This window comes from Lissotriton helveticus, chromosome 1_1 (genome assembly GCF_964261635.1).
Source record: "Lissotriton helveticus chromosome 1_1, aLisHel1.1, whole genome shotgun sequence".
Lineage (NCBI taxonomy): Eukaryota > Metazoa > Chordata > Amphibia > Caudata > Salamandridae > Lissotriton > Lissotriton helveticus.
The window spans coordinates 589,589,143-589,661,231 of NC_136057.1; positions in this window are offsets into that span (position 1 = coordinate 589,589,143).

Consider the following 72,089-nt stretch of genomic DNA (forward strand, 5'->3'; position numbering starts at 1 on the left):
CATTCTAACACGTGGCAAAGATTTGCTGCCCAAAAGAAGAAATACGCATTGAAATTGGAGTTTCACCTAGTAAATATTAAGGTGGAGCTAGATATAAATGTTTTTTGAGATTTCTGTGCTAGAAGCTGCATGGGGTCTGAGTACTCGGGCCGTTATGAATCGCTCCTTAAATTAGTAAAAGGCATCTTTGGCCTCCTGAGTCCATTCTAAAGGTCCCTTCTTTCTGTACAAATTGACAAAAAGAGAATGCTCTGACTCAGGCTCCAAAAAAACATAATCATGATGGCAGAGAAGTGTTGCGCCCAGAATTAAGTCTCTGCAGCAACCACATTTCCCATGAGGAGGTAGTTATGTAGCTTTTTGTTCATCAAAGATGCCTTGAAAGTCCTGGAATTGTACTGGAAGCAGGGTCAAAAGGTCTGGCTTAGGGGGTTTGCAAGTCAAGAGAGATGGAACTTTCTGACCGTTATTAAAGCAATGAGTTTGACAGTAATGGGATCCCAAGGTGACAAGATGGAGGGACCAGTCAATGGTAAGATTGTGCAGCTGAAGCCAAGAGATTCTTAAAATAGCTCCAAAGGTGGGTGTGTCCATGAGATAAAAATGTCTAGGTCTGAGTATGCTCTTTCTCACATACTAAGGATAGTGGCGTAGTTTGTTACACAATCCTCCCAGAAGAGCGCTCAGAGACATCTACAGCTCTAACATACTCTGTTCACATTTTCTAACCCATGGGATATGTAAAGAACTGGCTAGATCTAAGAAGTTTCCTATGACCCCAGAATCTACAAGCATGGGTAGAGTCTGCCTCTGATGGGATGCAATGATAAGGGTGAGTGGTATTGTTAAATGTTGTGGTACCTTATGTGAGGTATTAGCCAGATAAATGGGGGTCAGCTCAAGAACCACACTTGACTGAGTGACCCCTATGTCAGCTAGGCACTCTAACTTTTTTAGTACTGTGCCAAAAGTCAAGGCGCTAGCCTTCCAAATTCCCTTCAGTGTGGCAGAGCATTCTCATGCAAAATGGCCCGCATTACCGCAATATAGACACAGGGACAGAGGTTTAATTTTTTTCTACCATCCTTTTCCTCAATGGTCAGAAGCCACGCAAACCCCCAAGCTGCCTGGGTTCTCTGTTATCCTGCTTCTTAGACTCTGACTGTTTCCGCTCAGACCGCACAACTAGCAGTCTGGGTTCCCTCCAGGGGCATTCTATCAAAGTATGGTCAAGCCTGACAACTAGGTCAATGAACTCTGAACAATATGAGGGTAAATCTATAATGTGCGCCAGGGAATCCTCGAGCCTCTATAAAAGAGGAAAGTTCTTTTTGTCCTCTTGCCACTGGGTTTCCATGACCAGCTTACAAAAAGCAGTAATGTGTGTAAAGAGGTCCATTCTGCCCTGATGAAATTTTAGCAACTCAATATCGATGGCCTGCACAAAATTGTGGATAGCAAAGAGTTGACGCGTCGCCTCTTTCAACCTTCCAAAATCTTATAAAACCGGGTCATTATTTTCAATGAGTGGAATAGCCCAATTAGCAGCTGTAGCCCCAAGATGGGATATGATAAATCCTATTTTAGCAGTGTCGGAGAGAAAAGCTCCTCATTTACAAAGAAATTGCAACTAGCACTGACTCCAAAATGCATCAAATATGTGACTATCCCCCAAAAATGATTCAGGCAGGGCCAAGGGCACTGAGACTGGAGTGGTGGTAACTGTGACATGAACATAATTTGTCATTTGTGAGATCTTCTGTGTTTAAGAGGTGGATGTGCTGTAGACCAGCGCCTCTGATTTACCGAAGACGCAATGCACTGGAAATAACAAGGGGAGGCAGTTACTATCAGTAAACTAACAGGCTTCAATATACCATGATCATACTTTGACATCAGTAACATAAACTTATCGGTTTTATCAGCTACAGAGCATGAGAGCAGAATAACCAAGATCATAGATTGGAGTTTCTGGCACTCCCAAGCATCAACTTGAAATACACATTGGAGTTACTGGCACTCCCAAGGATAAACTCAGAACACAGATAGGCATTACTAGCACTCCTAAGGATTAAAGTCGAAACACAGATCTTGGTACAAGGTTCATACATATATCATATGCTCTGAAGTGCTTTCTTTTGGCACTAATGTTCATCAGAGGAAGACAGAGCTAAATTCTTTAGTTCTTGTGCAATCACAGTTCAAACACCAAGGTTGCAAGAAGGGTCTGGAGCATGAACACAGAAGAAGCGCTGGATGAAATCACGGAGAGAGCATGGAGGGAAAGTCAGAAGGCTTTGAAGACGTTGATACTCGGTCCTGCTTACTACTATAGGAGGATAAGTGCACTCTAACCTGATAACAAATACTAAGCCTTGTTCTTCCACTTGTCTGAAGTGTGAAAAAGATCTCGAGGCTTTGACTCAGGGAGTCGTAGGGGGATCAGGAGTAGGTGTGCAGGCGGAAGAGATGAAGCAGGCATCAAGGAAGTGGAGCAAAGGAAACCACTGGCTCAACTCCGACTTGAAGGTTATTAGAACTCTTCTTGGTTTTGGCTGAATTCTTTAGGTGAGGTGGAAGAGTGAAGCCCATAGGGAGCGAGGCCAAGTCACGACTCGGGGTTGGGCGTTGTTTACATACCCTCTCGAAGACTCAATGGATGTAACTAGTTCATGTCTGGCACATGGAGCACATGGCAGTCTTAAAGGAAACACATGTTAGAACACTTGCTTTGACCTTACAGGAAGGGCAGGAGCAACTTGACAGTTGGAACCAATTAACCAGGAAACAAATGTATCATTTTTGCTCGAATGCATAATGGAAAACAACACCAAGGCTCTAGTAGCAGCGGGTGCAAGGGACTCTTTTGGTTCACAGAATTCTGTGGGATGCTTGCAGGGACTCAAGTGAAATGGAAACACAGGCTTTGGGGAACATCAGTCATGGTACTATAGTGTGCCATTAAACGCCACAAGGGTAATAAAATATGAACCCTGCACACTAGGGCCACTACACAGACGGCACATGAGGTGTTTGTGACACTGTAGGTACATGCCAACATTACATTATTGCATGTTCCATTTTTAAATACTGGGAATGCTAACTTGTGGGCTACAAGGCCTATTTAGGGTTGACATATTTGATAATCAGAGTAGGGCTTTATTCCTGTCAAAAAGGGCTCTTTTGACAAGTTTGCCTGCAGGTTATAATGCTGCAGGAATCAAGCAAAAAGGTGGGTCTGAAGCATATTTTCTTTGCTACTGTAGTGTGTGTCACAATTAGTGCTGCAGTCCACCAGTAACTTTTAGAGTGGAGCCCAACCCAAAACAGTTGGCAGCCTGGAGATAGATGAACTATAAATGTAAAGATGTGTAGACTGACAACCATAAAATAGGTGCAATTAGCAAATAATTCGGCAAATGATGCAGACATTTTTCAGTCTCTGTGATTTGGAGATAGCCCCCAAGTTGGATACCTTTTTTCTCCATGAATAAGAAGTGAAGGGGTTTGCTCTGGGGTTCAATAGTGAAACAGAGAGTTATTACAGGCTCCAGATGATCTCCACCTGAATAATGGCTGAATGCTAAGTGAAGCTTGTAAAAGGGTAAACCCGACAAGGGATGCCAGTGGGTTCCAAGCTTCCCACCTGAAGAGACTGCACTGCCATTTATCTCAACACAATGCCCGGCAGGTTGTTCCTACTCAAACACTATTCCTCCTCAAGGCCTACAGAAGTACAACTTTTCCTTTGGATAAATCCCTCAACATTGGTTTAAGTCCCTGGCGCAATGTTCTCTGTGCTCAAAGTGACTCCCAAAGATGACAGCAAATCCAATAGGAAAGTGTGCTTCACTGACAACTTATGTCTGTGTTTACTTTAGGGCATTTGTTCCTTCTGGGAGGGCAGAGCATTTAATAAGGACCTGTTGCCATGCCTCATGCCTGTCATAATAGCTGATGTGATATACAGGTCACAAGTTCAAAACTCTGCATGACCATCTGTGATTTCCTTTCTTCTGACGTGGATAAAGGGAGTACTATTGAATTGGGTAATATTAATGCCTGGTGTTTACATCGCTTATTAAAGACAGAAGTAATTTATAAAGTGGTGTATAAAACTATTGATGGTATCATTGTTATTGCTACTATTACTTTCCTCTCATAAATCTTTGATAAAACCTACCTTAAATCGGAACCTCTCCAAAACATGGCTTTCGGAAAAAGTCCAGCCTACCAATTCTATTGACTTTGTAGGAGTTGGGGGAGCCCATTTTTTTTATGGAAGTTGACTAGAGCAGTGCCCATGAGCTGGAACTCCATTTTTGATGTCTGGGTTGATTCTTTGCTCCTCTTAACGTTGCCCATGCTGAGAATGAGCAAATTCCTTGCTTCTAGGAGTCCTGTGGATGGCTGTTGAATTCTGATCCAGCCACAAACCCTGTTTGTGTAGGTAACAAAATGATGCATTGTTTGGTATCAAAATTATGAGTTGTGTGGTAAACACCATAACCCATGCAATTTGATCTGTGCAACATTTGTTGCTGAAAGTACAAAATTCAGTATGTAAATCCTTATTTTCACATAAAAAACTGGTAGTTGGAGATTTTTTCTACTCACAGTAAATACTGCATTGTATTGCCTTGTCAATATTTACGGAGTGTAGAAAATACCTTACCGTAATCCTACCCACTCCTAAACAGGCCCTTATTAGGCTTTGTGCCGCAAAATAATTGTCAAAAACCAATGTTTGCCTTCTCAAAGTAATCATTTGTGACTGTACAGTACCCAGTGTGGGTTTGCTATATGGTGTAATGTGGTCTCGTCCATAACCTCAGCTGAAATCCCTGAGGTGTTAATCATGCAATGGTTCAACCACTGTTAGATCCAGCATGTCTTGACAATTATCAAATCATCTTAGACCTTCCACTACTAGCTAAGATGCAGGAGAAACATATTAACCAACAGCTATTAAAATATCTCGAAAAGTAAATTTACTCCATTCCTCTCAGTCAGGCTTCCGCCCATGCCACAGTAAAGAATGTGCCCTACTAGCAGTGTTAGAAGAATTTAGAGCCACCATAAATAACAGTGGCATAGCTGTAATCATATTACTGGATCTAAGTGACTCTTTGAACACTGTTTCTCATTATATTCTTCTAGATAGGATTGATGACAATGGAATAATAGTACGGGCGTTTAATTGGTACTCTATATTTCTCAAAGATTCTTTTTTCATGTTTTTGAAAGCCTCTCCTGCTGAAGCTGTCTTCTAACTGTTATACCTGGCAGATTCAGCTGGTTTATCCCCAGACCTTTTGCTTTTCAGCCTCCTGTTTTTGACCCTTTTTTTGTTGGTTTTAGGATTCTGGGCACTTTACCACTGTTGATCAGTGCTAAAATGCATATGCTCTCTATATAAATTGTTATTATGGATTGGTGTTCCCATGATTGGCTTATTTGATTTACTTATTAAGTCCCTCCTAGTCCAGGGCCTGTAAATCAAATGCTGCTACTGGGCCTGCAGCACTGATTATGCCTCCCACACAAGCAGCCTTGCATAGGGTTCTCAGACCTGTCAGTGCAGTGTCTGTGCACAGTTTCTACTGCCTTGTCAACTCAACCTGGCAAGTGCACCCACTTGCCTGGCTCTTACCTTCCCTTTTCCTACGTATAAGACACCCCTAAGGTAGGCCTAAGGTACACCTGTGGACAGGGTGCATGTATGTGAAAGGTGCCTGTGCCTGTGTTGGGACTCTGGAGGTTGTTCCTGCTGCAGGGAGCTGGTAAAAGAAAAGCTTATTTAGCTGCTTTTCTTTGTGACACATTCAAACCCAACCTGTTTCTGATGCAATACCGCCGTGCGGGAAAAATTTCCACGCATGGCCATCCTGCCACTGAAGAAACTGATGCAGCGCCTGACAGTGCCTGGAGAAATCGCCACATACGAGTCTTGTGCACCGATCTCCAAAGTCCGAGATCACCGCACCGATTCAGATGCAGGCCCTGCTGTGTCACTGCAAGAACCGACGCATCATGGGATCACGGCTGTAGAAACTAACGCAGTGTCGTTGCTGCTACTGGCATGAGAACCAATGCATCACCGAAACCCCTAAGCATCATACCGGGGCGCCAAGTCTACATCAACGCCGGGGCCGCAGTAAAAAACTGACGCATCACTTCTTTGCACAGTATGAAACAGACGCATCCCCTCCTCTTCAGTTAGGAACTGATGCATCACCTCCCCTGCGTGGCAGTAATGAATAGATGCATCACACCATCGTATCACCTTCCTTGTGGGTATAGAACAAACGCATCAACTTTCCTTCGGCTGTTTTTCTTTATGATTTTGACACATCTAAGGTACTTTGTGTTGAAAGTGTTGCATCTATAGTTTGCCATGGACAGAACAGTTTTTCCCTCTTAAAAGTCATACCTGGATACCTGTATGTTGGATTGTTTGTCATTTTGGTCTTGTTTGGTTTAGATGAAGATTACTTATTTTTCTAAACTGGTGTGGTGTCCATTTGTAGTGTTTTCACTGTTTTACTGTGTGTGCACAAATGCTTTACACACTGCCTCTGAGATAAGCCTGTATGCTCGTGCCAATCTACCAAGGGTGTGAGCAGGGGTTGTCTAATGGTGTAACTCCCTTACCCTGACTAAAAGAACATGCCCCTACTTGGACAAAGGTGCAAACCATTGCCAACGAGAGACCCCCATTTCTAACTGTAAGTCTCATATTTTCCAAACATGTGAAGGGTATGGGTTTATGGGTACAAGACTGGCTATCTATTGTTTTATTGAACATTCTAGAGAACACACAATTTGGTACCATAACTGGCTAATTTAATTTGTTTTGGGTGTTTATGCCAGACCCATAATTTACTTTTTATCGTATATTTTTCTGTTAATTATTTTTTTCCCTTGTTATTGATGACTAGCCCGCCTTCGCACAGGTTTTCCCACCTAGACCATGCATATGTGACTGTATCTAGGGGCCTCACTACACAAATTAAAAGAATCAAACTGTGGCAACTAGACAACTCTTAAACATTCACCTATGGAATTACACAGCTTAGGTGCGCTCCAATCACTTTGTAACCAACCTAAGGATGGGCACTCTCCCTTCAAAGTATGCTGATTTGCACACAGGTCCTCCAAAGAAGAGGGACCAGCTTTCATCAAAGTAAAACTTTAAAGATACTCAGAGAACAAAACTCTTCACTCTAGATCGCCACCTCAGCTGATTGTCCCCTCTTACAATTAGAGACACATTTGGGAAGCTTCCTTCTCCATCCAGTTTGCACATTTCTGGATTGTGAGGAGCACAAACAACTTCCAAGACCACAAATGTGATGGATATCCCATCTGCCTTATTACAGGTGCATTAAATATTTGACTGGGGGTGAGTGTCTGAAAAGTTTCAGTGATCTGGCCATAATCTCCTTGTGTTTGCTTTGTTCGCCCTAAGTTAGCAGGGTATGCCCAGACGTGGGTCCCTTGCTCACTTCGCCACTGGGTTCAAGCTCGCATGGCTGATGAGGTGTGGTCCCCCGAAACTGGTCCCAGGATGCTTGTTTCTGGCCTAGGGGAGACCTGGCTTGGCAATTCGGACTGCACTGTTCCCATGAGGAGCAGGGTCAAGACTGATTTGCTGGGTTTGAACTGGGGTGGCGAAGTGAGCTAAAGAACGATGATGGATTCAACCCAGAACTGTGACTGGGGGTGAGTGTTATAAAAGTTTTAGTGATCTGTCCATCATCTCCTTGTGTTTGCCTTATATCTCATGACACTTGTAATATAGCGCCCAGGATATCTGTCACGTTTGTGATGGAGTATCCCATGCCCAGTACTCTAAATCAGACCCTAAGGGCCTCATTTACAAACTTTCGGTGCAGGGCAGAGCTGCAAGCCCTGAAATGGCAGGAATATGTCGTATCTATGAGATACATCGCTTTCCTGTCTTCTTTCCCGGTGTTGACGCACAATTGGCTGAAATGTGCCAACGCAGGCACCCTTCCACCATGGTGCAAGGATATCTGCTTTTTGGGAATGATTGTTTGTGTGCCAGAAAGGACACCTTCCTGCACAAAACCAATCAATGGGGGCAATATCCTTCTTTTATGTGTGCTGTTGAATGCAGCACACATAGAAAGAGGAAACAATCAAGAGAAATAAAGTCATTTTTCCTCGTTGCGCCTCCTCTACGGAGGCATAGGCTTTTGACACATTCCCAGGTTTACAGAACCTTGTAAATCTGAGTGTCTAATTTCATGGGTGTTACGTGGGAACATCCACCGTAATGCCCATGGCATGCCTCTCCATTGCAGTGTGAGGTAAGACAACGGCTCGCACTGCGTTGCCTCACACCATATCTACAAGCCATGAAAAGCCACGCAGGGTGGCTTTATGTGGCCTTGTAGATATGGCACTGCACTGTGCCCCCGCTGAATGTCAATAAAAGTGATGTTTCTGCAGGGCACAGTGGCTTGTAAATGAGTCCCTAAGCCTCCTTCAACGGTGGTAGCCATGGGCATACATGGGGATATCTTGCACTTGTCTACACTACACTCCATGCCGAAGCGCCACTAGAAGGCCAGGAGTAATTTCTTCCAATCATGTGTGACACCAAATTATTCCTTACGTAGAGTCGTAGACCAGACTTCCTTCTCCCCTCCCTTTAACCAACTAACCCTATGTATTATAAAATTAAGCATTTTCTGTCACTCAATTGCACAGCACAGTGCATAAAGTAAGACAAGAGCACATATCTGGCCATTGAACACAGCACAGAAATAGCTCCCACATAAGCCGGTCACTATATGATCCAACATCCTTGCAAGCTAATACACTCCTGAAATAGAATGCGACACGTCTGCATTACGTTTAGTGCCTCATCGGGAATATGCACCGCATATTAATGCAACTACTATGCAAGACAAATGAATTATTCAGGGTGAGCCTTTCTTTATTTTGGATGCATGTTTAACAAAATATGATTCCCGAATATTGAGACTTACGTGCAAGCCTTTATAAAAAAAAAACTAGTAAACCAAGTATTTAATCGGTTCGTTGCTCTCCCACGTTTCTTGCATTGCCTCCTCTCCTGGTCTGCTATACAGTCAATCAATGAATCTGCGTTTGTACTGTGGCATGAGGATGAAAATTATGCAATTAATACATTGTGATATTTGCAAGGTTTGCTTTGCTGTTTTTCACAATTCTTTCTTTTGACTATAATAAGAGGTTGCTTTTCATGATTAAACCTGCGGCGTGTTTTTCAAATGGTGCCATCTGTTTCGTGACGAGATGAATTTAGGGTATAATGCTTTATCGTTATACATACAATTTGAGCATTAAGGCCCAGATGTAGGTAAAAAATATTTACAGATTCTTAATTACCGAATTTTACCGATTCGGTAATTAAGAATCGGTAAATATGAAGGGTGGACATGTAGGTCCATCCAGATGTGCATTTTACCGATTCGGTAAAAATCGGTATTTACCGAATCGGTAAATACCGACCGGTAATGCTCCATTCATTCCTATGGGCTTTGAAGCCCATAGGAATGAATGGGGCATTACCGGTCGGTATTTACCGAATCGGTAAATACCGATTTTGACAAGGGTGCAGGGGGTGTCACTTTGACACCCTCTAGCACCCCCAAAAAAGGGTCGGGGGCCATATGGCAGGCATACCTGCCCTAAGGGCAGGTCTGCCTGTCATATGGCACAGGTGTGCATGCACACATGTGCATGCACACCTGAATCGGTATTTCACCATCAAATTGAATTTGATGGTAAAATACCGATTTCTTAGGCCTTGTGGGACTCAGAAGAGTCCCACCTACATATCAATTTTAACGAATCTGTAAAAATACCGGTCGGTAAATATACCGACCGGTATATTTACAGAATCGGTAAAATTACCGATCGGTAAATTTACCGAATGGTAAATTTACCGATTCTGCCCCCTACATCTCAAAATCCTTTTACCGGTCGGTAACGGCCGAATTCGGCCGTTACCGACCGGTAAAACCCTACCTACATCTGGCCCTAAGTACTTAGTAAGAATCTGATATCCCTTTGTTGTTGATATCAATGTGTTCTGTGCGCAGTTGTTTAATTCATGCTCATGCTTGCAAATGCTGGATTTCCTACTGGTAATTATTGTGCGAAAATGCAAGCTGTGTATGCCTTTATATTAGGAATAATACGAACAAGTGAATGGGTTTTACCAACAGATGTTGACTTTCCTTACATTTCCGTCTTTCCTTGTAAGTCAAATACACCTCATCCTCTGACAATCATTAGTTATTTTTGCCACCTTCTTACCCCAGTCAAGTGACAGGGAAACGGCATGCGTTTTACTGAATTAACAAACGTGTGTGAACATGAGGAATGCTAAAATGAAGAGGACCAATATATCTAGAAACCATAATCAAAATTGTGTTAGGGTAACCATATGAAATCATATTAAAGAATGCCTAACCATACCCCTAATCTAAAACGTACCCTAATGCTTGCCTTTACTTTTATCTTAATTCTGTCTCTCACTCTTACCTATTGCTCTTTCCTACTTTCACTTACTTTAACCATAAAACGATCACTAAACTTAATCCTTGTACTCACCCTAGTTTGACCATGACCCTTGCCCAAACATTTAACTTAATCCTAACCCCCTTTCACTTTGGCCTAAAGCAAGAGTCTCCATCCTTTTCTGTAATAAGAGCTACTTATGTTCAATGAAAATCATCTCGATCAACTATTATTAGGGTTTATAAAGTGAGCAGGTCAGAGATGATTACATTAGTAACCAAACCATGCAAGATTACCGGTAGTGGCCACATCAGTCAGATTTCCAAGTGATAGTGTGAAAAAAGGTCTTTATTAATTTAGAATGCCTTTATGGTTTCCTGTTACAATGTATTTGGATAATTGTGTGACCCGTTCATTTCGCCCAAGGCCTGCTCTGCAGGAGGTTCCCAAACCCCCCTGATGCCCTTTTCAATTCCTTTATTTTTTCTGCATTATTACCTACTATGTCATTATTCACATTTGTTTCTGATGTACAATCATTGTATCCCGTTTGATCCTATTGCCCATGATAAGTCTTTTCAATATTTAATTTCCTTGTAAAGTATATCCTGTTTATTTTTTCTTTGTTTTCCTCTTCCCCTTCCTTTATTTCCCTCGTTTTTCTTCCTTTATTCTGTATTGATGCCTTATTTTATGATTAATAAAATTCTTTTTGAAACTTAAAAATTAATTTAGAATGCCTCTATGTAGGTTATGCCTGGCAGGAACAGTTGCAGTACCCCAGCACCAAGGTAATAGTATTTGTAATGGGTCTTCTTAACTTTGCTTTATTTATCACTCAAATATCAGCTTTTAATATATTTTCAATATCCATTTTACTCTTAAATCATTTTATGAACTTACTCTTTTATCCAGAATACATCTTTCAAAGTGTAGGATACATATATTAATTCAACCAATCAAAATCTCTTAATTTAGTTGGCTGGACTGCACATAGGAGAGCTACTTACAGGGACATGGCGAGCTACCAGTGGCTTACATGCTACTCATTGGAGAAGCCAAGACTCACCCGAAAACTAAGCCTCACAATAACTCCTAATATAATCGGGGGCCTTTCCACAAAGTAAAGTTAGACCTGAGTATTTCTTCATGTGTAAGTTTACTCTTACACTTTTGAGTAACTTTACTACTTTGGTTGTTTACCATTTACGAGTGTAAAGTTACTCAAAAGTGTAGACTCTCAAGTCTCCACCCCCTCAGTTTAGTGGGTGGAGTCTGAAAAAAGTTGTTTGTCACTGCAAAGTTCCTGTTAGTAATGTTACAACTGTATTTTAAGTTTTGCACACTTTGCAGGACCGCCGCAGCCAGGACAGGGACCTATGTACACCTGAAAACAATCCTACACACCTGACACCCATTCCTTTCTAACAACATACATTATATCCACACAAAATAATCTGCTGATTTCCTCTTCATCTTGAAGACATTCAGGTTGAATCATGCAGATGACCCAGCTCAAGAGGAAGACAAAATAACTGAGGAGCAGACAGACCTTTTCTTTAAGTTTGTTGTAAAATGCTACAAACAACTACATGATCTGCCTACTTTGTCCCTCAATGGCACAAAGAAGGCTGCAGACAGATAATGTCAACACATTTGTGGGCGAGACCCGCACTGTGGGGAACATTAAAAAGAATTGGCAAGATAAGAGGAGGTGGGTGAAGCAGGATTCAACTGGCTAAAGTTCTGCCTGGAGGTCCAACTAGAGCCTGTCTCCATCTCATGTAATATATCTCGAGTAGCTGGGGAGCAGTCTAGCCCAAACTGCCAGGCAAGGTCTTCCCTGGACCAGAAAGAAGCTCCAGGGACTGATTTCGGGGTTTCACTCCTCATCAGCCAAGCTAGCTTGAATCCGGGGAACAGGGTCAAGACTGATTTGCGTGTGACTGGGTCCAAACTGGGGAGGCGTGGTGAGCAAGAAAACTATGTAATAAACCCAGATCTGTGACCGGGTGCCAATGTTTGATTTGTTTGTCAGCATTCCATCCATCATTGGTTCTTTTTTGCTTTTTCCAACACTTAGACTGGCACCACACAGCAGACTCGTACATTAAATTACTGCTCTGTGCCTTTGAATTTAACTTGTTTTTTTTGATTGACAGAAAACCTGTATGCCATTTGTCACACATCCCTATTGGCTCCATGCTATATTGCCTTATCAAATGGCACGTAGGCTTGCAAATGTAAGGGTAGCACTATAGAATGTCACAGACTGCGTCATGCCCGGGAGTGTTCCTTGGAGGCCCGTCTATGGCAGGAAATACAGAAAAATCAGACAAGCCACAAGCACCGGCAACTCTTGGATCGCAGTTTACAGCTACTAGGTGCAAAAGACCTCTGGGATATAAACCCCTCTCACCCGGTGTTAAAGACCGCCATTAAAAAAATGTTAGATTGTGGTCCTTTCGCTCGGACAGGGCAATACTGTCAAAGAGCAGACACGCTTGGGCTGTAATCGCTAATTTTAAAGTGGGTGTTCAGCTGCTCTACCTATCAAGCACATACACACTTTATTGGAAACACAAGTTTTTAGCCTTGAGGATGGGTGAATGGCCCTTTCTGAAGAACCTTCTAGAATGGCGCCGACCGGGTAGTAGCACTGAAGGCAAGTTGTGTGGCTATCCTTCTGAAACAATGGAACACATCGTCTGTGCATGCCCTGCACTGCTCACGGCCAGACGGTCACTGCTGCGAGGCCAATGCATTACATTGGGAGTTCGATCTTGCCGCCAAGCAATTATGGCCGCTCTTAACCCTGACAATACCAAGCTAAACATTGGGCTTACGAAATTCGTCCATAAAGCGTCAAAACTACTGGAACCCACAATCACATCCAAATCCTCCTCATCATAGCACGGCGGCTGAGTTAATAGACTCAATAATCAAATCAGAGTCTATAAGAAATCCAGAGCGATGTCCTTCATCAGAACATTATTAGCCCATAACGGCCCCCCTAATTTTAAGTAACTTTAAATCCACAGTTTTTAACATTTATCACAGTCATTTTTATTGTTCAATTTTGTCATGTTTTAAATTGTAAATGTTTTTTTAAACCAATCAATAAAGAGCATTATTATTATTATTATAGAATGTCTGTTGCACCTTACCTGAATTTGTAGGACAGAAATATTTCTATGCCTTAAAAAGAGTATTTACACACTGTATATAGAACCTTCTTGTATGATCGTATATGTCTTACTCCCCTATGTATGTCTCGCTCTCCTGGCTTGGCAGTTCGGGCTGGACTGTTCCCATGAGCCACAGGGGCAGACTGATTTGCATATGGCCATGTCTGAACTGGGGTGGTGAAATGAGCTAAAGAATGATGATGGATTAAACCCAGATCAGTTGACTGGGGGTGAGTGTTTGATTTGCTCAAGCGCTCCGTCCATCATCTCCTTTGGTATTGCTTTGTTTGCCCTAAGTTGGCAGGGTATGTCCAGACGTGGGTCCCTTGCTTACTTTGCCACTGGATTCAAACTAGCCTGGGTGAGGACGGCTGATTAGCCAGAAACCGGTCCCAGGATGCTTGTTTCCGGTCCAGGGAAGACATGGCTTGGCAGTTGGGGTTGGACTGTTCCCATGAGGCACAGTGTCAGACGAATTTGCATATGGCCTTGTCTGAACTGGGGTGGTGGAGTGAATTAAAGAAGGATGATGGATTAAACCCAGATCAGTTGAGTGTTTGATTTTCTTAAGCGCTCCATCCATCATCCCCTTTGGTATTGCTCCTGTCTTACAGCAGCCCCTGATGTTCACCTTAACAATGTCAACACCGGTGACATTAGGGGGCATTCTTGCTGCAGCCATTAGGCCCTCTATCATCAGTCGATCAGGTAAGTTTGTAAATTTGTGTTCTTTACTTTGGTATCTGTTTATTAGTCCTTTCAAGTCACTTAGCTCTATTTTGAAATTATGTCAAATTTTAAAAGTCTGTTGATTGGTGTTATTTGTTTTCTTTTCTTGTATGTATCTATAACATGTCAGTATTTGTGCCCCTGATGAATTTTATAAAGGGATGATATTCATTGAACATAATTTATATCTCTGAAGCTGCTGAGTCTGGGGATACTTTGGCAACACCAACTACAAGGACACAGGTTTAGCTGCAGACCTTACAGGAGATCTCTTAAACTAAAACATCTGTGTCTGGAGCTTGTGAGTTCGCACTGTTGAGATATAATAAATAGGTTTTGAGTAGGTGCTGTCTTCTAGGTGAAAGTTAAAGTCAGAATAGTATAAGGTGCTGGAGTTGATGATGAGGAGTATGCTGAAGTTTAAGATGTCACTGATGAAATTGATGCATCTAGTGGTCTGTATATTAGGGTTCTACCCAGGGGGAAGTTGGCTGTGTGGTGGGGTGTCCATGTAGAGGGTGCAGCTAGTGGTATTTTTGAAAATGATGGTTACTCCACCTGCGGGCTGGTGCTGATGGCATTGCCTGGCAATCTTGTTACCAACGGGGATGACTGTAGCAATGTCCAGTGCAGAGGTTGGGTTTAGTCATGTTTCCATGAGAAAGAGCAGGTCTGGAGGTTAGTCATGCAGAAGGTCCCATTTCACCATGGCATGTTTGGTGAGCAAGCAGGTGTTGAGGAGCATGTATGCAAGTTCGGTGTGTTGTGTGCATGATGTATGGCCTGTGTGAGTGGGTGGCTGGTTTGTGTGAGTGTTAGTGAGTGAGGTGCTGAGTGCTAGGGTGCAGGAGTCCTGGGTGTAGGGTGTGGTAAAGTAAATGAGAATTTGCAGGAGGCGCATTTTTATGCTCCTTCCATATTGTGTGGTGCGGTGTGGCACCAGTGCACTGAGCGGCGGCCAGTGTTGAGAACACAGAGGAGCAATGGAGGGTAAGGTAGGTAGGATGAAAACAAGGGTTCCTGCACTGGCATGGTCCAGGCATGGAGGGGCCCAGAAGGGCTTGGTATTGGTGCACCAGCAGTTCGCCCGCTGCTCGAGTCCTTGATGCAGTCACCATTAAGTAGGTCTTGGGAGGGGAGGAGCATAGGTTGCTGTGGGTGGCAAATCAGTGATGTAATTTCCTGTGTAGATAGATAATGGGAAATTCAGTGGAGTCACTTCCTGCGCAGATGGGTATGGGAAATGAAGCCCTCTTACATGGCTGTTCCTTTTTTGTTTTTCTTTGTCAACTTTCAAAATGCATTCTGATCTAGAAAGCATCTTGTAACTAATTGTTTGCTAATAACTTTGACGCTGTTTGATGAGTATTCACAAAACTCTCTCAGAAAAAGACCAACCTCCTCAGCTTCTTCCTCAAAAAATTCAGGATGATCTGTCAAGCAGGGACCAAAAAAAAGGCGGCTAGCAAAGCAAGTTTTTTCTTCATCCATTTTTGCTCAGGACAATTGAACAGCGATACTGCAAAAACAGTTGAACGGAATTACACCTAATTTGGGAGAAAGATAGATCCTGGTCCCAAAAGTGTGCTTTTTGTAATTTTGTGTAAATTTGTTCAGTAGTTAATGAGAATTTAAAGTAAAAAAATTATATTTATAGTTCATGTTGCATAGGATCTGTGAAGTCAATAGATCTCAAGATAAGATATTTTCAGCTGCCCTCGCAGCAACAAAGATGTGGCGGCAGAGTTAAAAGAATCATATAAAGGCATAGGGGCAGCAGGGTTGCTAGGAGTGATTCCCCCCACCCCCAGACGATTAAAACAAACACAAAGTAATTCTCCTGAGCCATTAAATCCATGTCCTAAGGTGAGCTTACCATATTTGTTCAAAAAAGACTCAAAGACATGTTTTTTTATATAATGCTCAATTGAAAATATTTTAAGACAATCACTATTTTTAAACATGGCATTATGTAAATGTATGAAATATGCATTTGATTATAGTCTTGGTGACTTGTTGACAAATATATTGAGCCTGTTTTATAAATGTTGATGTGCTGTCCCAATAAAAAAGCCAATAGGCCCACTAATTCCTTTGACCATCCCAATGTGTCTTCCTTACTTAAAGTGACATCCTTTATATTGCTACATGACAAAGTAAGCCATGCCCAGCGGAGGGTGGCATGTATGACCTGGACACAGGTCAAGCCTTGCACCCAAACCAATGCTTAGCACAGCCACAGGCAGCATGGTGATGGACATCTTCCTATACGTTAAGAAAACCATGGAAATTCACTGACAAAAACAAAGGTTAAAGTTATGTCATAGTTAAGAATTGCAGTAGTATCTTACTTTACAAAAAAAACCTTGGCAGTTCACTGCAAAAACTAAAGATTGAAGGGGAGTTATAGTTAGTGTTACATGTCAGGTAAAACATCTGAAATTACATCATTAATAACAACACTGTGCATGGTGGGTGCACAAGTTATACTTACTTTAGGGCACGAGTTATAGTTAGTTGTGATAGCTATAACTGGTGAATTTCATAATTTTTTTTCTGTGTCCCGTTTGAAATCCAGACTGCACGGTCTTAAGAATGTAGTGCTTTTCCAAGAAGCTCAAAAATAAGGAACAGCAAAAAAAAGAAGGGGGATGGGTTGAAATGTACCAAGCATATATTGTATAGTTAGGTTTTTAGCAAAAAGGTGATTTAAACCTGTTTCCACCCTATCAGGATGCACTCAGTAATAAAGCTCAATCAGAGGATCCGCGAGAGCGGACTTAGCCATATTCCAAAATGTAGGCAGGATAGGATCAAAGAGAGATTCAGACCTCATGGAGACTGCAATAGCTGTCAATTACTCCTAAGCCAGGATCTCTAAATTACCTGACTAGGCTGCTCAGTTAGGTTCCGACAGAGCGTCATTAAGGCCAGGGTTGCTCGGCTCAGAGGTAGGAAAATCAGTAGATGGGTCAGTATGTTTAACCAACAGTTCAGGTTAGGCTCTATCTCATGGCTCGTGGATTGCAGCAAATCACAAATCCTATTTACGTTTCTTTAAAATATTGTGAAAGCTTGTACCCAAGCTCTTGAGAGGTTTGCTTTTTCTGTGCATTTGTAGTGCTTTTTCTATGTAATAACCTTACTTTTCCAAGTCAACCAGTTTGTTAAAAGACTGAAAATTAAGTGGGTAAATCAATGAATGTTAATAATGTTATTTTAATAGCCCTAAAAATGGTGGTATAATGTGCAGATTACTCCAGTGATTTGCATCAGGTGAAACCTGGAGCCAAATGGAGGAACAAGTAATGCATTAGCGGCACTGGCGGAGTCGTATGGTGCCCAGATCGTTTCGTACGCTGATGATTCCCAGCTCCTCTTCTCCTATGAGAAACATTCTGATTTCAATGGAGAGAGCATCAGAAGTTGCCTTGGGGCAGTGTTTGATTGGTTCCAGCTTAACAGCCTTAAGTGCAACTCGGATAAATCCAAAGTGCTCTTTTTCGGCTGTCCCCCCGATCCTAGGTGGCAGTTGTGGTGGCCCGAGGCAATGTTTCCTCCCTCCGGCGCATCCTCTATGGCCAAGAATCTGGGAGTGAAGATAGACAACAGCCTCACCTTGAAGCCACAGATCCTCGGCCTAGTCGGTAAATGCTTCGGCCTCCTGAAAATGTTTAGGAAATGTCTTCCTTTGCTTTCTCACGCTCACAGAAAAATCACCGTGCAGGCACTAATAGGCTCTTGTCTTGACTACGCTAACATGCTCTATCTCGGACTTCCGGAATATCTTTTATCACGTCTGCAAATTGTTCAGAATTCTGCTGCGCGAGCTATCTTTGGCCTCCATCGGAGAGCCAGTGCAAGCGCTCTCTTGAAATCCCTTCATTGGCTTCCTATTCGGAAACGCATTGTTTTCAAGGTGCTCACGCTGGCTTTCAAAGCTCTTTACGGCATTGGCGCTGAATATATCAGGAAACGGTTGGTGCTCTACCAGCCATCTAGAATGTTTAGGTCAGCTACGCTGGCCTTGGCCGCGGTTCCTGCTATTAGGCGAGCCCGTGTTTTGGAAGTCGTTCTTTCAGACGCCTGGCGCCACAATTGTGGAATGCCTTGCCGGTCTCTCTGAGGAAGAACGTCAACCTGTTAGCCTTTAGGAAAGAGCTTAAGTCCTGGCTTTTTGTTCAGTTGAGTCGGTCATCTTCACCTGCCTGGTACCGCCTAAGGTTTGTAGCGCCGGGACACTCTTCGGAGTAGCTGAGGGCTATATAAAACACACAATAACATAACAATAACATATGAGCCATTTGCGCACATCGAAATAGGGAAAAATGGGCCAGATGTATCATCCACATTCACTACCAGAGATGTGCAAATTGCATACCAACTGGGTTACGAATGGAAATGCAATTTACGATTTAACCTCTGTATTAATAAATTGCAGTGCGAATCATTCATTCACAGGGAAAGGGTCGTAAAATTACTTACCTAATGAAAACTAATTAAGAGGATTGAAATGTGCGCTCTTTGTGATTTGCTGCAAATGCAAGAATGGGGTCCTGTAAAGAACAGCAGATCGCTAATCCTGCCTCTTCTTTCCAAATCAGGATTTATTTTAGGCAACTCGTGTCTACTAATGGCACAAGCGTTGCTCTTCAAAAAAATGTTCCCCAAGGATCCAAACACCATTCACAAAGGGGATGAGAATTAGGGCCTACTGTACGAAGCGTTTTTCAGCTTGCAAATTCACAGGACCTGACTGTATGCAACCTGAAATAAGTATTTTTAACTGTACAAAGCCCTGTTTGCGATTCGATAAGCTATTACTGAATCGCAAATTGGGTTTGTGAGCCGCTATTCAGAAGGGGTGTTCCAAGGGCTACCCTTCCTAATAGCAAGTTGCACTGGTATGTAGGAATGTATTGCAACTCGTAATGCGGTCGCAAAACATTCGCAGTTACCACCAACTTGAAGTTAGTGGTAACCCATTCACAAAGATGAAGGGGTCCCAAAGGGACCCAAACGACACCTTCATCTTTGTGAAGGTGAGCACCAACATTTTTTAAGAGCAAGCAATGGTCTCACGGACCACTGCCTACAATTACAGAATAAAAAACGAAACTTAATTTTTCTTTTTTAAATGTATCCCAATTTCCTTTAAGGAAAACGGGCTGTATTTTTTGTTAAACTGCTTTATTTAAAAAGCAGTCACAGACATGGTGGTCTGCTGACCCTTCCAGGTCACCATCCCTATGGGTCCTATCCATTCCCAAAGGGTTGCAATTTGTAACCTGCCTCATGAACATTTTTAAGGCAGGTCCCTTGCTTACTATTGGGAATCGCAAACAGTGTAAAACACAATGTGGTACATAGCTGTTTGCGATTTCCTAATACCGAATCGCTAAAATTCACCAATTGGAAATTGCAAACAGAAGTCTATGTACATCTGGCCCTTAGTCACCAACCCCAACTCTGGGCCAATAGCTGGTCAGTGATTTGCAGCGTTTTCGCACTTCCTTCTATTTGTACTTTTGAAAGCACTACAGAACCCCTTGTACAAGTTGGAAAGAATTTGCCACCGCGTAAAATGTTCAGAAAAGCCCATTTGCCGTCGCCAACCCTGCTAATTTTGGGAATCGTAGGGGTTACGGTCACAATAGGGCTTTGCACATCTGGCCTAAAGGGTGATATATCTATCCTATGGTAACAAGCTGGTAATCAGGTGCAAATTGTGCACCTACTAACTTGCAAAGCACGCACACGTGCAAATTAGAGGGTCTGAAATTTTCACACACTTTTGTGGCCTACTCGTGGTTCTGTCTTAAATTTATAGACTGCGCAGTAAGTTCTACGCTTTGGCCTTATGTTGTGTTACTGCAAATGTTTAAGCAATGTTTCAAACAAAAATTGTGAGAAGTTTGTTATTTACGTTTGAAAAGTCAACAGCCTAAAAATATCTGGGAAACATTGTCATTTACAGGTAACAATGGTAACAAACATTTTATGTCTTCAGAGCAAAGAAGTCTGTCGAACTGGTACATTAGCCTCATGTTCAGTGCAAATGTATTTTTATTATGCTTATGTTTGGTACTTATGCAATTTATTTACATGATGGCATTTTTATGACATTTGTACATCTGCATTTTTTATTGGAGGTCTGGACAGTTTTGAGTATTAACACATGGAGCTAAATAGATGGATGTTTGTTTACACAGATAAAATATTCCAATGGCAAATTCTTAAACAACAAAAGACTAATGGAATTGAACGCTACCCCAGTTAATTTGAAAGCTGCAAAGATTAATGGTGGCATTGAGCTAACAGAATTACAAGCCCAAGAGTGATTTGGAACTGAACTCTGGCTAGAAGCCACGCGATAAGGGTCCAGGCAGGTTTGTATCTCTGCATCTTTGGCCTGACTTTCACCTTATAGAGTGTATTGGAGTTGCTGCATGCAGTTCTGTCGTCTTTGTTGGTATGCTTGCGAAATTGCAATGTTCATACCAAAGCTCCTCGGACTTGACAGCATAATACAAAAAGAATTGTGACAAGTGTCTTTGGGTAACCATTGCGTAACTAACACACATTGGCAAAACCAATTGCTAAATGTGCCTGTATAGTTCCACCTATGCAGGCACACATCCATTAGTCCATATATATTCATCGATACACTGCCGCATTCTTTCAATCAGCTACTCACAATTACACCCACAATACCACACACACAAACTCGCCAGCCAATGAAGAAGCAATTTTTCCGTTTAAACTAGATGTATTTGTTATGTTATGTTATGTTAAAACAACTTATAATGCAAACAAATATCAAAAGGTGTCTCAGCGGTGACGACTCCAGAAGGTAGGGCTTTAGCCTAGATGTAAAAAGCCTTTTTATTGAAGAGCCAAGTTTTTAATTGTTTCCTAAATTACAATAAAGTAGGACTGGCTCTGATCTGAGAGGGAAGAGTGTTCCATAGCTTAGGAGTTACTCCCACAAAGTAGGTTCTTGGGACGACAAGCAGGTTAGCACCTGATGAACGCAAGGGTCTGCTGGGAGTGTATATCTGCAGTAAGTTCTTTAGAAATTCTGGCCATATATTGTGGATCGCCTTATAGGCAATATACAACGCTTTGAATTTTGTTCTGCTTCTTATAGGCAATCAATGAAGTTGTCTAACCACCTTGGAGACAGACTTAAATTTCAGTGTGTCAGAAAGCATCCTGGCAGCTGCGTTCTGTACCAGCTGTAACTTATTTAAAACTATCTCCTGTTCGTTAATCTATTAACTGTTGCAATAATCAACTTTGGGCATCACCAAAGTGGATATTATCTTACTCCTGGCATCAGCTGGGATGAAAGAGAACAGTTTCTTCACCATTCTAAGTTCATACAAGCATGAGGAGATCACTGAGTTGACATGACATTTAAAAGAAAGCTTGTCATCTAGGATGACACCCAGATTCTTGGCTTTAGTAACCGGGATAGAGGGCCGTCCCAGTTTATCTGGCCACCAGTCAGGAGACCAGGCAGGGGATACATTTCCAAATAAAATGATCTCAGTCTTGGAAGATTTTATTTTGAGGCAGTGTCTTGACATCCAGGCGCCGATGCCCAACATGCAATCATGAAAGCTGACCGAAACAGTGTCCCCATTCTTGTGAACAGAGAGCACTATTTGGGTGTCATCTGCATATGACGTGAGCGCTAAGCCAACAGATTTGATCACCCATTCTAAATCGGTAGCATAAATGTTAAACAATGTGGGGTTGATGGAAGAACCATGCGGAACTCCACAAGGAAGTGAAAAAACAGGGGAGTCAAAGTTGCCCAACCTGGCTGGTTGAGTGTGTTTCGATAAAAAAGAAGTCAACAGAGATTTGGCCTTACCGTGTCAAAGGGCGCTGATAAATCCAGTAGCTCAAGGACAGCCGCTCCTCCTCTGACTAAAACAAACCTAATCTCATCAGTAGCAGCATCAGTGCAGCCTTCGTATTATGACCTTTTCTGAAAGCGAATAGTGTTTCATCCAGCAGCTTATTTTCATAGATGTATTGGGCCAGTTGATCAGTCATAATTTTTTCAGCAAGTCTAGCAGATAACGGGAGACACGCAATAGGTCGGTAATTATTAGTGTCTGTTGGGTCCAGGTTAGGTTTTTTTAGTGGTGGAGGAATAGAGGTCTTTTTAAATTGAGAGGTATAGATGCCTGAGCTGAACATAGAGATAAAGATAATAGCCAGGTTAATACCTATGAGGTCCGGAATCAGTTTCAGAACAGCAGGAGGGCACGGACCAAAGGGTGAACCAGATTTGGCAACACTTATCAGATCAGCTATCTGTTCCGAACATACTGGCAAAAATTCCCTAAAGGAAAAACTATCTGATAACTTGATGTGCAAGTCTGACTGACTCATGGCAGCAACGGGGGCATTAAAGTTGGCTTTGCTGCTAATATATGAGGTGTGTGTGGGTGCTTATGGCAGTATCTGACTGCTAGTTTGTGAGAGGTGGGAAGTTGCTTCGGGTTGTGTATAACTGTCACTCTGTGAAGAAGTGCTCTTACTAGTAGGAGACTAATAATATACAAGGGCTGTGAAAGTACTTCCTGTAGTGAGTGACTGCTGGTGTGTGATGGATCGTTAAAATGGTAATCTTGCCCAAATTAACTTTTTTGTTTAATTCCATTCCATTATCTTTCAGTGCTAAGGATATTGCTATACTCCAGGGTAAAATTGGGTCCTTTATATAGGCCACAAAAACCCTGAGATTTGCTTGGACGAAGCTCAGGAGAGGGTTAAGATTGGGTGGTCTTGCTTTAATAACTGGATTTATGTCAGGAGGGCCCTGAAAACCCCATACTATGCAGTACAGGCCCCAATCTGGGGTTCCCTTGGCACTCCGGAATGCTTTCAGGACCAACTATGCCAGCCACTCAGATCAGTAGGTATCAGATTCTGGGGAGATCTTCAGAAGGATTCACAGCGGATTAGTTGTGAGTCCCTCTCCAGCTTGACTTGCGGAAATCTGACAAGGTTTCAGTTTTACCAGCTATCCGCATGGTGGGCAACACAGTCAAGGGGTATGGATAATGTAAGTCCTAAATTCGATCCTGTTTCCAGAACGGACATATGGAAACGTGAAGTTTCATTTTGGTATGGGGCCCTATTGGAAGCTGAGGATTGTCCGGAATTGGAAGTTTGAAAACTCTGGGGCAGTGTTTTCGGGGAGATGTGGAGGCAATGTGGAATCTTTGGTGTGATTTCTTTATTATGTAACAGGCAGTGGTGAAACCGGCTACACTCAACAGGAATCTCCTCTACACTATCTACAGAGCCTATTGGACCCCTAAGAAACTATCTAAAGTAACACGGGGATCTACAGCTGCCCCGGATGTAAGTTCTTTGAAGCAGACAATTTCCAAATGTTTTTGGACTGTCCAAGAATTAAGCTCTTCTGGACTGAGGTATGTGGGTTCCTTGAGGATGTGCTGCTCCAGCGGATTGAGGTTAGCCCAAGGTTAATCTTTTTTGGTCTAATGTCCGAATACGGTATGAATGCTTTAGCTTCGAAATTTGTGTTTTATGTAATATCTATTGCCAGAATGGAAATGTGTAGGGCTTGGAAATCAAAAATTCCTCCTGCCTTTGCAGATTGTCTGAAATACACTATCTTGATTAGTCAATCTGATATGGCCTGTGACGAAACGCGCACACGTAAGATCTGGGCGGCCTAGTGGCCTGGAGGGAAAAATAAAGCTGGTCCTATGATTATGCCAGGGTGCTGTTGGCCTGGTTCTCCCTAGTAACGCATGGCTTTTCCAGGTGCTGTGATCGGGAGTGGGACTAGGAAACAGCTTTATCTTGAGGGATCATTTTGCTCCTCTCCCTCGGGCATTATACAAGGGTGGCATCGACCGCGTCTGTTGGGAAGGTGTGGAGGAATCCCATTCAGTATGTACCTGAAGGCATGTATGAAGACAACATTTTTTTTTAAAGTGCTATCAGTAGTATGTGACTGCTAGTCTGTCAGAGGTCTTACAGTGCTTCTGATATTATGTGACTTCTAGTTTGTAAGGGAGAGTGCTGTTGAATGCGTGATAATGCTACTCTCTGCGGAAGATGAGAGTACAGTCTGTAGTGTGTCACTGCTAGTCTGTGTTTGGTGTTAGAGTGCTTCTAGTTATGCATGACTGGCAGTCTGTGCTGGGTACAAGAATGAGACTGGAATTGTTTGAATGCTGGAGGGTGAGATGTGCAAGAGTGCTGTTGGGGGCATGTGACTAACAGGAAGGGGTACTGGTGCTACCATAGTGTCAGATTTCTAGACTTTTAGAGGTGTGAAAGTGATGTCAATAGTATTTAATTGCCAGTATGCAATAGCTGTGAGAATGCTTTGGATTGTGTTCAACTAGTACTATGAGATATTTGTAAGTACTGTCAGTCATGCAAGATTGCCTGTCTGTGAGGGGTTAAAGAGTGTTTCTGGTAGTGTGTGACTGTCACGATGAGATGGGTGCAAGAGTACTGCTGAAGTCCGTAGTTCAACTCGTCACTTACACATTAGCATGAACCCCACACACATCAGATCGATGGATCTTTGCTGTCAGTTGAGACGTTAAATCTCAACATAAATCATTATCAAAGTCTCATTACTTTAGTTCAGTCAGTAAAGAGAGTTAAGTTGAGTTAAAGGGATTTATTAAAAATCCCTTTGTTATTCATTCTTTTTTATTAAAGTATTATTCTCCAAAGTCATTAGTAGAGGTTAACTATCAATCAATCAATATTCATTAATAAGATGATTAAATTCAGCAAATCACAATAAGCATTAATAAATGTAACAAGCACGTTCCACTAAGAAAACTAAGAAACATCCCTTTTCTAAGCTAAATAAAGATAAAAGCAAAAGGGTTAAAGGTGTCAGTTCACAAACATGTGAAGAGTTTTGATGAGAGAATCGAGCATAAGTATAGAGCTTTGGCAGAGAGATGGAAAGTATTTTCAGCTCAACATAATAACAGAACAAAAAATAAACTACGACTTCCCATGAAGAGATGTGTAGTATTCTAATGTTATGGTTTTTCTTCTCTGTTATCTCCTATGTTATCCTGTCCTTAGCTGCTCTGCCTGTGTGAGTGTTCTGAGTGAAATGTTGGTGTGTGGGCTATGCGTGGAATGCCATTATGTCTGGATGTGTGATTACAGTTGGTGGATGAGGCTAAGCAGCTAGCAGCCTGCTCCTGGTGGGGCTGTTAATGATGACCTATGTCCAGAAAACTCAGTACAGAATCTCCTCTAAGAGAGTCACAAAAAGTAAACAGAATAAGATGTTGTTCTCAGTCAAACAGTCTGCTCTGCATCAAAGGGTGGAAGGGTCTGCCCTAATCGAATCCACCTTAATCAAAATCTACCTGACTAGTCTAGGAACACGTGTTAATATAAACACACATTCTATGCTGCAACATTACTATTCATTTGTCTTCTTGTTGGCCAATAAGATTTCAGCAAGCTCCTGGGCCTAGTTCTACTTCCCATCTTCCCTCCAGAGTACAATCACCTTTCAAACATGTGTCCTTGAATGTTGCGGGCACATCCTTTTTCATTTGTAAGATAGTCTTCCCATGAATCATCCTCCTTGTCGTCTACATGTTCAGTGGTGTGAACCTCACAATCCATTGTGGAATACAACAAATGCCTATGCAGTAACTAATAAACAGTAGCTTACGAGAGTGCAACATCTGCAGCAAAGAGAAAAACAACTTGCACAACTGTCATTTAAAGTGAAAAACAAGCATTTCAGTATAAATGCGCCTGCACGTTACAAAAATGGCATCTACACATATGGCAATATTAGAATTTGTGCTTAGTTACTGGCCTATAGATTCTAAGTGTGGTTGTCTACTGCAATTTCTGCATTAATCTTTCTTTATTTCTAAATGTATATTCTGCACATTTGTAATTGAAATAAATCAAATTAGCATTAGCAGTTCAACCTCTGATGGTTGAAAACCCATAACAATTTCTTCACAAATAAATCGTTAACACTCTCACTCCTCGTTGAGCCTCTTGTTTCTCTTTTATGTTTTTCTAATTCTCTCAGTTTCTAGAATAACCTATTTGTTTTCTCTTCCAATTCTAAATCTCTCCTGAATTCTCTGTTTCTTTCTCCTGTTTAGAAAACATCTATTTTATATACTGCATATAAAATCTACTGCAACCTTGTACTATGGAATTCTTCTTAATTCTTTGATGTTTACAAGTGCATTTGCAGGCACAGCAGGCAGTCTTATTGGATGCCCAATGAGGATTTCATGAGGCGATAATCCCATTTTTATGTCAAGGGTACTTCAAAGACTCATCAGAACTATTGGTAATGCATCTGTCCATTTCCCAGGCGTGAAAGAAAAACCATTAGCCAATCAGGACATCAATGTTCCGTTTGCATGCTCCACTATCCCAGAAGCCTCAGGATGATAGTTACAGTGTAATCTTTGTTTCACTTGAAGAGTCACACACAGCATCCTAAATGAGTCCCTTAGTCCAACTCTGGAGGAACCGTAAATAAAGTACCTGAGTATCAGTACACGCAACAGCAGTTTAGCTACAGTGAGGCTGTCATTTCTCTGCAAGGGGTAGGCTTCCACCCATCGAGAGAAAATGCACACTATAACCAGGATGTATCTCAGCCTGTTACAGACATCTCAATAAAGACCAACAAAATCCTACTGAATGTTCCATCTGATATTCCTACATAACTCTAGGTTACATGTATTCTTCTTCCTGCATTCATCTGTTAGCATGTTATACATCTGTGGCACCACTCTTCTGCTAGAACCCTGAATCGGGGATGAACTAGTTATGTCTAAACTGCTTAACCATTGCATCTCTTCCAATGTGTGCAGGACCATGAAAGTGTTGTGTCATAGGAAACAACAAGCTCTCTGGCAACACAGGTCTTCTATTAGCTGAAACCCAAACATCATTCTCATCCTTACTACAACCTGCTCTGACCAAACCTTGTTTGCCTTTTGAGTAGTTCTATTGCTTTCCAGCCAATCAATGTCTCTCGCTGGGACTTTCCCTTTCAAAATGGTAATCACCTCATCGTAGTTTGTTATTACCACATGTGAGGGTGCATGAATACGCACATCTCTCAGAGGTTCAGAACATGGCCATTGTACAGCTATTCTACACTTAGTCCACGAAGCACTCGGAATTACAACAACAAAAAGGAAAAATGTATGCTTGCCCAGACCAAATTGGCACAGAAAGTATTTTAGAATTAGTCATTTGGAAGGAGCGTTAGTTGAATTCAAGGGATTGGGTTTCAAACTGGAGGACAAGTTGCCCAAGGAACAGTTGGTGTTTCACAGGGTAGACATACTCCGATTGAGATTTACAATGTCAAAGAATGAATTCAAATCTGTCCACAAAATGCTTGAATAACAAATCTGTCAATGTGTGTATACCACTGTGCAGGATTCTCTCAATTTCGGAAAATTGTTTATAAATGTTGCATGATTACCTCTACTCCATGGCACATGCATATAATCTCTACATGACATTTCACTCATTGGAAAAGTAAATGCCCGCATCTTCATCTGTAAATGCTGGTGGTGGCTTAGTATTTGCTTCTACCGCATCTGACAGGTTCTTTTTATTTTCCCGCTTCTTTGCCCATTTGCTCTTTAATCTGTCAAAATCAGTCTGTTTGCAGATGCGTCTACCAATTCCGCAATGTGTAACCTCATCCTTGAAGATGTCATTGTCACAATAGCTTCATCTTCTAATTGTGCCCTAAAACGTCTCTGCAATGGAACACTCTGTGAAAGATCTACTTCATATTTTCCTACTTATTCAGTTAATCTGTCATGTGTGGTAGCTGCACGCCTTGTGATTTCTTTACTTAAATATATAAATTAATATTCCTGAGAATGGTCCAAATGTGAAATATCCAGACTACCTCTAATAATCTCCTCTTAATCTATCTTTAATTTTGGTACATCTAAGGGCTTTGTCTTTTTTTGACTTGCAGGTGGTCTCTCTCTCTTAATCTCAGAAAACTCTTCCAACCATGGGGGAAAAATCCCTTTCTCAAACTGTCCTGTCTCTCCTTGTGCAATAGGTATCATAAGGACAACCCTCCTTCCTTCTCTCAATGTTTGAACTTTTTGCAGTTCCGTCCATGTAACAATCTGTGAATTCTGCGATGTCAGGATTAACCCTATCAAAGCTACTCCTCCTGCAGCTCCTTGAGCTTCAAGATTCAGGTCAACATTTATTGGGGCAGTTGCAACTGTCTTCGCCAATGTCTGTGTTGTCACAACTTGTGGTACTGGTACAAGAACAGTCACAATTTAAGCAGCAACACATGGAGTTATTACAGTATAAGCCACTTCAACCGGCGCAGGTGCAATTTGAAGTGCTGGAAATGGGCTCTCAATCTGAATTATAATCGGTTCAACAGGGGCTGTAGCCACTGTAGCACTCTCAGTTGCATCACTGTCAGTATTTGTTGTAGGGGCCACTTAAACTGGTGGATGCGAAGCAAATAAAGCACCCAGAATATTACCCCCTGCATCATTATCAGTCTCTGTTTTCATTGCAGCTTCTTCTTCATTTTCCTGTTTCCAATTCTTTTTTTACCATTTGTGTGATTATAACTGAATACATCCCAGCTCACTAGATATACATTTTCTCTACCTTTGTTGTCCTTGGTCTCATTGTGCATCTGTCTTGCCCTACTTTGATATTTCTCCTTCTCCTTAGCATGAGCGGCTCTTTCCCACACACTTAATGCTTCATATTGTGTGGGTCTAAAAGTGTTTCATCTTGTGTACTTTCTCCCTTGAATGTTCAATGACCTTTAAATTGAATATACCACATTGTGGAAACTTTAATGGACCCTCATTTTCAGTAATCTTGCACTATTGATGACGGTAGAGACATGTATGTATTCCCACATTTGTCATCATGTAATGAGTTGGTGTACCCCCCCGTGGCGCCTCTTCACCATTCCTGTCTGGGACTCTTACATCACCCCTCAACAATCTCATTTTTTTTTTAAACTGAATTTTTGCAATAATTCTGCAGCAAATTCAATTTCAATGTTTTGAATCTGTTTTAATTCTGTATGCGTCAAATTCTTTCTCCAATCCTGTTACAGATGTAATACTTTAAGACTCATCAACCAATCTCAACACAGCACTTTCACAACAACTAACCAATGTCAGCACAGAACTCTGTGTTGGTTATCAACCAATTATTTTAAGTAAACGTCTATAGCTAGGTCAGTCAGACAATTGACATAAGCAGTTCTAGGTCTTATAGTGATATGTGACAGCCCACATGGTTTACAAAACGTATAAACCAGAATTGTCAGACAAAAATATTCAAAATTAATTTCATTTTATTCTTATATGATATTTTCGATTCTTATTTTGTTGTGTATCTCTATTTCAACCACGTAGTGTGCATTATAATTCAAAATTGATATAAAAAATAATATTCATTTGTACATTCATATATACAGAAAGATATTTTTCATATTAAAAACAGCACAAACAAAGAAAGACAAGAGATAAAGGAGGCAAAGCGTTTCGGCGTTATGGCCTTCATCAGGTCACCGTCTATTGCACTGAAACTGAATAAAAACATATAACATACCTATTATTATACAGTTGTGGGGACACATATTTAGTTTACAGTCATAAGATCCTAGAACAACTTAATATTACTAAATCATAAACAGTTGCTGTGACCACAAATATACAAATTATTATATATACATAACATTATTTTCTCCAGTAGGACAAAAGTATGCTTGTAGTATTGAACCAGTATTTGCTATTTCATCGAAAAGCACATGTGATAAGCAGAGTATGAAAAATTACATCATGAATGCAGTAGCTTATATATACAATTCATTCATCTCGCAAAAGAGGGGTACGCATACTTACTTTGTGGAATGCTATTTGCTAAAAAAGGGGGAATAGTGGACCTAAGTATAATAATTTGGGGACAAACCAAAATTAAAGGGGATATAAATTCATGGGATTCGAGCATAGAAAATGAAACCAACTTAACAGGTTAAATGTAGACGATTGGGAAAGCATCATCTATAGATGCATAATCAATGCCAATAGTCTAGACCAAGTTATCCTTTCTCAACCGAAATTCTGTACATGGTATGAGGTAAAGGTGGAGGTTTTTATTACCTGATAAAGAATGTACCTAATCCAAAGAGGAAGTTCTAATATAATGGCAGTTGAAATACACTCATAAAGGAGTACGGACCACCATGCCGGATAAATAGCTATAAAGATATATAGATGAACAGGTTACCCTGAGTTTAAACCGGTTAACGAAGTGTTAATATAGCACATAACGTATACCATATACAGCTAGGTAACACTAAGAAAACGTACTCTACTAATTTCAAGACAATCTCATCATAGATAGTTGGGTTTCCAAGTGCAGTTGAAATGATGAATATATTGAACAGTAAAAATCCTACAGATAAGAAAAAATATTGTATAAGAAATAAAAAGTGTGATAATAAGCAGATACGCTACACCTTTTATAATTTAAAACACCAATTAGTCATCTATAAATTGAGACATCAAGAGCCCGATGGTTATTGAAATATGAAGGGCAAAGTGACTTACTAAAAAATCCACATGGATGCAGATAGCAACAGCCTCAGAGAAAGTAGGTCCAAAAAGTCTTTAATATAGGCAGAAACGACGGGGGGTTGATGCCCTGAATACGAATAGAAATATATATGGTCACAACTAGTGCATGTACGCAATAAGCTCACGATATAGGGTCCACGATATATCTCGTGTCCTAAGTCAGGCCTGAGGTTCGCTAATGAATGTATAAATATACCTTAATAAGGCATAGCAGCCTTTCCACATAGGGTTCTGCTTAGCATATCTCGTGTGCCTCTGATCAGGGAGCTGCTATAGAATACCACGCCACTTTATCTAGCCAGTAGAGGGTAGGATACCTTGTAGCAGAAACTAATAACAAATTAAATTATGCACTAAGGGTGGAAGGTCTAAAAACATGTAAGAGTCAGGCCAAACCCACTAAAGGAAAATGACCTCATTGCTGAAAAACAGCGTATTGATAGCGGGTACTGGTGCACGCCTGCCGTGTGCGTGCTATCCACTGTATCTAGCTAGTAGAGGGTAGGATACCTTATAGCAAAAAATAATAACAAATTAAGTTACGCACTAAGGGTGGACGATCTAAAAACAAGTAAGGGTCAGGCCAAACCCACTCAAGGAAAATTACCTCAGTGCTGAAAAACGGCGTATTGATAGGGGGTTCTGTTGCACGCCTGCCGTTTGCGTGTTGTCCGGGGACCGCCATAGATGAAAATACCATGCATCTGGTGGTATATAAGGGCGACCCGATGCGAGCCAATTGCTAAGGAAGATACCGGCAGTGACGACGGACTACCTGTTAGCCTTAACAAATCATGTTCATAGTAATAGAATGAGGACTGTTTACAGACAGAAACACAGAAGAAACAGAACATGACTTTTGAGAATTTGTAATAGTGATATATATATGGGGTAGGCAAAAGCAAACCCGCCTAGTGAATACAAATTCCTATATTTAAATAGAGTAACGTGCAAAAAAGAAAAGAAAAAGAAAATACGACGGATGGGATAACAAAATGATAACGGTACACTTGATCGTTTATGTATTGCATAATAATTGGGATGGCAGTATACCTGAAGGAAATCTGCCATATTTATTTCAATACCCAGCTACAGTAAAACATAGGGTCATGATAATTGTTACTGTGAAAGAAGACAGACTATGGGTAATCCTCGATCACGTAATCTCATGAGGGGTGCCATATTGGAAAAGGTCACACTGGATGCCAGAACCAGTGTGGTGAAATAATAAATATGCTCGATAAGGGTAAGGTACTGACCACTGAGAGATGTGACTAAATGGGTGTATGCCAAAAGTATATAAAACTCGATGATTGATTCTAACGGTATATGACCAATAAATTGATGATCATAGTTTTTGTATGCTCGTTTTGAAAAAATAGGGGCAAATGTAAAACTGAAAAATATAATAAACAAAAAAATATAAAAAACACTGCTTACCCTGAATAAAAGAGATGAATGAAAATGTAACATTCAACATTTAACAGGCACAACTAATCTTTACAGATATGTACAAGATGAATATGTAATATACATATTTACATTAAGTCATACATTTCTTGACATTTCTGTGAATTGATCTAGGTAGTTGCTAGACAACAATGGCAGATGTCAACCATTTGCAGCCGCGATGGTGACTCTACAGTATTAAATCAGATAATAGCCTGATCCCAGGGTATATCTAAATTAAGGCAAGTACTTACAGCGTTTAACCCAAAAATATAGAAGACCTCACGTTTTTTTATAACTTTATCTGAACAGATGCCTGGTTTGGATGTAATTTTTTCCAAGACATACCATCGTATGTCATCGGCTGAATGGTTGTGTTCGATAAAGTGTGAATCCATTGGTGAAGCAAGTTTTCTAGTTCGAATAGCAGATCTGTGTTCGGTTAATCGCACATTTAAGGACCTTGATGTTTCGCCTACACATCCTTTGTTACACGGACATATGAGCAAGTATATAATATTTTTGGATTTACAGTTACTTATCCCTTTGCTCACAATAGTATGTCCGTTGTAACAAAGTTCTTTGGTCTCGATGGACAGTGGGCATATTTTGCAGGTGCCACATCTGAAATTACCATCATCCGGATTCATGCCTACAATACTTCGTTGTATTGGCTCTTTTATTTGAGTAGGCATACGAGATCTGATGATTAGGTCTTTGATATTTCTATTTTTGTGAGAAGCAAACATAGGTTTCGGGAATGCATCACGGTGGGGTCTATTGACATTTAGTAGGTGCCAGTTAGAACAAATTATCTGGCGAATCTGTTCATTTAAAATTGAATGTCTAGTTACAAAGACAAAATTGGTATCTTGTTTCTTAATGGTACCTTCTAGTAAATGTTGACGGTCATAGGACCGAGCGCGTTTGTATGCCTCTTTGATGACACGATGAGGGTTGCCTCTATGGAGAAACTTGTTCTTCATCTCTATAGATCGTATATCATAGTCATTTAATTTTGTGCAGTTGCGCTGAAGGCGCAAAAACTGCCCAAAAGGGATGCTTTTTTTCTGTTTCATAGGATGGAAGCTGTGATGATGTAATATGGTATTACGCGCTGTAGGTTTTATGTAAAGGTCAACAAATAACTGACGCAGTCATGTTTGATGGTTAGATCCAAAAATTCAATCTGTAGATTGCTACGATGCGAGGTGAATTGCAAATTAGAATCACAGAGATTGAGCCACATAATGAATTCAGTTAAGGTGTCCTCATTATCGTCCCATATAAAGACGATATTGTCTATATATCGCGACCAGTTTAAGGTGGATTCCAAAAATGGGGCCACTTCATTAACGACAAATCGCTCCTCAAAATGGGCCACATAAATATTCGCTATGGTAGCGGCGCAAGATGCACCCACACTGACTCCTTTTGTCTGCCTGTATAGGTCACCATGAAATGCGAACACATTTTCCTCCAGTACGATGCTCAGACAATCAATGATAAAATTGCTGTTGCAGTCGACGTTGTATGTGTCAATGAAGCATTTGACAGCAGTTAGTGCTCCATCACATGGTATGTTATAGTATAAACTCTCAACGTCTAGTGTAACAAGCCATTGTCTATTTTGGTTAAATGGTGTCCCTTCCATCATATTAATAACCTGGCATGTATATTTTACCTATTCAGGAACATTATGTATATAAGGGCGTATAATTGCATCTAGATATTTGGAGATGGGTTGAGTGACCGAGCCAATGGTCGAAACAATCGGCCTGAAGGAGGATTATTTGCATCTTTGTGAACCTTCGGTGTTCACTATAGACAAGCTAGTTTGGGATTGTCTATATTGAGATAGTTAAACTCTTTCTCACATATAATACCCTTCTGATAGTCTTTAGAAGTTAAGCGTAGTATCTTAGATTTGGTTTTTTGAGTCGATTTATTTGCTATTTTGGTATAGAATCTAGAGTCCATCAGTATTTCCTCAATTTTGTCAATGTATGTGATGGTATCCAAAATGGCAATGCCGCCACCTTTGTCACAACTTTTTATTGTGATTTCAGTGGAATCTCTGAGGGTGGTGCCTCGTATTCCTCACTGGAGATGTTATAAGGTGTCCTGGGTACATATTTTGTTGCAAGTGTGAGTTTGTTATACACAACTTGCTCAAATATTTTGACTTCAGGAGCAACTTGTTCTATGGTAGGTGTAAATGTTGATTTTAATGCCAAACCTGATTTGTTAACCTCTGGTGCAATGTTCTCTTTATCCTCAAAAAAGTGACGAATTTTACGAAAAAAAGCCATCAAGTCATTAAATAGCTCAAATGTATTCAGTCCTGAATGGGGTACAAAAGATAGTCCTTTTGACAATAAAGAATAGGTAGCATTATTCAAAGATGACGTACTCAGTTTGAAGATAGGGATCTCCTTTATTGTCTCCAATACCGAGCATTCCTGGTCTCTAGGACTTGGTTCGGATTTACTTGTGGAGGGCCCCGATATTGTGGCTGATATTGTGCACGTTGCTGGTATTGTGCTTGTGGTTGGTAATTTGATTGGAACTGTGGCTGGTAACATGGTCGCCAATTGCCTCTGTGTTGATTGCGCCTCCCTAAAAAAGGACTATATCCTTGATTGTAGCGAGGAGTATATATCATGCCTCTCTGGTCTAATGTAGTTGAGCCACCGTCACTATCTGAGTCTGATATTTTTAGAGAAGGTAGTAACCTTCTTGTTAAATGGTCTCATGGGTTGTTGGTCTTGGTGTCATAGCCAGAGTTGTCAGATTAAGTGTAATAGCCATCTGCAAGATATGGATAGATGCGTTCCCTACTAAAATATCTCATATCTTTTTGGAATATGTATAGCGGGTCTATTAGATATATAGGGGTCCCCTCTTTTCAAATTTGGTTATCAACCAATAGCAGCGCAACAGTACACCAACCAACCAATCTGAGTGCGGCACACCAGAACTTATTTTCTCACTCCTCGCAGCAGTTCACCCTCCTTTACAATTTTACTCAGGCACAAATTCTACAACACTAAGCAAGCGTAATAAACAAATAACTTTGCCTGCTCCACTCAAGAAATTCAAAGTATTTTAATCATACAAGAATCAATTGGAAGTAAGATTTTAACACTCTCCAACTTCCCTACACCTACACACACATGAATGAAATCTCGAAAAGCGGAAATCACTCTATCTGTTGTTGCTACTTCCTTGAGCAATAGGTGCCATTAACAGCAATTAATATAAGTACAATCTCAACAACTTTATAATCCCTATCTCAATTGTGCAATTCAGTGGTACTGCATGAATCTACACCATAAATATTAGCAGACAATTATCAACACAACTTGAACTGTTTATTTTTCTATCCCGGGACCTTAGACTACCTGAGTCATATAACCACTTGAGCTGCTCAACATTTAGTGCTTCCTCATCACTTATTCTCAACCACAACAATAAGAAAAATCTCAACAAAGACACTAGCGACGCATGACCCTATTTATACTCACATCTTCACCACTGCAACCGCCTTCGAAAAACCACAACTCTGTCAATCTTCAAATTTTGACTTTGGGCTTAAAGACATGGCATTTCTAAACTAAACTAATTATTACAGTTGTTGTCTTGTGACGTAAACCGTCACTATGCTACCAACTGCTGGAGCTCGGGGTTCAATTCATCACTTACTTATCAGCCTGAACCACACGCACATCAGGTCAATGGATCTTGGCTGTCAGTTGAGACGTCAAAGTTACATCTCAAGTGTAGTGTGAGACTGGTAGTACCTGGAGGGTGTAAGACTGCAGATGCTGCTGGGTGGACATCAGTTTTTGAGGATGTGAGAGTAGCACTGGTAAAATGAGACTGCCAGCTTGTGAAGAATGTAAGTGCTGTTGGTAGTGTGTAACTGCTACTCTGTGAGAGGTGTGAAAGTGCTTATGGTATGAAGTGAGAATGCTTTCTGCAGTCTGGCTTCTACTTTGTGAGGGGTGTAAGTGTGCTGTTAATGCAGTTTATAGTATGAAACTGTTCGTCCATGAGATGAACAAGAGTACTGTGGAAGTGGTCTGCTAGAGCGCCACTGAGTTTTTGTGTGGCAGCAATCAAGTTTTTGGGTTTTTGGTGGCAGATCGGAAGGTGAACTCTCTGACAATGGTGAAAAATGTCTTGGTCTAGTTGAGGTTGGCCTGATGCGGTTTGTCAGGCTCTCATTTTTTGCATCTGTACTGAAAGTGGCAAGGGCGCAGTGCCTGGGGCACAGGAACATAGGTCTAGGCTGGGACCAGGGCGGCAGGAGGGGTGTGCTGTCTGTTGAGGCTGTTGAGGCTGCTGGCTGGTGAGGATGTCTTCTAATGCAGAAGAGCTTCTCCATCTGTTATTATAGTGGGGCAGCATGTGTCTAAGAGAAGCTGCACAGTGGAATCACAGAGAAGGATAAACTTTTGAGCCCTTTCACAAATGGAAACACAATGCAAAATGCATAACTCCTAAAATCAACACTGATAGTCTTTCTCTGTGTTTTTTTTGCTACAGCATGAACGTTGCCAGACAGCTAAAGCTGCCTCTAATCAGATCTAAATGGGTGGACTTGAGGAGGGAAAAAGTACATGCTGTTGGCCTGTGAGAAATAAGGTATAGGCTAGACAAGTTATGGACTGTCACACTAATAGACCTGATTTCCACTCCCTGCTGTCCCATTTGCCTACTAATATCTATGTTCACAAACCACATTTCTTAGTATGTTTAGCAGTACTACAGTTGTACTACTCATATACAACAAATTATTATTCACTAACTTATGCACAAAACTCTCCACCTCTGCCTCTCCTATCTCTTCTATGTTTTAGTAGGAATTGTGCTGGGAAAATAAGGGAACAGCTTGAAAATGTGGAATACATGCTACAAAAGGGGAGGGGTTAAGGAAGGTCTAAGGAGGATTTTAGGGAGGGAGATGCACCCGCCTACAAAAGAGTAGGCGCATTTTTGTTCACAAGATGCACTTCTATAGTTACTAGCACCAAAAAGGACCCAAAGTGAAGTGAATGAACTCCAGTGCAGATCTGGAGTAAGTCCAGCACCACAAATGGCCAACCAGTGTCATTGCAACACCCTCTCATAGAAAATAACAAATGTTGGGAATTAAAATAGAATCTCAAAAATAATTTATATTAAGTGTAGTGTTAAATGTGCATCTATATAAATAATAAATAAATATTACATATGTTACATATTTTAACAAGCTTTATTCTTTAAAATTAAATTCAATGTGATAAAAAAAAGTTACATTAATTGAAATTAATGCTATATGAAACTTTTGGTAACTTTTGAAAACATAATACATAAATATTAACATTTTACTTTCTTTTTTTGCATACATCTTTAGAAATTAATTTTAATACATATCAGAATATTTAAAATTAATTACATATTTATTTAAAATTAAGTTAATAGTGCTGTAGTTTTTTAAAATGTTGTACATTTAATGTATATATGTATACATACATATATACATTAAATGTAGAATAATATTTAAACAGCTACAACACTATTATTTAAATATATACAATCAATTTACTTTAGTACGAAGCATACAAATATTGTTGGTAAATATTTTTTTACGTCGAATAAACTTTTCACAATTTCCCAATGCATTACAATAGGGAGATCTCTACTGTAGCAGTGGCAACCTATGCCTTCTTCTGCCTGCATGTGAGACGTTACTAGTAGCAACAGTACAGTCGTAAATTAGACTCCACTCCCTGAATTCAGGGAATGGACACATGGAAGTCTACAGTTTGTTGTACATTTATACTTCTAAATGTCAGTAGCCAAATATAGTACATTTACTACACCCTACAAATATACACATGTACATGTACACACTTCCAAATTTACATTTGTGGATAGGGTCCGTGATTGGGGGAATATCAACTTATTTCCTGCGCCTCCGTTTCTTTAGTCTCTGCAAGTCTGACCTTTAAAAATAATTAAAAAACAATTGTGGTCTTTTGCATTAACATCTCATTATATGATTCTGGCAGACGTGACAAACTGAATGAAGACTAAAGCAGGGAATCCCCCTTCTGAGTGGTATTGCCTGTCAGAAGCTTCATTCTACAGCTAAATAAACACAAACTGGGTCTGTAGTAAAAGGAAATAATATTTGCGCTTGTGGGAAGAATGTGCACACTGCACAGTTATGTTTGTCTTGAGGTCTGCTGTAGAATGATTTACTAGAAGCCACTTCATGGTTGGCAAAGCCCGCAACTGGCAGCCCCGCCAATGCTTACAATGGGCGCTTGTCCTATATGTTTACCCCAGGTATATTTTTCTAAAAGCTCAGGCTTGCAAGATGACGTCACGGAGCAATGGCGCAGAAGATGGCCGAAGATGGAGTCAGCTCCAGACAGCTAAACGCTGGTCGAAAGTTGTACGCTACTTCAATCTAAAATTAATACCATCATTGCTAATGCAGGTTTTGTTCTTGTTATAATTCTGCGATATCCATTTGACATCAACATTTACATTGATGATTAGGTGTACAGTAGGGAAGGAAGAATTTGTGGGTTGGGCGGGTGCGTGTCTTCATAGGTGACCGACTTTTACTAATACATACCAACACATTACTTTGACAACATCCCTCTTTGGAACAGTCACACTCTTTTTTTCAATAAACAAATCAGAAAATCTGTAGTTACCGTGTAGGATTAAAAGAGCTTCCAGACTGCCGAGTTTAAAATGTTTATTTGTAGCGAGTTTATTTCAATCAGCTACAGTGGAGTGGTCTCCTGTGAGCGGCCAATGTGTGTTTAAGGTTTCTTAAGCCCTCACCCTCTGATCTTTGACAGGTGTTTAGGCCAGGAATATGGATAATGTATTATGCACCAACAGCCTAGGTTAGAAAGCCACCTCCATAACTGCAGTGACATACACTAATAGCTGATAATTTGCCAGGCAGTCTAATCAACCTGAGCCATTCACCTACAACACTGCATCCCTAGGAAGAGGTTTCACACTTTAGTAATGATTACCTTTGCTGTCTGTTGTCAATGTGTTCAGGGATACAACTAGTCTCGAACTTTGTGGATGGCTAACAGGTCAACTAATAGTCGTGGTGCTAACACAAACGAAAAATGGGGCAGATCTATACTTTGAGCCAATAAAAGAAAATTGAGCAATAAATTGTGCATTTTAAACATATTGGTCAAACCCAATACGATTAAAGGAAACATAATTTAGAGGATTTGACTAAGCTTATCTGCTACTGATGGAGATCTTTGAAAAGGGGAATGAGTATTTGACAACTAAAAAGCAGTTCTACAGATTTCAATACAAAGCATTCTAGAATCAGTTTTCCCAAAGTTATTTCAAAATAACCATGGTTTTTGCAAATTCTCAGAAAATGACTTCCGGGAAATGATAATGAGCTTATGAAATATTTTTCATTCAGCCAAAGGTACGTGCTCAACGGGAAGTCACAACATATGCTTGCTTTAGGCCGCACACGTGTACATATCTCAGAATATTGTGCTAAGTGGGTTAAAACACCTGTGCCAGAGTACTGAGCTGAATATCCAAATTTCCCTTTAATAGACCTTCCAGTATAGCCAATTTGGCCACTCAGTGAGGACCCAACAGTCGATAACTGTGCTTGAATATAGGCTTATTTAAAGTCAAACTAATGTGTACAAGTATCAAGAATATATTGTAAAAATATAGAAGTACTACTGGTAGTCTGAACCGTCTGACAAAGTTAAGTATTAATAGCATGAATCATACAAGGAATTCAGTAATGGCAATGCAGAAAAATAAGGAACACAATCTGGTGATTAGTATATGATTTCTGGCCCTCTTACCTATACAAGAGTAAATCTAAATTACCTAAGTATAAACTAAGTAGCGTTAGTTGGGAAAAACCCTAATTAGATCCAGTAAAGCAGGAAGGTGTCAGCATTGCAGAAACTTCAGTAGAAGTACTCTAAAAATGGGAGAATTATACATCATAAGCCACAGAACAGAAATATAGCAGAGGTCTGTACCCCTCTGAATCTAAAGGGAATATGCCTAAAGTTAAAGTGTAATAATGAAAACTTCACAGAACATTTGAGAATCTCACATCACGTCTGGTTACTTTTACACCTTTTCACAGTGGAACTTGGCTGATTCATTCGATATTCCTATCTCTTGGTCTGAACATCAGGATATCTTTGGATTCCTCCTGGCTCCAGATATTAACATGATTCAGGGTCCTCCCTTTTGTTCACTAGCACCTCTCATCATTGCCAAGATGTCTGATCCTGATCCTTACTATCTCTCATATACACTGTGCCTTTCACTAAGTATAAGATCATATGAACGTGCCTGCAGAGAGGAAGAAAACATTGCAACCAAGCAAACATTCACTATGAAGGCTAAACCTAAGAGTTCGGATGCTTAAGGCCTTTGGTCAAGTTAGTGTAGCAAAACTCTTCAATACACATTTTAAATGCATAGTTAGGGATACATATATAGTTATAAAATAAATGCATGATGCTATTCAAATGAATATGTGAGCATATATGCCCAGCATCTGTGTTTTTCTCATCAAAATATAATAATTGTTGTCGTCACCCCAGATTGAGCAGTTCTCATATGAAATGAGTGAGCCACATCCATACATGAAATGCCCAGGCCTAAAGAACTGGCAAACATGAGATACCTTTGAACCACTTGGTGTTCTAGCATACAAAGAATACAACTGTTGCTTGAAAACTAGAACATATAGAACGTGCCACTAATGAAGAATATCCTGCAAATAAGTCACTTCACCAGAACCTGACATAGCAACTCTTATTTTTTATAATAACAACAACCATGCTTTCAATTTTGTTCTGAAGACTACTGCACATAAACTGTCAAAAACACTAACATCTCAATGTTGTTTAAAATCCTGCAGTGGGAATGTGCATTATAAATTGCAATGTTTGTTACAAATGTCTCCGAAATTCCTTTAAGAAGAATGACCATGTTCCTAAATATATATACTAATTATAGAAATGTTTCTGGTCTCGGTAAAGGAAAGGACAACTGTGAATGGATCACAAGAGAGACACCATGTAGACAACATGGTAACCAGTTTGTCATTGCAACACTGGAACAAGTAGAGAGCAAAGTCGTTCTTTTACAGCAAGATAGTCAAAAATCTATTTGAAATCAGAGAAGGGAAGTAAACACCAAGCTTCCTCGGAAGACAGAGCTTGGCATTTGACCTCTGTCTTTGAATGCACAGCAAATGTGGTAAGGTTAAACTTTTATGATACAGTGTATCGAAATGAAGATTAAATGAATGATAAGGTTAAACAATAATTTTGCTGCCAAATTGCACTATTTTGAAGAAGAAGAAGGTGGACACAGTAATGCAAAGCCTACATAAGAGAAGTGCTGGTCTACTATCTTGTCATAGGCAGCATCCAGAAGAAAAAACACACAAGGCATATGTTAAAGCAAATTCTCCATTTATCTTCGATGCAGTCTAAGACAATGATCATAGAGGTGTTTGCTTTAGGCAAAGAGTTCTGCCTCTAGTTAGACATAAATTATATGTTTTGGCTTCACATAGCTGAGCTATCTCTTAGTCTACCCAGTGGTTAGGCATACAACACATTAGCTATCACTTAGGCGAAAATGCTCCACCGTCCAAAGGATATGAGCCACAATGCATGGTTTCTGCTTGATTTCTTCTAAAATTCCCATGAACCCTGCCTTTAGTGCCTGAGGATACCCAATAAATGCACTGAAAACCTATACACCCAGGATATAAGATGAGTTGAATTGTTACTTATACATTTTGGCAAACTTCCTAAAGCATCTTAGTGCTGAATTAAAAATATCAGAAAAGTTATGAAGATAATCAACAAAAAAGATGGATTTTAACAGCTTTCCTGAACATAGAATGGTCCTTTATTTTGCAACAGATTGAATTCCAGATAACGGAATCAACAAAAGAGAAGGAACACCCCCCGCCATCTCCTCCCCCACTGACTGTTTCTTGATCAGGTAACTGATAGTAGGAGGGAACAGCTATAATAAAGTGATTGCTTAGACTTGGAAGTAAAGACATAACCAGCATGGGGACTGTTTCATAATAGGCTCTGTGGGCAAAGCAGGGTGCTGTATAATGGATCCTTCCGGAAACTTGCAACCAGTACGGCTTACAACAAGCCTTGGAGAACCTATCACATTTCCTGAAATCATGACAAGTCATGCCAACATATTCGGAAATCCTTGAAGCTTGTAAATAGCTGATTGAGAAAGGCCAAAGTGGCAAGCTTTTACATAGTTCAATCTAGAAATGTTGGGACACAAGCTTCCTAGTGGCATGGAGTAAGAATAAGGATTTTCTTTAAAATACTCATTTGGAGGTTGCAGGACGACACAACAGCAGGATGATGCAGGTGGAAATCTTGTCTGCCATCATTTAATACAACCACATGGGCCCTTTCAAAGCCTCAACCAGGCCTTAAGCTCATCTGGCTAGTATATAGTAACTGATGCTCTGTAAGATGTTTAGAAAGCTAGTGAACCAGACCTTCTCACCACTTTTAGTGACTGCTGGCCAAAGAAAGATGAACATGTAGTTAGATTCTGCCCCAGGGTCCAAGTTTGACTTCTTCAGAAAGGGTTTGACATCTCCTTTCTTCCATCCACTAAGGACAGTGTCAGATGACAACAGACATTAAGGATTAAGGTAAAATCAGGTGTAAAATGTAAATGTACAGGAATTTATATAGCGCAAATCACCAAGCGGTTTCTAAGCGCTTGCTTAGGGAACCCGTCCTGGTATTCCCCTGTGAGATAACCCCGGCAGGGTATCCGCAAGGTGAAAGCCAGGCATCCCGCCGCGAGGGGCCGTTGTGGAGATTAAGCAAGCTATTGCCCAGAGTCGCAGAGTGTGAACCCGTGAATCGAGTAGGCACCGGAGCGAGAATTGTCGAGTCCATGGACATTTTAGGACTCAAGACCCCGCCGAGCCAGGAATTGAACCCTGGTCCCGGGCTGACCTCTGCTTCCAGGTCTGCCTCCTCTAACCAGTGAGCCACACTTCTCCACCACTGCAGATTTTTGAGTCTTGACTGAACATAAATAATCTGTAAAGCCAAACTTTAGGGACATAAGGAATAATGAGACATCCTCTTCTGCCTTAATCATTGGGAGGGACAAAAAATGGCAGACGCGTGTAAACATGTTGCACAAGTCCTGTGACTGGCAGCACCAGACAAGAGTGTCCCTTGTCACCTCTCTTATATGCTATTGGGATGGAGCCCTTGGCGGCTCGGATATGACAACATCATTCAGAAATGGGCCTTGCCTTTCACAGTAGGTGTATTGTGATTTCTATGTATGCGGATGATGTTCCATTATATGTGCGTGATCCCCAACTAAATGTGCCCCCTATAATGTGTGAGGTCGCTAGCTTCAGTGGTCTGGCTGGCATTCATATAAATTGCTCAAAATGGGTGCTGTTCCGGCTCACTGCATTGATGGACCGCTTCCCTTCAGAATACCCCTGGCAGTCGGCCAACAGGCTGGTCTTTTATCTGGAAAGATGGTTTAGCAAGGATATGGAGAAAATCTGGAAGGCCAACTATGGTAAGTTAATGGCATGGCTCGAGGACCATATACCGATTTGGACTCACCTGCCACTATCCATGAAGGGATGAATTGTTATTGCTAAAATGCTGATACTCCCCAAATTCGTTTACCTTTTTATCAACATCTCTATTCCTCTTCCCATGCATTTCATCTGTAGGCTCTGCCCACATCTTGTCACTCTAGCATTGACGGGATACAACATCAGGCCACCTGGGAGAGTCTGACTCTCCTCTTCGACCAAGGTGGCCTATTTGTTACAGATATGGAGCTTTACTATTATAGCGTATAAGCTCACTTTGCACACTTTTAGATCCTCCTGCCTCCATTCCAGCCACATTTGGCTGTTGAATCAGACAACGTGGCTCCCCGGCCAATATACACTGCATTTTACTTACCAGTTCGCCATCCCCGTGCTACAGTGGACACCGCTGATTGTACATCCTAGGCGTTGGGTGGGCTGTGCTTTTTCACTCACCTGACCTGTTTATATTAGCCTAATATCCCCTTGGATAGTCAACCGGGGCTTCTGTTGCTGCTGGACCTGAGGCATCACACTATGGGGACTTTTAACTCCTGCCGAAATACATACATGAGCTCCAGCAACAGCCCCTGCAATGAGTTTTCACATATTTCAGATTTTGGGCCTCTTTTTGGGAACGGCATGATACCTTTCCTGTTGCCCCCCAACGCTCCCTGTTTTACACATGTTATTGACCAACTCTTCCCCACACAAATTGATTACACCTTTCTATGCATGCATGCACGGGAATTCTGCTGTTTGCCCACCCAAAGCCTATCTCAGCTGGGAACATGACCTTGCACCACCATTTACTGCAGCTCAGTGGAGTTCCTGTTGTGGGCTTACCCAGGCCCTCTCTCCTAGTTATAGACTACGCCTGCAAAATATTAAGTTCCTTCACAGAGTGTACTGCAATCCCGCCCTGTCACATCAAATTGGTTTATCCACTGACGCACAATGCCGCAAATGCATGGACGATAATGCCACCTTCTTCCCTTAGCTTGGGAGTGCCACACAATTGCCTGATTTTGGATGACTGTTTATGATGCTATTTGAATCCATCACTGAATTCTGTCCTCCCAGTACTCCATTGGTCGCCCTCCTGGGCTATGCTAAGGTTGTCCCCTGTGGGGCTTGGCGCCTCACTGCTATGCTGTTACTCATGCAAAAAGAACAATTGATGGACAGAATGCAGAACAGTGTCACACATTCACCCCAGTACAGAGATCTGGGCCTAAATCCATCATTTTTTTGCTCACCATGCCATTACAGTTTGGAATCAGCCATATGCAAATCAGTCTTGACCCTGCGCCCAATGGGAATAGTCCAGCCCGAACTGCCAGGCAAGGTCCTCCCTGGACTGGAAACAAGCATCCTAGGACCGGTTTCAGGCTTTCAGCCCTCATCAGCCAGGATAGCTTGACTCCAGTGGCATGGAGAGCACGGGACTCACGTCTGAACATACCCGACCCACTCGAGGTGACAAATGCAAAAAGAACATTTGATGGACAGAATACAGAACAATGTCATACATTCACCCCAGTAGAAAGATCTGGGCCTAAATCCATCGTTTTTTTGCTCACCATGCCATTCCAGTTTGGACCCAGCCATATGCAAATCAGTATTGACCCTGCGCCCAATGGGAACAGTTCAGTCCGAACTGCCAGGCCAGGACCTCCCTGGACTGGAAACAAGCATCCTAGGACTGGTTTCGGGCTTTCAGGCCTCATTTGCCACTTGATTCAAGCTAGCCTGGCTGATGACAGCTGTTAGCCAGAAAACGGTCCCAGGATGCTTGTGTCCGGTCCAGGGAAGACGTGGCTTTGCAGTTCGGGCTGGACTGTTCCCATGAGGCACAGGGTCAAGACTGATTTGCATATAGCTGTGTCTGAACTGGGGTGGCAAAGTGAGCTAAAGAACGATGATGGATTCAACCCAGATCTGTGACTGGGGGTGAGTGTCTGAAAAGTTTCAGCGCTCCGTCCATCATCTCCTTGTGTATGCTGTTATTCATGGTCATGTGTAGGTTGCAATTCATGGGGGTGCCACCACGAACTACACCGGGTTAAGTTCCTGAGCAACATGACCGACTGCCAGGCGCAGCTGACCGCGTATTCGGAATTGCTGCCCCAAGGGTCTCATCCAGTGGATATTTGGCAACCCTTCATCGTTTATCTCTACTTATTCAGCAATCCAGCCATGCACCAGACCTCTCATATCCTGTCCTGTGAGCAGAACCCCCCCACCCAGAGCCTCACCATGTACACCTTTTGCTGATTGCTCGCCTGCCTTGGGTTCAATGGGAGCATAGTGAGCTTTATATGACAAGAGGCATCATGGCCAATGTGCTCAGTGGCTTGATGTACAGGAAAGTTAACTGTATTGTGAAACTGATAGGTTACATGACCTTAACCTTGGGATGATCTCTCTTTGCTGTGTTTTTTTCTCCTATTTCATGTTTGGGACTGAATGCCATTTTTGGACACTGCTTGTTTCCCTCTATGCTCTACGCTTCTTGGTGACCGCTTCTCCTTGTGCAATCAAATGTAATACCAATATTTGCTCTGCGTGTGTTGATGCAAACTTCAATAAATACAAATTAAAAAAAAAAATAACATGCTGCATGATACAGGTGGAAACCGAAAGCTGGGAAATAAAATCATGAATTACCTTCATCTTCACAGAAAAAATTGGCTAAATTGTCACACAGAAATTGGATGGGCAGTCAGTTTGACACAGGGCAGATTGGGGAGAGTAGAGGCTACCTGGAAAAGAGCCCTTGAGGAGTTAGGGACCCGAAAGTAATCAAAGAGGCTATTGTTCTATTCCCATGCACTTTAAGTAGTCCAGCATGGCCCTGATTAATAGTTGCACAACTTAGGTTAGCTGCAAACTCTTCACCAGTAATTACCAGTAATGTACAGTAACAACCCTTCAGTACCGTGCAATTCAAAGTTAAACTCCAAGGAATGGGGAATTACAGTGTGAACTTGGTTTTATTAGGCAGTATTGCACATAGAATTACCTTTTCTGTGAGGTTTAAAATACACATTTACCACCTGCTCTTGAGCAGGTGAGGTGGTAAAAGTATGCAAGGGTCTATGAAAAAAGTGTATAGGTGGCTGTTTTCATTTAGGAATGTAGAGATGGGGTGAGGAGGGTGAAACAAGGATTGGAGAATGTTGGCTGCCTTGTCTGCAGTTTGGGTAAGGGGGGTGGAAGGGGCCAGGCTACCACGCAGCCTTTTCTCCAAGTGATTTTCCCTTCTGGATTTTCCAGCTGGTAAAATTGTTCTATTTCCCACACCCAGAAAATGTGGATGCAGGAGCACTGAACCTCTTATAAACGTGCGGATTGGAATTCCGCTCCTCACAGTTCCCAGTTCTTGTCTGTGTCTTTTATGGACCCCTTTCAAGTAGGCTTATTAGGCAGAGACACTGTGACATCATGAGGCATGAGAGGCATTTACAAAAACAAACAACATCTCATTCAATTAGAAATGATGTTCCAATTTTTTTAAATAATTTTACAACAGCAGTTCTCATTCTTTTTATAAAAATACAACCTTTCCAGAATGGATAATGAAACCGTTAGGTGTCTCTGGCTGAAATGGAAGAGAGGGGACTCCTATTCTGTGAAGCCAAGTCAGAGGCTGACAACGAAAGAAGAAGCAAGCCTTCTCACCAGGGTGCCTATTATCTGAAGGAAATGTAAATGTGTGCAAACATTTGCTAATCAGCAAATCTAAAGCCTGCGCAGGCACCAGCATATTGCTTTAATTGATAAAATAATGTGAGGCATCATGATGACAAAGTCTGATTCTTTTTGTGAGATATTGTTAGCGTGTTTCAGCTGACTTCTGTGGTGTGTCCTAATGGAACACTAAAAAATGTGCTTTGGACTAGCTACAATATGATTACGTATAATTAAAAAAATATATATTTTAACACACTTGTTTTATGTAAAAATACTAAGGGGCACATTAATTAAGCTATCACACAGCGCAGCAAGCCACCTTGCTGCGCTGGTGATAGTGAAAGGGCAGGAATGCGCCATATTTCACATTACACAGCACATTCCTGTTGTTTCCTAGCACTGACACACAATGTGCTTCATTGGCCTACACAGGCAACCTTGCATTATTTTTTGCATTATTTTTGTGCAGAAAGGGGCAATAACAATATTTCTCTTCCTTACGCCTCACCTGGGAGGCAGAGCAGTTTTACGGATTCCGGGGTCTAGCAGTAATGGTAAATATGGGAACATGCCAAAATCCAGTGGTGGATCCAGGATAACATCCACATTCCAACCATGGAACTCCTCCCTGGGGCAAAGTGATGCAACATGGTAGGATTCTGCAAGGTGGCCTTGCATGGCTTGGTAAATCTAACATAGTAGTTGCATTGCCCTTGCACCCCTTGCGAGATCCAAGGGTGATGCAACTCTTTGATAAATATGCCCCCAAGTGATACATTGTTACTAAAACTTTGCACTGTACAGAAAGGTGCGAAGTTTAGAAATGGGATTTACTTTCTAGCGCAAAGCTTTATCTCCAGTGGAAAGTAGCCCTGAAATTATGAAAGTAGTGCTTGCAGTGCTTTGCGTCAAAGGGGCATCACATGTGTGGTAACTCGGCATTCCATGCTAAACCCATGGATTTTGAGGGAAAGGCCTATCTACTAACTGTGGAAGGCAGGGCCTTGCACTAAAAAAGAACACCATCTCAAGGTGAGCGTAAAAAATTAGAAACATTTTTATTTCTCCAAACGTTTGTCCTGTTGCATTTGTGCTGCACTGTAGTGCGCACATACAATGAGAGAAAAGAATTAAAGTATGCCTCAACATATTATTTTGTACCAGAAGGGTAACCTTCAAATATAAAACCTATGGTAGTCAGCATGCACCCATGTTTGCCCCAAAGATGTGTGCGTAGCAGGAACAATCCAGTTTGTATAGAAGGAAGAAAGCAGGACCATCTTATCTTTGTAGATATGGTTCTGTTCTGCTCACTCTGTTTCATGCAGCACAGTGTTGCATCACAACTTTAAATCTGCCCCTAAATCTCTGTGCACATTTTGTGACAGCCTATTTTATACTGTATGTAATCCAATTTTAAAATAACGACTTGCATATTCACAGTGCTTTCAGTCTCAGACTGGCAACTCGCAGCACTATAACTACACATCACTTTTCCCCAGTGCAGCAATCAGGATTCAGTTATGTGACTGTCTAGTTACACTCAGGCATAGCTTAGTGATCACATTAACCAAATGAGCTTTCACAACATAAAATAATGAATTTCTCATCAACTACTTTAAATGCATTGTATCGTATATATTTTGACCTCAAGGTGAAAGGCCAACAAAATAGTTACAGAATGTTATGTTCTTTACCAGCCTCCTCTCTGGTCTTGGGCACATTGCCCTCATGATCGCAGTTGCCATCAGTGGCGGGGTGATGGGGCGGGGGCGACGGGGGAGTGAAAAAATAAAAAAAGATCACTTACCTGTGGTGAACTGCTGCCGCTTCTCCATTGTCCTCTTCTCTCCCTAACTCCCGGCAGCACGGAACCACACAGGCTCCCAGACTCCCCTAAGCCAATCACGATGCTGCTGTCACCAGCATGACAGCAGCATCGTGATTGGTCTGACTGCCCTTTTTGGCCGCTCAGCATTGCCTGGGACATTTCTCCACCCAGCTGTGCAACACAGCCAGATGGAGAAATGCTAAGTGCGCATGTCGGTTTGGCTGGCCCAAGACGGTAGGCCAAACTGTCATGCTCATTTATGGTGCACCAACCACTCCTCCTTACAGTGACCCCAATCCCGTCCATGCTAATCTGGCCCCATAGCCCGTAATAGAAATAAAATTATAATAACGTAGTTATTATCATTTTATTTTTCCATTTTTACACTGCTCATCCACTTCTGATTGCCATACTTTGTTTATGCACTTCAAGCTCTTGATGACTTTTGAAGTATTTTTTATGAGGCTATCATTGAGGCCTCTTCTCCGGCAGAGCCCAGCGCACATCAATATGAGTATAAATCAGAAATACAATTTCACCACTGTGTAAATAATGCGTAGTCAGGTGTGACTAAGCTGGCAGTTTATTTTATCATTTTAAGTAAGCAACATAGATCAGTCGATTTAACATAACGTCTGAGCATCTAGAATAATTCTACATTTTGTTTAACAAAATACTTAGGGGCCCATTAGGATGTCGGGCGGATTGCCCCCGCCAGGCTGGCGGTGGCTACCGCCAGGCTGGTGGGGGTAATCCGCCCGACATCGGCATTCGAATTTCCCCCCGCCATATTAGTATGGCGGGGGGGGACCTCGGCGGGCGGAAAGACCGTCCACCGCTTTTCCGCCCCAGTCACCTTGCGGCCGGGGTGGAAAAGGATTAATATGATGGCGGTGTCTATTAGACACCAGCAGCCATATTACAATGGGCTTAGGGAGGTGCGGCCACGGAAAGGCATGCGGTTTTCACTCTCGGGGCCCCCTGCGGGCCCCCAGAGTGAAGGAGAGGTGGGGGTGCACACGGGGGGGTACCTGTGGAACCCCCCTGCATTTGCATAAACAAAGCAGCAGGCACCGCGCGGTGCCTGCCGCTTTGTTTATGCAAATGTAAAAGTGCATTTTTAGCATTGTGGCTCAGCACCGCCCGCCACAATGCTAAAAATACAGGATGCGCCCGCCACAGTGGCGGATGCATCCTAGTACCCCCCTGCGGGGCCCCCGCCCTTATGGCGGGCGGTCCCGATTTCTGATGGGATGGCTAATGGACCCCCTGGGGTCTCCTTCCGAGCTGCAGGATAAAACCAGGAAAGATACCTCGCTGGGAATTAACAACACCTAGGTTCACATTGGCAAGCGCACATTCAACCATTGTCCAAGAGGCTTTTTTTTCTACTGTGTGTGCTGTGTACCAACACAAAGCAAATAGCTATTGCATCCACAGGTGCACACTGTTGGACTGGCTTATTGTTATGCATAGAATGAGCCAGCCTAGGCGGTACAGCCTAAATGTGTCTTGCCCCTGCAACCTGTAAATCCTCCTGGGTGGACTTGTGGCATAAGTGAGGCCTAGTGACATACACGGCAGTGCCTTGTTAATAGGCTCGGGTGCTGTGGACAGGTAGGATTCATAAAGGGGGTGGTGATGGACAGAGTATCTGAATTAAGCAGAACACTCCTACCCAGTCCAAAGATCAGGGCTTGATCCATCACCGTTTTTTAGCTCACTGCACCATCCCAGCTCAGAACCTGGCTACATGCAAATTAGTCTGACCCTGGCCCAGTGCATCATGGGAACAGGGCAGACCAAACTACCAAGCCAATTCTTTACTGGAAAGGAAACAAGCTTCCGGGGACCGGTTTCTGGCATTACAGCCGTCTTCGGCCCGGCTTGCTTGAATCCTGATGGTGCAGTGAGCAAGGGACTCACATCTGAGCATACCCTCCCACACTTGTGGTGGCCAAAACGATTCATAAAGGGGGTGGTGATGGACAGAGTATCTGAATTAAGCAGAACACTCCTACCCAGTCCAAAGATCAGGGCTTGATCCATCACCGTTTTTTAGCTCACTGCACCATCCCAGCTCAGAACCTGGCTACATGCAAATTAGTCTGACCCTGGCCCAGTGCATCATGGGAACAGGGCAGACCAAACTACCAAGCCAATTCTTTACTAGAAAGGAAACAAGCTTCCGGGGACCGGTTTCTGGCATTACAGCCGTCTTCGGCCCGGCTTGCTTGAATCCTGATGGTGCAGTGAGCAAGGGACTCACATCTGAGCATACCCTCCCACACTTGTGGTGGCCAAAACGATTCATAAAGGGGGTGGTGATGGACAGAGTATCTGAATTAAGCAGAACACTCCTACCCAGTCCAAAGATCAGGGCTTGATCCATCACCGTTTTTTAGCTCACTGCACCATCCCAGCTCAGAACCTGGCTACATGCAAATTAGTCTGACCCTGGCCCAGTGCATCATGGGAACAGGGCAGACCAAACTACCAAGCCAATTCTTTACTGGAAAGGAAACAAGCTTCCGGGGACCGGTTTCTGTCATTACAGCCGTCTTCGGCCCGGCTTGCTTGAATCCTGATGGTGCAGTGAGCAAGGGACTCACATCTGAGCATACCCTCCCACACTTGTGGTGGCCAAAACGATTCATAAAGGGGGTGGTGATGGACAGAGTATCTGAATTAAGCAGAACACTCCTACCCAGTCCAAAGATCAGGGCTTGATCCATCACCGTTTTTTAGCTCACTGCACCATCCCAGCTCAGAACCTGGCTACATGCAAATTAGTCTGACCCTGGCCCAGTGCATCATGGGAACAGGGCAGTTCAAACTACCAAGCCAATTCTTTACTGGAAAGGAAACAAGCTTCCGGGGACCGGTTTCTGGCATTACAGCCGTCTTCGGCCCGGCTTGCTTGAATCCTGATGGTGCAGTGAGCAAGGGACTCACATCTGAGCATACCCTCCCACACTTGTGGTGGCCAAAACGATTCATAAAGGGGGTGGTGATGGACAGAGTATCTGAATTAAGCAATTCAGAGTATCTGAATTAAGCAATTAAATTACCCAGTCCAAAGATCAGGGCTTGATCCATCACCGTTTTTTAGCTCACTGCACCATCCCAGCTCAGAACCTGGCTACATGCAAATTAGTCTGACCCTGGCCCAGTGCATCATGGGAACAGGGCAGACCAAACTACCAAGCCAATTCTTTACTGGAAAGGAAACAAGCTTCCGGGGACCCGTTTCTGGCATTACAGCCGTCTTCGGCCCGGCTTGCTTGAATCCTGATGGTGCAGTGAGCAAGGGACTCACATCTGAGCATACCCTCCCACACTTGTCGTGGCCAAAACGATTCATAAAGGGGGTGGTGATAGACAGAGTATCTGAATTAAGCAGAACACTCCTACCCAGTCCAAAGATCAGGGCTTGATCCATCACCGTTTTTTAGCTCACTGCACCATCCCAGCTCAGAACCTGGCTACATGCAAATTAGTCTGACCCTGGCCCAGTGCATCATGGGAACAGGGCAGACCAAACTACCAAGCCAATTCTTTACTGGAAAGGAAACAAGCTTCCGGGGACCGGTTTCTGGCATTACAGCCGTCTTCGGCCCGGCGTGCTTGAATCCTGATGGTGCAGTGAGCAAGGGACTCACATCTGAGCATACCCTCCCACACTTGTGGTGGCCAAAACGATTCATAAAGGGGGTGGTGATGGACAGAGTATCTGAATTAAGCAGAACACTCCTACCCAGTCCAAAGATCAGGGCTTGATCCATCACCGTTTTTTAGCTCACTGCACCATCCCAGCTCAGAACCTGGCTACATGCAAATTAGTCTGACCCTGGCCCAGTGCATCATGGGAACAGGGCAGACCAAACTACCAAGCCAATTCTTTACTGGAAAGGAAACAAGCTTCCGGGGACCGGTTTCTGGCATTACAGCCGTCTTCGGCCCGGCTTGCTTGAATCCTGATGGTGCAGTGAGCAAGGGACTCACATCTGCGCATACCCTCCCACACTTGTGGTGGCCAAAACGATTCATAAAGGGGGTGGTGATGGACAGAGTATCTGAATTAAGCAGAACACTCCTACCCAGCCCAAAGATCAGGGCTTGATCCATCACCGTTTTTTAGCTCACTGCACCATCCCAGCTCAGAACCTGGCTACATGCAAATTAGTCTGACCCTGGCCCAGTGCATCATTGGAACAGGGCAGACCAAACTACCAAGCCAATTCTTTACTGGAAAGGAAACAAGCTTCCGGGGACCGGTTTCTGGCATTACAGCCGTCTTCGGCCCGGCTTGCTTGAATCCTGATGGTGCAGTGAGCAAGGGACTCACATCTGAGCATACCCTCCCACACTTGTGGTGGCCAAAACGATTCATAAAGGGGGTGGTGATGGACAGAGTATCTGAATTAAGCAGAACACTCCTACCCAGTCCAAAGATCAGGGCTTGATCCATCACCGTTTTTTAGCTCACTGCACCATCCCAGCTCAGAACCTGGCTACATGCAAATTAGTCTGACCCTGGCCCAGTGCATCATGGGAACAGGGCAGACCAAACTACCAAGCCAATTCTTTACTGGAAAGGAAACAAGCTTCCGGGGACCGGTTTCTGGCATTACAGCCGTCTTCGGCCCGGCTTGCTTGAATCCTGATGGTGCAGTGAGCAAGGGACTCACATCTGAGCATACCCTCCCACACTTGTGGTGGCCAAAACGATTCATAAAGGGGGTGGTGATGGACAGAGTATCTGAATTAAGCAGAACACTCCTACCCAGTCCAAAGATCAGGGCTTGATCCATCACCGTTTTTTAGCTCACTGCACCATCCCAGCTCAGAACCTGGCTACATGCAAATTAGTCTGACCCTGGCCCAGTGCATCATGGGAACAGGGCAGACCAAACTACCAAGCCAATTCTTTACTGGAAAGGAAACAAGCTTCCGGGGACCGGTTTCTGGCATTACAGCCGTCTTCGGCCCGGCTTGCTTGAATCCTGATGGTGCAGTGAGCAAGGGACTCACATCTGAGCATACCCTCCCACACTTGTGGTGGCCAAAACGATTCATAAAGGGGGTGGTGATGGACAGAGTATCTGAATTAAGCAGAACACTCCTACCCAGTCCAAAGATCAGGGCTTGATCCATCACCGTTTTTTAGCTCACTGCACCATCCCAGCTCAGAACCTGGCTACATGCAAATTAGTCTGACCCTGGCCCAGTGCATCATGGGAACAGGGCAGACCAAACTACCAAGCCAATTCTTTACTGGAAAGGAAACAAGCTTCCGGGGACCGGTTTCTGGCATTACAGCCGTCTTCGGCCCGGCTTGCTTGAATCCTGATGGTGCAGTGAGCAAGGGACTCACATCTGAGCATACCCTCCCACACTTGTGGTGGCCAAAACGATTCATAAAGGGGGTGGTGATGGACAGAGTATCTGAATTAAGCAGAACACTCCTACCCAGTCCAAAGATCAGGGCTTGATCCATCACCGTCTGCTTAATTCAGACACTCTGTTCATCACCACCCCCTTTTCTGTATCGTTTTTGGCCACTATAGGTGTGGCAGGGTATACTCAGACATGAGTCCCTTTCTCACTGCTCCATCAGGATTCAAGCAAGCCGGGCCGAAGAGGCTGAAATGCCAGAAACCGGTCCCCGGTAGCTTGTCTCCTTTCTGGTGAAGAATTGGCTTGGTAGTTTGGTCTGCCCTGTTCCCATGATGCACTGGGCCAGGGACAGACTAATTTGCATATAGCCAGGTTCTGAGCTGGGATGGGGCAGTGAGATAAATAACGGTGATGGATCAAGCCCTGATCTTTGGACTGGGTAAGAGTGGTCTGCTTAATTCAGACACTCTGTTCATCACCACCCCCTTTTCTGTATCGTTTTTGGCCACTATAGGTGTGGCAGGGTATACTCAGACATGAGTCCCTTTCTCACTGCTCCATCAGGATTCAAGCAAGCCGGGCCGAAGAGGCTGAAATGCCAGAAACCGGTCCCCGGTAGCTTGTCTCCTTTCTGGTGAAGAATTGGCTTGGTAGTTTGGTCTGCCCTGTTCCCATGATGCACTGGGCCAGGGACAGACTAATTTGCATATAGCCAGGTTCTGAGCTGGGATGGGGCAGTGAGATAAATAACGGTGATGGATCAAGCCCTGATCTTTGGACTGGGTAAGAGTGGTCTGCTTAATTCAGACACTCTGTTCATCACCACCCCCTTTTCTGTATCGTTTTTGGCCACTATAGGTGTGGCAGGGTATACTCAGACATGAGTCCCTTTCTCACTGCTCCATCAGGATTCAAGCAAGCCGGGCCGAAGAGGCTGAAATGCCAGAAACCGGTCCCCGGTAGCTTGTCTCCTTTCTGGTGAAGAATTGGCTTGGTAGTTTGGTCTGCCCTGTTCCCATGATGCACTGGGCCAGGGACAGACTAATTTGCATATAGCCAGGTTCTGAGCTGGGATGGGGCAGTGAGATAAATAACGGTGATGGATCAAGCCCTGATCTTTGGACTGGGTAAGAGTGGTCTGCTTAATTCAGACACTCTGTTCATCACCACCCCCTTTTCTGTATCGTTTTTGGCCACTATAGGTGTGGCAGGGTATACTCAGACATGAGTCCCTTTCTCACTGCTCCATCAGGATTCAAGCAAGCCGGGCCGAAGAGGCTGAAATGCCAGAAACCGGTCCCTGGTAGCTTGTCTCCTTTCTGGTGAAGAATTGGCTTGGTAGTTTGGTCTGCCCTGTTCCCATGATGCACTGGGCCAGGGACAGACTAATTTGCATATAGCCAGGTTCTGAGCTGGGATGGGGCAGTGAGATAAATAACGGTGATGGATCAAGCCCTGATCTTTGGACTGGGTAAGAGTGGTCTGCTTAATTCAGACACTCTGTTCATCACCACCCCCTTTTCTGTATCGTTTTTGGCCACTATAGGTGTGGCAGGGTATACTCAGACATGAGTCCCTTTCTCACTGCTCCATCAGGATTCAAGCAAGCCGGGCCGAAGAGCTGAAATGCCGGAAACCGGTCCCTGGTAGCTTGTCTCCTTTCTGGTGAAGAATTGGCTTGGTAGTTTGGTCTGCCCTGTTCCCATGATGCACTGGGCCAGGGACAGACTAATTTGCATATAGCCAGGTTCTGAGCTGGGATGGGGCAGTGAGATAAATAACGGTGATGGATCAAGCCCTGATCTTTGGACTGGGTAAGAGTGGTCTGCTTAATTCAGACACTCTGTTCATCACCACCCCCTTTTCTGTATCGTGGACAGGTAGGAGGCTGTAGAGGAAACTAGGGGAGCTGTTTTGGAAATGGTGGTAATGTTTGTGTCCTGACTTCCGCAAAACCCGCATCAACCTTTCCTCCTAAGGATGGACGACCCCAGGGCTTTATGTGGGATTAAAAAACAGGGGGTCTCTCAAAGGGGCGTGGCCAATGTAATTAAGGGCGTGGCCTAAAACAAGTAATTTAAACATTTGTGCTAAGCATAGTGTGATGCCCGACTTCTAATTTGCTGTTGATGTCATTGCATCCAGGTATTGGATACAATAAGTAAAATCATACCTACAACAAGTAAGGACTATTGGCTTTGACAGTGGTTGTTACAGCAACTATGGCTTGTATATAATTTTGAAAAAGCTTCCACTTAAAGCCCTGGTGACACCAGCAGAATGTTGCTGCTCCTTAGTTTAAATTGAAGGGAACTCCAGAGAGAAAACAACTGACTTAAAAGGATTGCCCATCCCCTACAATGCTCACCTGGCATGACGTCATGCTATAACTTCTCCACTAGTAAGAAGTGAGCAGTGTGAGCTGGCGCACATCGATGTGCCTGCTGTCACTGCAGGCTGGAAAAAGACGGGCCACCTATGCCAGGGCACAAAACAGAGCCAGATGGAGACCCGTTTCGAGGCCTCCTTTAAAAAACTTCCGGTGCTCAGCACTGGTGAGACCCGGGCCACTTAAAGCTCTGCCTTCACCTCTTCACACTTCTTTCTTCTGCAGTCCCTCGGTTAGGCACACTCTTTTTCTCCTCATAATTTTATGAAGCAGCCATCTGAGTCTCACATCTAATTTCTTTACTATTCAGAATCATCTTTTCACTCTCTTCTGCATACACTTCTTTGTGCCTCCTTCAGTTCTCTACTCATAACACACACATACACAATTCACCCACTCACCTGTAAACACTGCATTTTCTTTAACATTTTCCCCACACAGTAGTGTACCTCCTATACCCATTTTTGCATTGAATCACAGTTACTCCACAGCTCTCGACCATGGACCGTTATAAATACCCACACACAAACTGAACTCACACAATTACACAAAGGCTACTCTTTTCACAGTACGCCCTGTACACGAGTAATCGCTGCATGAAAGCTCTACATCCTGGAAAACGCTTACTCTTTAAGGGAATGCAAAAGTTAAATAAAACTTGAAATGTAAAATGGAACATCTTTGCTGTTCCCAAGCTGAGAGGTTGTTTTTTGGCAGCTACGTCAGTCGTCCAGTGGTGTGACACAAAAGTGGGGCCAGGACTGTTAGAGATAGGTCACTGGCCCCACCTGCCCCCACCAGAGATGCCACTGGTCAATTACATGTAAATCTCTCAGTCATCATGACCCCACCCCCATTCACTGCCAGGCGCGAGGCATGGCGAGAGCACGAGCACAGGCCTTGCAGTGTTTCTGGGAAGAGACACAGACAGTTTAAATTGTCTCAGCTTGGGTGCAAACATCACCAGTGTCCTCAGGTTTATTGATTTGGGAAGTAGACAGCTAACAACAAACCCACAGTCCAACGCCTACCTTTAACGTGTAAACTCTCAAGCGTACAGATTTCTTTTACTTTTGCAGTTGCTACTGATTGTTTATCTTGTAAGCAGATTGCCTGATCTGACTCTGGTTCAAGCGTTCCCTGCCAACTAAGGTAACTTTCATTACTGCTTGCTTGTATTTTAATAACTCTTGCAGCTGAAGGGTTAATAGCTGCAGAGCTAACATGGGGTGATCACATGACTCCATGTAACCGGGGCGGCATTGCTCTTGTCCCCATGGTTTTCTTTACAGGTGTTTTTTTCCGGTTTGGTAGTTCAGTTGGACCAACTCAAGTGAATCCGGGCAGGGATCCTTTGGAAAACGTTATGCTGTTGAACTAAGGCGCGTGACTGGAGTCTGGCTTCCTTGGGTGCATGGAGTCATCTGCTAACCCGGGGAATTCCCAGTCAGTGCTCCAGACGGAAAACAGATTCCGATGCTGAACGCCAGGGTGGGATCTTCTTGGAAGGTGAGCTGCACCACGTCATTGCTCTCACTGTAATGCAAAGTGTGAGTGAGCAACAGGTGATCAATGAGGCACAGTGTATTGAGGCCGGGGAGTGGGAATTCACAATCAGAATGGCTGTACAGTGCAGGGCACACCTCAGCCTCAGCCTCTGGATGAGCAGTAGGATCTGAGAAGGCGGAGCAGATTGAAGGAGAAAATAGAGTGAACATGTCTGAACGTAACTGGTAGTGAAGGCCTGAGAGCAAAATGGTGGCGGGAAGACTCAAACAAGGAGATGGAGAAATAGGTTGAGGGTTGAATAAGAAGTATGGCATGAAGGGAGGAAAAGGGGAACCCGCTGAGAGGAAGAAGTGCTTTGTGAAGACCCCATTTCAGGGAAACAAGGTGTAAACACTCTGGAGAGGAAAGGGGAGAATATCTGGGCAAAAAAAGGTGGAACAAATTAGAGAAAAGAAGAATGAGGGAAGGGGAAAATAATAGTAAAAGATGGGAAAGAAGCTAAAGGGAGGAGGAAGGCATTTGAAAGGAAAAGTAAGGGAAACAGGATGAAAGTGAGGAAAGCAACACAGAAGAAGCACAGATGAGAAAACAAGCCTTGGACAAGCCAATAGGTCTCTTCTATGTGAGAGCTAATTGTTTTCCCAATGTTTTTTAACCATGTTGTACAGCAGTATGGCTACTGTTCAGTATAGCTAAAATTTAGTGAGGTGGCGCAGAGGAGAGTGGTGTAGAAGCGAGTGGTGTAGAGTGGAGTGGAGTGGAGTGGAATAGAGCGGCGTGGAGTAGCATAGGATGGAGTTGAGTGGCGCAGAGTAGAGTGCAGTCGAGTTGCATTGAGTGGAGTGGTGTAGAGTGGAGTGGCATAGATTGGTGTAGAGTGGAGTGACAGAGTAGAGTGCAGTAGAGAGGCATTGTCTACAGTAGAGTAGAGAGAGTGGAGTGGCGTTGAGTTGAATGGAGTGGTGTAGAGTGGCGTAGAGTAGAGTGGCTTAGAGTAGCAAAGAGTGAAGTGGTGTTGGGTATAGTGCTGTATAGTCTAGTGGGGTTGAGTAGAGGGGCATTGTGTGGAAAGGAGTGGTGTGCAGTAGAGTAGAATGGTATAGAGTGGAGTGGTGTTGACTGAAATCGAGAGGAGTGGAGTGGTGTAGAGTGGATTGGCATATAGTAGAGTAGCGTGGAGTGGCATACTGTGGCATGGAGTGAAAAAGAGTAGAGTGGAGTGGCGCAGAATAGAGCGGAATGGCATATAGTGATATGCATAGAGTGATGTCAAGTGAAGTGGAGTAGAGTAGAGTGACGTAGAGTGGAGTGGCGTGGAGTGGCATGACATGGAGTGGAGTGGCATAGAGCGGACTGATGTAGAATGGAGTAACAGAGCAGAGTGGAGTAGTGTAGATTAGAGTGGAGTAGAGTAGAGTAGCGTGGAGTGGCGTGGCGTGGCATGGAGTAGAGTGGCATAGAGTAGAGTTGAATGGCATAGAGCAAAGTGGAGTGGCTTAGAGGAGCATACAGTAAAATGGCATAGAATAGAGTGATGTAGAGTAGTGTAGAGTGCAGTGGTGTAGACTGGTGTAGAGTCGAGTGGAGTGGCATAGAGTGGAGTAGCATAGACTATAGTCACGTAGAGTAGTGCAGTTGTGGGTGTAAGTAACTAAAGTCCCAATAGAGATTGCAGATAAAGTAAAAGCAACACAAGTAAGAAGCAGAATGCATGTTTCAGAAGTAGAAAAGTAGATTTAATGTCCAGGAATAATACTAAAACACAAAAACAAAAAAATGCGTAGCAAAAAGACAGAAAAGAACAAAAATGAGGAAGAGCACAGGTATCTGGTCCATGCTCCTGGCAGGAGCTAACACAAGACAGAAAGGAAACTAAGTAATCGAAAGATTGAAAATTGGAGTGACAATGAAAACAACTACAAATGTAAGCCCACTGAATTGTAAATACTACGTCTTGTAGCACAGTGCATGCACTGTGTAGGAGAGACCTAAAAAGGGTGAAGGTATGAGAAATGAGGTATGAAGGGCTTTGGCAAAGAAACTGGCTAAAGAGAGAAAATAATGTTGAAGGGAAGATATGAGTAGGACTAAGAAAGGTTGGGAAAAGGTGTCTAAGTGGGACAGGGGAATCAATTATTTATTTACCACATATTTTACACCAAATTAAGCCTTGTGCTAACTAAAGAATACTTCATGAACAATTGTGATCCACAAATGTGGCCCTCTTTTCTTTGGGTGCTGAGGCTTTTTTTTGGGTCCCAATTTGACTCTGGCACTATTACTTCGTTCAATTTTTCTATGATACTGCATTACGCTTCCATTTTGTGTTCTGTCGATCAGAATGGGTATAACACAATAATAGCAGACTTTTTACTCTGTTCTGAGCTGTAAAAACTCTAATTTCTTTCTCTTAATTTGCTCTCTTCCAAGGAAAACGTAGAAGGTTCTTGGCCAGATTATGGGATCTGGTCATTTTGACACTGACACCATGAGAGTTGGTAACAGTGGGGGTTTTACACTGAGACAAATGATTTCTTGAAATGTTAAATCTTCAGCTCTTTCTTGAGGGCTTAAATGCTGGGTTGGGTTTTCAGTGTGATGTTAAGTTTGTTGCACAGTATGGGCCCCTGATAATTGATGGTTTCTTTTCTTTTTCTTTTGATTGAAGTCCATTTGTACACTTAATGACATATCTGATCTTATGAACCCTAGAAGGAAAGTACCTCTGCCACACTTTCAGCTAATTTACTTGTGAGGGGATAAAGGGGTAGCGAGCCCACGCTGAGATGGAGTACACTCCACAGTACCACCTACCCTGAAGTGCTGTATATTAAACTCATATAAACAAATGCCTTCTTAGTTTTTTACAATGTCTATTTATTGGTACATTCCAAAACGTCAAATATGCTCAACCTAAGTAATACCATGCCAGCAATTTTACGCCATTTGGTCAACTTGTCAGGGTTACAAAAACATTTCAATTAAATCTGAATGTAATATAAATGGAAATAGTAACAGAAACTTCGCAATTTGTCTAAAAGGGCACATGATACAGCTCATGAATTCGTATTCACCTGTTCACAGTGAGCATCATTTCAAAGCTGCTATGATACATTTTGCTCACCTCTTCTACTATGTTTACTCCCTTGGAATATGCAAATTCCGTTACCCATATTTACGCTTTCCGTGGTGTCTTTCAAGCTTTATAGATTTAAGTTTTTACAGCTCTCATCTGAAGATTTGTAAATGCATAAAATTCAGGATCTCTGCAGGTTTAATAGGGGCTGGTGTAAGCACACAGGACTGACCACCGGTAAAAAAAGATGCTGGGCAGAGCATTGCCTTGGCCTCTTTTTCATGGTAAAAATCATCTTACCCACTCTTTTTACTATTATCACAGAGGAACATCTCTTTGAGCATGTATACACACTAAGTGGAACATGGTCAGCTGGGGATTTCCTCGACTGCCTCTTGGCCAAGGCACACTTAGATTCAGACCAATTAATGAAGCATTATTCAAGTGGAGTTTGCCTTTTATAAGATTTGTTTTCATCTGATTCTGTTGTAATTAAAGAAGTCCTTGACCCAGGTATATATAACACGCTGGATTTAATAAAGCTTAGTTCCAAGTTACGTTTCAAGCGAATAAGTAAAAGATGAAAAAACCGCACCAGGAGCACACTCCCTGCTGCTCAGCCTGCATCCACCAATTGCCACTCCCCACATCACCAGACCCCAAGCATTCCATGACATCACACACATCCAACATTCCAAACATCATCATTCACACAAGCACTCACTCTGGCTGAGCAGTAGGGAAGAGACAACTAGGGAAGAGGAATGGCAACACATAAGTTATAACAGATCCATTTTATTTTATTTGTTTGGTAATTAATAATCAGAACCACTTTGCTGAAATCAATAATCAAGCTACTGGTGTGAGTCCCACATCCAAACACAACAACTAAACATGAAACACAGATAATAAAAGAGTCATTCTGTTGCAGACCAACACAGAGGATGGGATGTGCACATCTCATTGCCAGCGTTAACTCCTTCGAGTCTCATGACGAGCTCAGCTCGTCATGAGCCACGGTGCTCGTGTGCTCATGACGAGCTGAGCTTGTCATGACCGCTAGAACGCTCGCATGCTGGGCAAATTCCCCTGCTGTGCGAGCGTTCTAAATGAACGGGTGTGGTCATGACGAGCGCAGCTCGTCATGAGCACACGACCACCGTGGCTCATGACGAGCTGAGCCCCCCCTGCCCCCCAGCACAGCAGGGGAATTTGCCCAGCTGCGAAGGGGTTAACCTTCCACAATGGTTTTATTCAAGACCTATAGCACCCCCAGCAATAGAGGGCGCTGACAGTGCTTTTCAAATCAATAGCACTCAGGTTGACTCTGCTCAGCTGAAGACCTCTTGTCTCCTTTTCACCATGTGGAGCTAGATAGAACGGGATAGGTTGTTTGCTGTTGCACCTTGCATGACTTCCACAATTGATATCTTCTCTTGCCACTTTTGATTCTTCTTCCAGCACTCCTTTTCTGTTGAATCTTGCTATGACAACTTGATTGTTATCTTGGAGGAAAGATAATACTTTCATAGACACAATAAATCCACATGATAATCTTCAGGCATTAGGGATAATGGCCACCAAGTACGTAAATAAATACCACGATTTTTTTTTTAAACAATTTTTATTGCAGATGCTCAGACATGACAAGGGTGACAATGGCAGCATTATTCAGGCAAAACAAGTACAAAGCAGGATACACTTCCTAGAGCCCCCAATGTCATAGCAATACATAGTCCAAAAATCAGTCCGACCGAGTCTTCGGGTCACTCTCGGTGCATCCCCGCCTCAGTATAATTAGTGGGCATATCAGTCAGCTGGGCATCCGCTTTTTTATTTTGTTGAACTACCCCCCCGCCTCCCCCCCCAACAAGTACAGATGTGAATGTAGAGTTGGTATAACATCCGCTCAGTCAAGGTCTAACATCACAATCACGGTAAGGGCACATACAATTCCCGCCGTCCCCTTCTCCCCCCCCCCTCCTGGTAAGCAAATGGCAGGAAAAACCTTTAAGCATGCATAGCGTAATTGATGAGCAATGTCCATTCCTAGCACGTCCTTCACTCTTACCTCTCTCATCTTCCCGTCCCAGGTCCACTCACAGGCCCCCCTCCCCAAGTCCACTATCTAGCCCATGGTATTGCCTCCATTTTGACCAAACCCTTTTAAACTTTTTCGGGCATCCCCTTGATTTATACGTCACTCGCTCTGCCGCCATGTAGAGGTCTAGTCCCCTTCTCCATTCATCTATAGTGGGTATCGTCTCCGCCCCCCAATACTTTGCAATGTTGCGTTTTGCCACCACTAGGGCTAATGTCAGGAACGCCAGTAAGGGGCGGGGAAGGTCAACATCATTGGTCATTCCCAGAATGGCCAGCTTGGGCTCCTGGTTGAGCGACACGGACAGGACCTCCCGCAGTTCGGTGAAAATAAGTGTCCAGTAGGATTGTATTTTCACGCAGGCCCACAATACATGGAAGAAATCCCCTCCCTCTTGATGGCATCTCAGGCATCTATCGTCCGGTGTCTTCCCCATTTTGAACAGCCGCACTCGATCAAAGTACGTCCTGTGGAGCACGTTATATTGGATCAGGCGGAGCCTAGATTTGATAGTCACCTCCCTCGGGTGCATAAGGATTAAGTCCCAGTCAATGTCTTCCAAGGTCCCCACTTCCTGCTCCCAAGTGGTCCTAAGCTTCGCCAGGTCCCCCAGCATATTATTTGTGAGTGTTTTGTAGGTGAATGACACGGCCTTGTGTGGTATCTGTTCCTGCAACAGTCTGCCTTCCAGGGGCGTGTATTCCGGCAGGCCCTCTAGGGTCAGAGCCTGTGCCCTCCATGCGTGGTATTTAAAAAACTGCGAGCGATGGAGCCCATATTCCGCCCTTAAGGTGGCATAGGATTTTAGCTCCCCTCTGGCGATGACATCGCCCACCGTGGAAATCCCAATGTCATCCCACTGCTTAAATCCTGTAAGTTTGTGGAGTTCAGAGAGCCACTTGCAGTGCCAGAGTGGGGTCTGTCGGGTGGGTTGCTTATCCCATCCCGTACGTCTCATCGCCAATTTCCAAGCCCTGAGTGTAATATGCATGGCTGGGAGTAAGGACCGGCTCACCGCACCACCGTATAGGTATGAAAGCAGAGGACGTGGGGCCAATTTGAAACGTTCCAATGCATATGTTGGGTGGTCCACAGGGGCATGGAGCCAGTCGCTAATGGGGGACAAGTGCTCCGCCCAGTAGTACGCTTCAAGGTTCGGCAGCGAGATACCCCCACTGTATTGGTGGCGTTGCAGGGTGGTCAGCGCTATTCTCGGCTGTTTACCCAGCCATATGAAAGATCTGAGGTCGGCGTGTATGCTACGGAGGAGACTGTCTGGTATCGGATAATATTCGTTCTGCAGGGCATATAAATATTTGGGCAATAAGATCATTTTATATATCGCCGCCCTACCTAGGAGCGTCAGAGGAAGGTGGCGCCACCTGCCATATAAGCTGCGGAGTTCACAAGTATTCTTTCGACATTTCTGAGAAGTGACTGTTGCCTATCCAGTGTGATGAATACTCCCAGATACTGGAAGCCTTCTGTGGACACCACTAGTCTATCCGGGAGGTCCCCTTCACTCGTGTCCCCCCTGGGGTCAAAAAGGACAGATTTGTGCCAATTTATTGCGTAGCCGGAGTGGCTGCCATAGCCGTCCAGCTCCCGGAACAGTTCAGGCACTGAGGTTTGCGGGGCTGTGATATATAGGAGTACATCGTCCGCATATAGGGACAGTTTCTCCTGCGGGCCGTCCGCATCCGTAAGTCGGAAGCCGGAAATCCTCTGATTTTGCCTGATTTTGGCCGCCAATATCTCAATGGTCAATGTGAAGAGAAGCGGCGATAGGGGACACCCCTTCCTGGTGCCTCGTTGGATCAAGAATTCGCGAGAGAGCCTCCCGTTCACTCGCACCCTGGCCCGCGTGTTGGTGTACAGCAGGCGAACCCATGAGCGGAATTTAGGGCCGAGACCAAATTTTTCTAAGGCAGCCTCGAGGAATGGCCAATGTACGGAGTCGAAGGCCTTTTCCGCATCTAATGAGAGGAACCAATGGGGCGGGTCCCTATCCCTGACCTCCTGCAGCCAGTTGTGCGTGCGTCGGAGATTGAATTTCGTGGCTCTATCCGGTAGGAAGCCGGTCTAGTCCAAGTGTATTAGATCGGGTAGGACCGTCCTAAGGCGTCGCGCCAGGATGGTGGCTAGGATTTTCACCTCCGTATTCAATAGGGAGATGGGACGGTAGGACGCGCAGTCGTCCCGCGGTTTGCCCTCTTTGTGGATAGGAACTATGATCGCCAGGGTGAGATCATCGGGTAGGCTGCCTTTGTGGTACGCCTCAAGGTAGAGGTTTTTCAGGTGTGGAGCCAAGATGTCGGCCGTGCACTTAAAGAACTCCGGGGGAAAACCGTTCGGTCCTGGCACCTTACCCGGCTTCAGTCCGGCAATGGCGGTCTTGACTTCTTCTAGGGAGATGTCGGCCTCCAAGGCGGGTAGGGCCTCAGCTTCCACCACGGGGAGGTCAACCCGTGACATATAGAGAAGTGAGTCCTCACACGAGCCCAGTTGCCTGGCCTCGTAGAAGCGGCCATAGTAAGCTGCGAATGCGTCTGCTATTTGAAGGTCCGAGCATAACGTCTTCCCCCTCACGTCTGTGACTGCATCCACCCATCTCGCCGCCCTCTCCCTACGGCTAAGCCAAGCTAGAAGTTTGCCAGATTTGTCCCCCACGTCGTAGAGACGGTGTAATGTGGCCAAATGTTGGGTTTTCGCCTCATCCGACACCAAGTCTCGATAGCATCGTTGGTTATCTAGCAGTGTACGTAAGGTGATCGAGTTCTTTGTACGCAGGTGGTCCCTCTCTAACTCCACTATAGTGCGTTCCACAGTTACCACCTCTTCCATTATCCTCTTTCTCTCCTCCCTCAATCTAGCATTGATCCTATCTCTCAACACCGGTTTCATCGCTTCCCACAGGGTTACCGCCGAGTCCACCGACCCTACATTGTCAGCCAAGCAGACCCGAGCATCCGCCCTAACACCCTTGAGTATTGTCTTGTTCGCCAGGTCCCAAGCGGCGAGGCGCCACTGTGCCTCTTTCTTGTGTCCAGGTCTTCCCATCGAAACCAGCAGTGGCGAGTGGTCTGAAAGACCCCTTGCCAAGTATTCCGCTGTACCCTCCATAGTCAGCTCCGGCCTAGACATAAAGACATAGTCCAATCTGGAGAATACTTTGTGTACCGCTGAGTAAAAGGAGTAGGCCATAATATTCGGGTGTAACAGTCGCCATACATCGGTCAGCCCTATCCCCGACACCATTTGAGCCAGGGGAGTCTGAGTACTCTGGCGATTAGCCGTTCCCGATCTATCCATGTCTCTGTCCATTACGTCATTAAAGTCACCACCCACTATCTGTATGGTGTCTGAGGTGTCTAGAAGTATGGTAGCTAACATTTTTAGCGCAGTCGCCTGTAGTTTAGGTGGTGCATACACTGAGACTAGGGTGTAAGTACGCCTGCGCCAAGATCCCTGCACTCCTACACAGGTTCTTAGAGGGTCCCCCCATGTCCGCGTGACCTGAAACGGGAGAGTGTTCTTAACAATAATAGCTACGCCCCTGGAGTCAGTTGTGTATCCCGCATGGCCCATTACCTTGTACCTACCCCGTGCTATGAACGCACAGGCCGTGCCCCTCAGGTGTGTTTCTTGCAAAAAAATGATATCAGGGCCTATTCTCTTGAGGAAGTTGTTCACCAGACCTCTTTTAATTTTGTTGCCCAGGCCATTTACGTTCCACGTCAATATACTCAGTTTTTCAGCGGCCATGGGTACAATGGTGAGGCATGTTTACTCCAGGTCGAGGAACCAGGAAGGCGGGCCAGCGCCCATACCGGAAGAACCAAAGGATGTGTCGATCCCCGTGACTGCACTTCACTCAACATCACATCTCCCCCCCTCCCCCCCTCAAACAACCGAACTGTATGAACAACCCCCACGCCCCCCACCCCACCTGTACCCCCCGGCCATCCCTCCCGTACAACCATCGACGGTGTGGGCCACCAGGCAGCAAGGTCAGTCGCCCGCCCCTCAAACAACCCCAGCTAAGAAAAGTCTAGCTGTTCAGAGTTCAAGTCTGGAAGTGGCGCGTGACCACCCCAAAGAACAAAGAAAAGTTACTTGCGCGCCCCATGGCAAAGGACTGCTTCGTTGCATTGCCGTCCCTTCAGCTTCTCAGGAGTGGGAGTCCTGCGTGTCAGGGTCAGTAGCCTCCGCGTTGCCCGGCACTCCCTGCTCCAGGTCTCAGGTGGCAACAGCTAGTGGGTGTAAGGATTGCTCCGTCTGATCTTTCAGATCTGAAATATTCGTGCCATCCTCCTGATCTGTGGCAGCTTCTGATTCCGCGAGGAGGCACCTGAATCTCGTCCCTCGAGTGGTATCTCCAGTGGTGTCAGTGGCGCCGTCTCCCCGGGCTCCTCCGGTCGCCATCTGCTGAGGCGGGTAAGGTGTTCTCTGTGCCTGCCTGTCCGTCCGGTGGTGTCGTGTCCTCTGCGATCCGTTCGGGTTCCTCCTGAAGTTGGCCGCCACTTGCTCATCTCGAATTCTGCGACCCTCATCCTCTGCCTCCCTCAGCAGCGGTCTCTCCTCCAGCCAGTGCCAGGCATCCTCCGGGCGGGTGAAAAAGTGTGATTTGCCCTTGAACAGGACTTTCAGTTTCGCAGGGAAGAGGAGCATATAGGATATGTTCTGCTCTCGTAGTTTAGCCTTCACAGTGTCATAAGAGCGTCTTTGCTTTTGCACTTCCTGGCTATAGTCAGGGAAGATCATGACAACGGTATTTTCAAACTTTAGTTCTCCCAGTTTCCGGGCTTCTCTAAGGATGAGATCCCTGTCCGCATTGTTGAGAAATCTCGCAATTATTGGGCGAGGTCTCGCTCCCTCCGGTGGTCTTGCGAGGAGCGCCCTGTGTGCTCTCTCAATCACAAAGCAGTTGGAGAATTGAGCCCGGGGGAACATAGTCGTCAGCCAAGAGTGAAGGAAAGCTTCTCAATTCCTTCCCTCAGGCCCACGAAGCGTAGGTTGTTTCTGCGTGCCCTATTCTCCGCGTCGTCCACTCGCCACAGCAATTGTCTATGGGATGCCTGCAATTCTGCCATATCTTTCTTGAGTGAGGTAACGGAGTCTTCCGTTTCGGATATCCTGGTCTCCGCAGTGCCCACTCTGTCGGATAAGTTCCTGAGATCTTGACGCAGTAGGAGGACCTCAGATCCTACCTCCCCGATCTTGGTCTCTAGGGCCGCCCTGGAATTCTGGATGTCCGTCCGCGAGGCCTGGATCGCCTCTAGGAGCATGTTGGTGTCTGGTTGTGAGTCCCGGGCCCCCCCGGCCGCGTCCCTATGTGTCCGCGTGTTGGTGGTATAGGTTTCAATTGTTTCCTGCCTTGCGGGCCTTGACACTGGATCCCTCTTGCCCATGTTGGCTGCTGGGTGGCCCCCCGATGCTGGGGTCCAGTAGTAGGAGGATTGGGGGGGTAAGGAGCACGGCCCGTTAAGAGGACAACAGCCCAGGGCCGGGACTAGTCCTGTGGGTCTCCTCTCACCACCGGGGATTCTCTGTGCTACGTCCCTTCCTGTGGGCCCCAGCTAGGCGGGCAAATCCAGTCCGGACCCTCCTCACGATGTGAGGTCTCCGATGGGTTCCCGCACCCCCCAGAGGGTTAGGGGGGGGAGGGGGCAGGTGATGAGTTCGAGGACAGCGCCGAGAGGCCCCAATCCGCCCGTCGCCTCCCGGTCCGAGGCAGGACCTCGCAGGGTTCACACCACAGTCTCTGGAGGTGGGGGGGGAGATGCAGTCCGTTTGTGAGCCCCCCCGCAGCTCCAACCAGTCAGCTTCAGGTCCAGGGGAGCGTGTACCTGCACACGAGTCCCACAGCACACCAGGCGGGCCACAGGCAATAAATCCGGGTCCCGGCGCCACAGGCCCCACTCGATCCCCGGATGGTCAGCCTCCGATCGCCGCTGCACGGCCCTCCGCGGTCCCAACGAGGCAGTGCCAGGCCCAGGGGAGTGTAGCCCCGCACCGCGCACGCCGGCCGAGCAGCTCACCTGAGGGGCGGCGGGCAGGAAATCAAGGTCCCGGCGTCCCAGGCCGCAGATCGCTCCCGCTCCCGGTGCTGCAGTACCGTCAAGGGGGGGGAGGAGGAGGCAATCCCAGGGCCGTCCGCCGTCGCGCAGGGGCAGGGGGTCCCCCGATGTCCTCACCGCCTCTCCTTTGTCACCGCCTCTCCCCCGTCAACAGTCGGACCCGATGACTCCGGGCGCCGCCATTTTGGAATGCAGGGTCTTCGGTTCCAGGGAGAAACCGGCGGATAAGTCGCCACTGCCTGAGCGGAAATCGGAGCCGACGGGCTATCAAGGCGCCTCGCACCTTCCGACGCTGCCACAGCCGATTACCTCGCCGATTGCCCGCTGTTTGGGTCAATAAAATGCCGGATCTCTTTCAGTCATGCCAGGAGCTGCGCTGAGGCACGTCCTACTCAGCCATGCAGCTGGCCACGCCCCCAAAATACCACGATTTTTGGATAGAACATTAAAGAATTCTGACTTAGGAGCCTTAGAGATCTCTAACAGAAGTGAGATAAAACATTTAGTAACTTGCCACGCAAACAATTGCCTGCCTTTTAATGTCCAATTCACTATAATTTGAATGAATGTTCCGCCTCAGCAGAAGCCCTAATGGTTTTTGAAGAAGGATTCTATGTGATCTATATATCAAGCGAACCTACCTACAGCATTCTGTGCTACTCGAGGTGAATTCTCAGTTGCGATATCATGGTACCAGTTCATCACCGTGCCAACCTCTCAATTTAATATCAGATTGGCAAATATAATGTTGATTACACTTTGAACTATGTGGAAAGGTCTTGGAGCGCATGCATTAATACACCGGTTGAGATGGAGCACAGTGAAGCAGCAACAGCTTTAATTTCTTTTTCTGAACCAATTTTATTGATTTTTGAGAGTAGCACAGTCCATGATACAATCCTTACAGTATGATAATGGTGTCAACAATAAATTACATGTTACTAGTGGGTCAGTAAATTGTACACAGGAATGAATGTTACTACAGAAGGCATTGGTTTATCTTTACATAATCAACAATCAGCGTGTGTAACAAGGTCAACTGGCGGGTCACAACCATTACAAATTGGCAAGATCCCTGCACCTGTGATATAGTTACTGTTCAGCACTGGTTGAAAACAGCCATGGGGGCTCAATGTAGGTATACATCAGACAGAGCTGCATTGTCTCTCCATCATAATGGTACATTGTCCAAGAGTGCATTCAGGACGTGGCTCAATGATATAGGGTACAGCATTTGTGCTTCTGGACAATCCCAGAACACTTGTGCCATATCTGCATTGTTGGAGCCACATCTGGGGCATGCTGATTCACGATTCAAACGTTCTGGAGTGAGGTACTCTCTTTGTAAGATGTTGGTTTGGACATATTGAAAATTCAAGTTGCAGGAGACTTTCTGTACGCATATAAAAGTCCTATCCCACTCCTTCTGTGCCAGCCACGATCACTCTCTTGTTCCCAGCGTTGTCTGGTGGAGTGAAATAGGTTATGTGGCGCAGAAGCCATTCCACACTTGTGAACCACATGATGAGGTGCCGTCCGCCGCTCATTATATGTATTTCTTGTATCAGGAGGTGCATATCAGGTTATGTGTCCGTGATCTGCCAATTCCACTGCAGTTCGGAAAGCAGAGTTCAGTGTGCTAAAAAATGGTCCAGGGGTAGGCCATGATCCAAGCGGAGCTTCCCTAAGGGCACGAAGTCAGCTTTCTGTTATAGGGAGCCCAGGGTATCATCACCTTCTGACTCC